Source organism: Salmo salar, chromosome 16, assembly GCF_965601325.2.
Source record: "Salmo salar chromosome 16, fSalSal1, whole genome shotgun sequence".
NCBI classification, from domain to species: Eukaryota; Metazoa; Chordata; class Actinopteri; order Salmoniformes; family Salmonidae; genus Salmo; species Salmo salar.
Window position 1 is genome coordinate 12124861 of NC_138306.1, and position 60948 is coordinate 12185808.

Consider the following 60948-nt stretch of genomic DNA (forward strand, 5'->3'; position numbering starts at 1 on the left):
GTTCCACTGCAGTCAAGGCAGTAGCTCCTTTATCTGGGACTCCATGCAGCCAGTCTGAGGTCAGGATCCAGGCCCATCCTCTCCAGAGGTCTAACATCCAGGACCAAACTCCCTGCTCTCCTCCTGCTCAGGCCAGACGGTCTCTGTCCGACGGCAGCCTCTTGCAGCCGCCATGTTCTCCTGTGGATGTCCTCCAGACTGAGGTCCAGGCCAGCAGGAGCCTGGCTCGACCCAAGACCGGGATAGCTAGGATAACAAGACATACTGATGGCAGCACTCTGAGGTTCCCTAACCAGACCTTAGAGCTTATAAACTCCATGTGTAGGAGGGAGAGCACCAATTCTTTCCCTGTGCTGCCAACCATTGCAGTGTCTGCCTCATCTGCCCAGATGGCCATCCCATTGCATACCCCAATGGTCAGCCATGTGCCTGACCTTCTGGTGCCTACTCCATCTGATTCTCTGGTTCCTTCCAGCCGAATGCCTGCCCCACCTGCCTCCCCAGTGCCAGCCCGGCCTGCCAACGCCAGATCACGGCGTGTGTCGAAGAGGATCCAGCTCTTACAGATCCGGTCTGCTATGCTGGACCAGCAGCTACCAGAACAACTGGGTGACAAACAAAGCATATTACCCTCTGAGTCCCTGTACTTCAGTAGCACTGAGAGGATGTTCCTCTGTGGTCCACCTTTAGTCTGCCACCCAGCTAACGTCGGCGGAGATGATGGCTGTCACCCCCTGCCCAGACCTACGCCCAGCCACACAGGTCACACCGACCACTCCGCTTTACTGACCAGTAGGAGAGCAGTGCAGGAAAGCGAGAAGTGCCCCTTTGAAATCCTCTTGACCCCCTTGGTCCCACTGGCAGAACAGCCTCCTATCAAGCGATGGCACATGCCCGCCTCCCGTGCCAAGGCCAAGCGGGAGAATAGCCAACGAGGGCGCAGGAAGAGAGTGAAGCCCATTCACTGGGACGTAAACTTTAAGTCTGGGCCTTTCTTCCCAGTGTGTGTCTCTCCATCACTGCCCTCGATCTTGGAGGTGGATGAAGAGTCTCTTTCTGAAGAGATGGAGCAAAGCCAGTTGTAGGGGGTCACTTTATTTAAATAGGCAAGTTAGTTAAGAACAAATTCTTATTTACAATGACGGCCTACCCCTGCCAAACCTTAACCCGGACAACACTGGACCAATTGTGCCGCCCTATGGGACCAGTGCCTTAGACCGGTGTGCCATTCGGGAGCCCTCATGGCCTCCCATGGACCAGAGAGGATCAGCCAGCATCATCCCAGTGTCTGCTCTACCTTCCATCCTAGTTCCTCCACTGCCCTTTCAACCCCAAAGCACAAAGGGCAGGTGACAGAAATGATCCAGCGCCCACCGATCCAGGCTGTTGTGCATGAGCAGCAGCAGCTACTGTCGGAAGTACTGTTGGAACAGACTTTTCCTATGAGACCCAACAGGAGCCACAAGCTGTCAAAGTACTTTCATCCCTGGGGTGTGTAGCTTCTCGAAGAGTGTTCCCTTCCTGAAGATGGACTGCTTCAACCCCTTGGGAGTATCCAGAGTATCTAGTACGCTGGTGTGATGATAGAATATGTCTATCAGTATCAATTAGAGATTAATATTAATCCACTTGTTATTCTAGTTAGGCAAATGTTAATTTATCATCAGCATGTTCCAAAGAATTCTGTTTCTATAAAGTTTTATTGCAGTTGAAAATGATCAGTGGTGTGTGTTGTTGGTTTCTTGTGAGCTATGAAGTATACAATTTTAGTAGAATGTTTATTTCTTCATTGGATTTGTTGATTTGTTGCCCAAGCAGAAGAGGTAAGTGCTGACCGGACTAATAGAAGTGAAGGTGTTTCCAGAGGCCAACAACACAGAGCAGGTTAGAGAAGCTTCAAACCTAACTAACCACACACGCACAAACACTGTAACCAATTTAGGACTCCTCACAAATACATACCTTTTGAGGACCATGCTTTCCAGACATCATAGAAGCACAGAAATTACACTCATGAGAAAGAAAAAAAATCTATTGAGTTAATCACGTAAAGTTTCTGACTCCTTGAAAAAAGTTCACTTGTAATTTTACCAACTTCTTGAAACCGTACATTGCAAATCAAATCGTATTGGTCACATATACACATGGTTAGCAGATGTATATGCGAGTGTAGCAAAATGCTTGTAATCTTCTAGTTCCGACCATGCAGTAATATCTAACAAGTAATCTAACAATTTCACGACAACTACCTTATACACACACAAGTGTAAAGGAATAATTAACAATATGCACATATAAATATAAGGATGAACGATGGCCGAACGGCATAGGCAAGATGCAGTAGATGGTATAGAGTATAGTATATACATATGAGATGAGTAATGTAGGGTATGTAAACATTATATAAAGTGGCATTTTTTAAGTGACTAGTGATACATTTATTACATCGAATTATTAAAGTGGCGAGAGATTGAGTCTGTATGTTGGCAGCAGCCACTCAATGCATTGCAATGCATTGCCATCATCCATGGAGAGAATGCCTCCTATGAAATCTATAAAAGCTATCCAACTGCCTACATTGTATCTAATGGAAGCGTAAAATAATTAATAAGTTTAAATTCTCGATATTTGACGCATTCATTCTATTTTAAGACTGAAAATATTCATGTAGAATGCCACAATGATGCAACACGGATGGCAACTCAACGGCTGTAGTGTAGTTCTTCTGTAAAGTATTTAAACTGGAACAACCATTTCAGTAATGGATTCAATATATCCAAGTAACAGATTAATAGTTTAGAATTTTTTTTCTTTATTTTCTGTAACATTCAAAGTCAGCAGGCTTTGTATTCTTGAGACCTTAGTCACTCCAAAAGTGAACCACCCACCTGGAAAAACTTCCCCTGGACAGTGAGTGTCAGGCCCTGACCTGAGAGAGCCATTTTTCTCTGTTTAGTTAGGTCAGGGTGTGATATGGGGTGGGCATTCTATGTGTTTTATTTCTATGTTTTGGCCGGGTATGGTTTCCAATCAGAGGCAGCTGTCTATCATTGTCTCTGATTGGGAGCCATACTTAGGCAGCCTTTTCCCACCTGGGTTTTTGTGGGTAGTTGTTTTCCGTTTAGTTGTCTGTGGCCTGACGGAACTGTTTGCTTTCGTTTTTGTTTATTTGTTTAAGTGTTTCATTATAGTAATAAATATGAGCACTCAACACGCTGCGTTTTGATCCACTCCTTTTGACGATCGTAACAGTGAGATAGAGGACATTCGTCATCTACTGATGAGTTTAAGTCCCATTAAATCCTCAGAAGTACACCAAGATAGCCAGAAGCATCTCATACACTTATTTTCTCTGATCTGCAACTATTCTGTTGTGTACATAGAACTTTACTGCTCTCCAGTCCCTGTTTACTAGCGCTTGGGGAGAAGCAGCAATGCATTTCTCAGTCTTGTTTTTCCCATTCGGATAAAATTCATCAAGGAATCTTCAAGGGCATCCACCTCTATTGTCGACCAATACCTTTTGTTCCTTTGGCACCTTTTGTCACACCCTGACCTGAGAGAGACGGTTTGATTCTCTATGTGGTTAGGTCAAGGTGTGGGGTGGGCATTCTATGGTGTCTATTTCTTTGTGTTGAGCAGAGTATGGTTCCTAATCAGAGGCAGCTGTCTATCGTTGTCTCTGATTGGGAGCCATACTTAGGCAGCCTTTCCCCACCTGTAGTTGTGGGATCTTATTTTTGTACTGCTCGTTATAGCCTGCAAGACGTGATGGTCGTTTGTCATTGTTTGTTCTTTTGTTGAAGTGTTCTAAATTAAAATAAATTCAAGATGAACACGTACCACGCTGCACCTTGGTCTACTCCTTTTGACGATCGTTACACCTTTGGAAAGAGATGGCATTATGAATGACTACATTAAAAAAAGGTTGACTACAATACAGTACTTGAACATCTCTCTGTATTAACTCTACAAGGTTACAGCTGTATCTGCAGAGAGTGTGTTGAGATTAAACTAACAATCCCAACTAAATAACTACATAGATAAGGATGTGAGAGGAGAATGTGAAATGCTGACATCAAGGCAGACTCAATCTGTATGGAATCTAAGCCCAACAACCTGTTTGCAATGTAATATTCTAATAAAAGCAATACCTATTAAATCAAGTTCCCTCCCTCAAGAAAAACAATGTAAAGCGTTGTAATCCTTCTGTGTTATCATCTATCCTGACACACTAGTTCCAGATCTAACATCTTGACTTGTGTCCAATCCAAACTGAACCGTTCTGTGCTGGCATGGTTGGAAATACACTAACTGATAAAGACAGTATTGATCTGGACCAGCACAGTACGGCCATAAATTGACACTACAGAGTGAAAATGCACTGACTGAAGGCAGCAGGAAACATGCTTACCGTGTGAGCCTCTCATTTGTCCCAGCTTTCCCTTGGTCATTGGCTGTTTAGCCCGAATCGCTGACATCTCTCCTGGAAAACATGTCAAAAAGGACATTGTAATTAAGAATAGGTCCATGTGTATGTAAGGTATAGGCATACAGGTCAGATTTTCTTCATAGAAATTGCCTTCCTCTGATGGCCCTGGGACACAACCATCTTCACTGTTGTCAATACTGGTTATTGAGTCATCAGTCTTGTATCCAAGCATAGCTTTGGTCAACTGTATTGCAGAAAAAAAGTATCTTGGATAACTAGATAGATATCAAAGTATTTGGACACTGGTACATTTTGATTAGTTATGGCTCTGTGCTCCTCTACTTTACATTTTCTAATAATACAATGAATATGGGATGAAAGTGCAGACTTGCCTGTCTTTGATTTACAAAGCTGATTCACAAGAACTTACAGTATGTGCTGGTGTTGAATGACACTAACTTACGTATACGCTGTCTGTTCTGATCAACGGCAGTGCATCATCCAACACATGGACTATCGACCCAGAGGTACTGGCAGCCTCGGTGTCTGACATCTAAGGATACAATAAAATGAAATTAGCCATGTGCAAATTAGGCAATTGAATATGATTCAACCATCCCCAGTATCCTCATTCTAAACAACTGACGAACCTGAGCTTCGGGATTTATTATTTCCTTTTCAAATCTGGCCTACAAGTTGAATTATGTTTCTTTTAGAGTTTCCATGCGTCTTCTTAGCCTCTGCAGTGCCTTTGTAAAGGAAGACAAGTTTCAAAAAGAATGGTTGAGACTTAAAAGAATGACAAGATTGCTCGGCACACAACAAAGGGGATGGGCTGGGGGACACCAATGACTTATCATTGACTGATAGCGGTCCTACAAACATCTATTACAATTTCCTTTCAGATGACTTTCAAGGTAAAAAAGCAAGTATAAGCATAACATAAGCACATTATGCAAGTTCCTGGATGCAACTAAAGCTGATCTGCTTTTATGGATGGACTAAACGAGAAACAGTATGAGTGATATGGCTAAAGCAAGGCATGTGAATTGGCACAGCCCTACCAAATGTTAACCTTTCCACAATCCTTATTCCTGTTGTGGTGTTACACTCTTTTACGTGCAAAGCCAAAATAACTAGCAACTTATTTCTCTTTGAGTAAGAAAGGGCACTAAAAAAACTGCCAAAACTTCAATAAAATAATTTAAATGGGGGGATTTATATAAATATTTCAGCACACATGCATGCTTATGACTTGACAAAACAGATGAAAAAGAACTGGCTTTTCTAGCTAGCTTGTAAACCAATTCAAGTTACACTAGCAATATTATTTTCTAATGCATGTAACATTGGGTTAACCACAATCATGTATTCTGAATCAAAGACATGTTACCAATTATGCTAAACTAGCACGCTAACCCCTGGCTAGCTCGCTAACCGCTAGCTAGCACACTAATCGCTAGCTAGCACGCTAATCATTAGCAAGCAGTAAATAAGTAGAAGGTAAAAACATGCAAAGTAACAATTGCACATTAATGAATTGTTTGGATAAACCCAACAAGTTCATTCTCATGACGCAGTATATCTGACACAATGTGGCTTTCGGACATTGTCAATGCATGTTGGATTCCACCGAAAGACATACATGAGCTAACATTCATTACAAATAAAGACAACGGGAACATGCTTGCTTGCCAATACACCAAATACAATTTTAGTTAAAATATTGGTTAACTTAGTTAATAGCTAACCTTATTGCAGGAATGTGAACGTCTACAACCATCATCCTCTTCATTAAAAAACGTGCTGCACAGCTACTTTTGTTGTGATCATGCTCAGACAGAGACAGGCTTGCCAGGTCAATTCCAAATTTCTATGAAAACCAGGTAAAAAACCCACGTTCAAAGCCTGAAACCTATCACAATTTCAGAAGATTACAGGGAAATTAATGGCTTTTTTTAACTACCATGTTGGTAACGGTGCAATATAGAAGTAGTATTAAAAACTTGCACCCAGCGACCAAAACTTTTCACCTGCAGCAAAGTTTTAAAAGTACCTCAATAAAAGACATATAGTTTACGTGGCAACCCTAGGGAGAGATTTGTCACTGCAGCATGGGGGAGATGGGAACTGTGTTGACCTGTGACATTTTTGATAGTTTGGTACTTTGTGCACTCTGCAGTGGGGGAGGGGCTGGATCTCCAGCAGAAATTATGGAGAGTAGACAATGATTCCATCAGCCCAGATTTCTGAATATGTGTGCAATATTATTACTGTCACCTACATTTCCTTAGACAGTTTGGGTTTGTAGCTTACACAATCAGTATCAGTGAGGTGTTAAGTGCAGCTACTTGAATGGTCTGTAGACTTGCTGACACAAAAGTAGCTTATGGCAGGTTAAGATTCTAACTAGCAACCTAACCCCTCAGCAATCAGCTTCACTACCTGCACACAGACCAAACAGCCTAGTGATATTAACAGCCATCTCTTGCTATAGGCACTCAGCTACTCTCACCATCTCTCTTTGTCTCTCATAACAGGCCTTTTAAAAAAAAATCTTATTCGCATTTACCCTCCACTAGACCCCTGGTTTCACAAGGTGGAATAAAATGTACTGATAATAAGTGATTTCAGGTTTGTACTGCTGTGAAGACTTAGGCCTTTACATCAGCATTGGTCTCTTTGCAAAAATCCTCAAGAAAACTCATAATAAACTTGGGTAGCTGATGTGTAACTGATGTTCATATCTTAAAGGACAAGTCACTATAAGCTTTTGTCAGGAATCAGGACTCGGTTAATAAAGCCAACACAACTGCATGTTTTACAAATGGTAGGCTATCTAATGGTAGGCCTAGTTATAAAATTACATTATAGGCCGACACTGTACACTATAGGCCTATTTCTTTGCCGGATTGGAGAATGTCTGCAATTGTCATGCCTAGTGCAGCAAAATGGCCAAAACATGGCCTGGACATGGATGAAAAGCACCTTTTCAAAATGTGGTAGAACTGAGTGAACATAAGGCGGACCCCAGGATTTCAGCTTCCTGTGTTAGCTGTTGTAATCCTCTTGCTGTGTTTATTTGTAGATAGACTCACCCCAACAGGGAGTTATGAGTTGGGAGGTATAATCAAAATGTCTGCTTAATGCTTTTGAGGGAGCAGCAGAAAAGTGTATCCAAGAAGGGGTGCCCCTTGCTAGAATTGTTAGTTGTAGCAGTAGCCATGTAATGGCAGCAGTGTTGTAGTCGAGTCACTAAAGCATAAGTTCCAGTCAATTCACAAGACCCTATGGCTAAGTCTGAGTTGAGTCAAAGTCACCAATGTTTGAGTCGAGTCGAGTCACAAGTCCCTATGGCTGAAATAAGAGTCCCTGTGTTTGAATCCTGATCCAAGATTTCAAGTCTAAGACAATGGGTCCATATTAACTTAATATTAAGTTATTAACCCAGTCAAATAGTGTCAGGGGGGAATTTGATCAATCATTTTTTACATTCATGTGCAAACAAATGTTTATATGCTACAGGTCAACCAGATTGTCAGCTAGCTAGCTAGCTAATTAGGTAACATGATTGAACATGGTGTGGCTGCACAGCTTCTCTATCTTTGATGTAGTCTAAACAGAAACTGAAAGACACAGACAGACAGATAAACTTTTATAAACTATACTGATGTCAGATATTAGTGGCTAATGTTCACATTCTGTGGAGGTCAACTGCTCCTAGATCTGTGTGTGTGTGTGTGTGTGTGTGTGTGTGTGTGTGTGTGTGTGTGTGTGTGTGTGTGTGTGTGTGTGTGTGTGTGTGTGTGTGTGTCTGTGTGTGTGTCTGTGTGTGTGTGTGTGTGTGTGTGTGTGTGTGTGTGTGTGCGTAAGTGCGTGCCTGTGTGGTTAGGTTTGAATCTTCTCTAACCTGCTCTGTGTTGTTGGCTTTTGGAAACACCTCTGGTTGTCAGCGCTCTCTGTGATAGAAGATTGGCCTTAGCGCAGCAGCTGTGGCAGACAGATTCTGCTCGTGAGTGTTCAAGGTACAAAGATGGTGTACCTCAGATGGTGTTCAAGGTACAAAGTGTTCAACCTCCTTTAGTTACAGACCTTTAGTGCCCCCCTTGTGGAATATCACGTGTCGTTACATGGGGATCAACATTTGTTTTTGAGGGTTGCAAAAAAAAACATGGATAATGTTAGAATAAAATCATGCAGAGGAAGCTTTATTCAAAAGATGGAGGATGAGACATGACGTGTTGAACAGTGTCAGGCTTCAGATATAAAGAAAAACGATACAGTTACTGCCTTGCAGGGTTGAAAGGGCAGTGGAGGTACTAGGATGACAGGCAGGGCAGATGCTGGGATGATGCTTGCTGATCCTCTCTGGTCCATGGGAGGCCATGAGGTCTCAGGGCTCCCGATTGGCGCAGCGGTCTAAGGCACTGGTCCCATAGGGCGGCGCACAATTGGCCCAGTGTCGTCCGGGTTAGGGTTTGGCCAGGGTAGACCGTCATTGTAAATAAGAATTTGTTCTTAACTAACTTGCCTATTTAAATAACGGTTAAAAAAAACTAAAAATTAAGATTGTGTGTGTGTGTGTGTGTGTGTGTGTGTGTGTGTGTGTGTGTGTGTGTGTGTGTGTGTGTGTGTGTGTGTGTGTGTGTGTGTGTGTGTGTGTGTGTGTGTGTGTGTGTGTGTGTGTGTGTGTGTGTGTGTGTGTGTGTGTGTGCGACCCCTACAACTGGCTTTGCTCCATTTCTTCAGAAAAAGACTCTTCATCCACCTCCAAGATCGAGGGCAGTGATGGAGAGACACACACTGGGAAGAAAGGCCCAGACTTAAAGTTTACGTCCCAGTGAATGGGCTTCACTCTCTTCCTGCGCCCTCGTTGGCTATTCTTCCATTTCCGCTCGGCCTTGGCACGGGAGGCGGGCATGTGCCACCGCTTGATAGGAGGCTGTTCTGCCAGTGGGACCACGGGGGTCAAGAGGATTTCAAAGGGGCACTTCTCGCCCACCTGTACGACTCTCCTACTGGTCAGTAAAGCGGAGTGGTCGGTGTGACCTGTGTGGCTGGGCGTAGGTCTGGGCAGGGGGTGACAGCCATCATCTCCGCCTACGTTAGCTGGGTGGCAGACTAAAGGTGGACCACAGAGGAACATCCTCTCAGTGCTACTGAAGGACAGGGGCTCAGAGGGTAATATGCTTTGTTTGTCACCCAGTTGTTCTGGTAGCTGCTGGTCCAGCATAGCAGACCGGATCTGTAAGAGCTGGATCCTCTTCGACACACGCCGTGATCTGGTGTTGGCAGGCCGGGCTGGCACTGGGGAGGCAGGTGGGGCAGGCACTCGGCTGGAAGGAACCGGAGAAGCAGATGGAGTAGGCACCAGAAGGTCAGGCACATGGCTGACCATTGGGGTAGGCAATGGGATGGCCATCTGGGCAGGTGAGGCTGACACTGCAATGGTTGGCAGCACAGGGAAAGAATTGGTGCTCTCCCTCCTATCCATGGAGTTTATAAGCTCTAAGGTCTGGTTAGGGAACCTCAGAGTGCTGCCATCAGTATGTCTTGTTATCCTAGCTATCCCGGTCTTGGGTCGAGCCAGGCTCCTGCTGGCCTGGACCTCAGTCTGGAGGACATCCACAGGAGAACATGGCGGCTGCAAGAGGCTGCCGTCGGACAGAGACCGTCTGGCCTGAGCAGGAGGAGAGCGGGGCCTTTGGTCCTGGATGTTAGACCTCTGGAGAGGATGGGCCTGGATCCTGACCTCAGACTGGCTGCATGGAGTCCCAGATAAAGAAGCTACTGTCTTGGCTGCAGTGGAGCATACATTGGGCCTCCTAGGGATGCTTCCTGGTGTCTGTGGTCTGCTGGATTTAACCTCTGGCTCCTGCTTGTGGCTGGAGGTCAATGTGCTCCCTCCGGTTTTGGTTTTGACCGGACCCAGACGCTTACTACCCATCTGTCCCTCCAGCTGTAGACGAGGCATGCCAGTCACCTTGAGGGTGTTTTTGATCTTTTGGACAGTGAGAGAGGTCACAGTGAGCATTGGGAGCCTGACGGGTGGAGTGGCCATTGGAAGCCTTCCCATGTCAGCCCTCTCTTTTGTTACATCCATCGTGTGGAAGTGGGATCGGCTATTCTTTCTCCCTGGTGGCATTGGCTGTAGGACAATATCACTGGCACTCCGGACACTGAGGATGTCTGTCAGGCTGTTCTCAGAACTGTTCTGACTGGTCTCTTGTGTCCTAGCCAACGGTAAGCTGGACTTCCCTCTGTCTTTCATGGCTGAGAGTCACGGTGGAGTAGCAAACAACAACAAAAAGCATGTTTAACAATAAGAATATAGAACAAATGACATATTTCAATAGAATTTGATCAAAGTTGTTATTATAAACTAGTGTTTTTCCACTTTCAAAGGACATTCCAATTCCTGCCAAAATGTTCATAAATTCATAAAAATGAAAGATTCACAGACTAAGGCCTACCTTCAACTTGGACTTCCAGATCATTTGCACACGTAGGATTTGACTATACATTCTTGAAAACAGAAACACAAGACCACAAGACCTAGTTTGAAACAAAAACTTTTTTCTCACAAATCACAAAACATAACAGTTTTCTGACAGATATTTATCAAATAAAGTTCTCATAAGATAAAAGTAATGTATTTGAGATTATTTCATTCAATTATAGGTCCTACCTCAGTTCAGGAAGAGCGTCAATGACCTGTCTATGGATTGTCTTATTTTAACAAAAGAATGCTTCATTATGACATCATGTACATTATGACATAGCAGCCGTCCACATTATAAAAGTTTGTCAAAACCACTTGAATAGACATGAAATGTAAAATTAAAGACAATAGACCTAATTCAACAATTGAATAAAAATAATAGTTTGACAGTAATTTTTCAGTTTATTGGCTTTTATTTTCATTACAGTAGTGGTTTTGAATTTATTAAAATGAGAGTAGGCCTAGTGAGTTTCGTAGAACTCGATCGCTCATTGAACATCTGTGTGGAACGTTTGCAGCTGACGCCACACAGACGCCTTTGAAAAAAAATCACGACTTTAGTTTCATATTCAATTCATCAGCATATATGCACGGCAAATACATTCCCAGTACTCAAATAAATCTGAAAATCACAATTATCTATTTATTATAGCATCCTCTTAGAACGAGAATCACTGTGGTGTCAATGTTTTTGATTATGTCCAAGTAGGAACATAGCTGTAGGTATTTTGACTTCTATACTACAATAGTGGTAGTTGTGTGCGTTTTCTTGTCATTCATTCGTTTTGAGTCAACGCTAAACGCAACTCAACCAAAAATAAAAGTTAAAGAATGGAATTAAGCCAGTGTCTTAGATTGAACTATCCAAGCAGTAAATATATCCTTTAAATGTTGATATTTGGTTGCGTTGTCAACTAAACACAATTCAATATTACTTTTGTAATACAGTATATAGCCTATCTTACAAACTAATGTAACACTTTTTATTCAACCGTAAAATAAGTAACAGATCCATGGCCACATTTTGAGGTTACTGTAACTATACATTTAATCGTATGTAACGTTAATCATATAAAGCGTGCATGTTCAAGATAGCATGCATACTGTAGGTTGTGGCGGATCTGTGGAGATATTCACAATTGCTGTAGTCTTTAGAATCTCGAACGGCATTGATCACTTGCAGCATGTACTATTATTGTAATCTCAACTTCAAACCAGGTAATTTGGTTCTGCTATTTGGTTCTGCTATTTCCCTGTGGCTCAGTTGGTAGAGCATGGTGTTTTCAACGCCAGCATGGTGTGTGCAACGCCAGGGTTGTGGGTTCGATTCCCACGGTGTGCCAGTACAAGAAAAAAAATGCATGAAATGAAATGTATGCATTCACTACTGTAAGTCGCTCTGGATAAGAGCGTCTGCTAAATGACTGAAATGTAAAATGAAGCACAGTGTGGTTTAGTCGCCAGGGTTGTGGGTGCGATTCCCATGGGTGACCAGTGTGACCGTCTGCTAAATGACTAAAACGTAATTAACCAGTGGTGGAAAAAGTACTCAAATGTCACACTTGAGTATAAGTAAAGTTACCTTAGTAGAAAATGAAATAAAAGTCAGCCAATAAAATACTACTTGAGTAAAAGTCTAAAAGTGATCGACTGGCTGGCTAGATGGCTAGCATGATAATGACTAGCGAGGTAAAGTTGGATCATAGCTAATGTTGGCTGTGCTATTTAGCCAGCTCGCTAAGCTTCCAAGGGTGTAGCTATAGCTACTATACATCCACACTAAGCCAGGTAGTTACATTTTTGCTGTATACTTTTATTTTACGTAGAGAGGTCCAGTCAGGTTTGGTTAAATAGTTATGTGGCTTTTGATTGGGTTTCAAGCCTAACTATGTTGTTTATATTACTTCAGCGAACTTTAGCTACTATTACGTTTGCTGGCTTGTTTATTGTTAGAGATATATGCTAGCATTACTGATACCGAGACAGGGATAAGCTACTCGCTGGCCGCCTAATTGCCAGCTAGCTGATAGCTTTACACGTGTGTGTGTGTGTGTGTGTGTGTGTGTGTGTGTGTGTGTGTGTGTGTGTGTGTATATATATATATATATATAATATTTTCTGGGCGACGGTGAACTCAGGAGAATGGTGATTGTTTAACTACTTGTCCCTATTTTATATTTGAGAGATGATTGTTATCCTCTGGTAAAGGTTTTCATTTATACATCATAGCTTTATGTCTTTTTTCCTGACCTGCTGGGGTGTGTTTGTGGTCATCACTTTTGTCGCCGCGTGGCACAGGTTTCAGGGCGCATTGGGGAATGCCGATTGGTTGACATTTGGGTGTCAACAGTAGGCTCTGTTGTTGACTATGAACGCACCCGAGGTTTTTGTTGTTGAGACATGCTCAAGTGGGGCTAAATAGTGCGGTCATTATTGTTGTAATCAAATTGTATTTTGTTACTTGACTAACAATATTTTCATGCTACAAGGAACAGTCAATGTACTCCATATACAGTGCCTTGCGAAAGTATTCGGCCCCCTTGAACTTTTCGACCTTTTGCCACATTTCAGGCTTCAAACATAAAGATATAAAACTGTAATTTTTTGTGAAGAATCAACAAGTGGGACACAATCATGAAGTGGAACGAAATTTTTGGGATATTTCAAACTTTTTTAACAAATAAAAAACTGAAAAATTGGGCGTGCAAAATTATTCAGCCCCTTTACTTTCAGTGCAGCAAACTCTCTCCAGAAGTTCAGTGAGGATCTCTGAATGATCCAATGTTGACCTAAATGACCAATGATGATAAATAGAATCCACCTGTGTGTAATCAAGTCTCCGTATAAATGCACCTGCTCTGTGATAGTCTCAGAGGTCCGTTTAAAGCGCAGAGAGCATCATGAAGAACAAGGAACACACCAGGCAGGTCCGAGATACTGTTGTGGAGAAGTTTCAAGCCGGATTTGGATACAAAAAGATTTCCCAAGCTTTAAACATCCCAAGGAGCACTGTGCAAGCGATAATATTGACATGGAAGGAGTATCAGACCACTGCAAATCTACGAAGACCCGGCCGTCCCTCTAAACTTTCAGCTCATACAAGGAGAAGACTGATCAGAGATGCAGCCAAGAGGCCCATGATCACTCTGGATGAACTGCAGAGATCTACAGCTGAGGTGGGAGACTCTGTCCATAGGACAACAATCAGTCGTATACTGCACAAATCTGGCCTTTATGGAAGAGTGGCAAGAAGAAAGCCATTTCTTAAAGATATCCATAAAAAGTGTAGTTTAAAGTTTGCCACTAGCCACCTGGGAGACACACCAAACATGTGGAAGAAGGTGCTCTGGTCAGATGAAACCAAAATCGAACTTTTTGGCAACAATGCAAAACGTTATGTTTGGCGTAAAAGCAACACAGCTCATCACCCTGAACACATCATCCCCACTGTCAAACATGGTGGTGGCAGCATCATGGTTTGGGCCTGCTTTTCTTCAGCAGGGGCAGGGAAGATGGTTAAAATTGATGGGAAGATGGATGGAGCCAAATACAGGACCATTCTGGAAGAAAACCTGATGGAGTCTGCAAAAGACCTGAGACTGGGACGGAGATTTGTCTTCCAACAAGACAATGATCCAAAACATAAAGCAAAATCTACAATGGAATGGTTCACAAATAAACATATCCAGGTGTTAGAATGGCCAAGTCAAAGTCCAGACCTGAATCCAATCGAGAATCTGTGGAAAGAACTGAAAACTGCTGTTCACAAACGCTCTCCATCCAACCTCACTGAGCTCGAGCTGTTTTGCAAGGAGGAATGGGCAAAAATGTCAGTCTCTCGATGTGCAAAACTGATAGAGACATACCCCAAGTGACTTACAGCTATAATCGCAGCAAAAGGTGGCACTACAAAGTATTAAATTAAGGGGGCTGAATAATTTTGCACTGCCAATTTTTCAGCTTTTTATTTGTTAAAAAAGTTTGAAATATCCAATAAATTTCGTTCCACTTCATAATTGTGTCCCACTTGTTGTTGATTCTTCACAAAAAATTACAGTTTTATATCTTTATGTTTGAAGCCTGAAATGTGGCAAAAGGTCAAAGTTCAAGGGGGCCGAATACTTTCGCAAGGCACTGTACATATCATTTAAAATTAACCTAATTCGAGTGATGCTATGCATAGCAGGTACATTTAGCTTAAAAACTAGCGTCTAAGGATATGGGTTCTTTAACTCCCTCAGTTGGGGAGGGGGTTGGGTGGGTTTGTGATAGGGTCAGGGTATTAGCTCACGAGATGTTTACTACTTTAAACTTTCATAATTTCATTTTGTACAAGTTGTATACACTCAACGCAATTTTGTTTCTTTCCTTTTCCCTATTTCTTATTTTCTTTAAAGATGTCGGCACCTAATAACTATACTTTTATGACACTTAACATTAGGGGTACTAAATGCCCTGTCAAGCGCAAATGCATTCTGTATTATCTAAAGCAGCATAAGGTTGATATAGCTCTTCTTCAGGAGACACACCTGACTGACTCTGAGCATGATAAACTGAAGAGAAGAGAGTACCCAGCAAGAAATAATCAGACACCCATTTTTCAAGCTAGCATATAATGTCACATAAACCCAAACCACAGCTAAATGTAGCACTAACCTTTGATGATCTTCATCAGATGACAACCCTAGGACATTATGTTATACAATACATGCATGTTTTGTTCAATCAAATTCATATTTATATCAAAAAACAGCTTTTTACATTAGCATGTAACGTTCAGAACTAGCATACCCCCCGCAAACTTCCGGGGAATTTACTAACAATTTGCTAAATTACTCACGATAAACGTTCACAAAAAGCATAACAATTATTTTAAGAATTATAGATACAGAACTCCTCTATGCACTCGATATGTCCGATTTTAAAATAGCTTTTCGGTGAAAGCACATTTTGCAATATTCTAAGTACATAGCCCAGCCATCACGGGCTAGCTATTTAGACACCCAGCAAGTTTAGCCTTCACCAAAATCAGATTTACTATTACAAAAGTTTGATTACCTTTGATGTTCTTCGTCAGAATGCACTCCCAGGACTTCTACTTCAATAACAAATGTTGGTTTGGTCCCAAATAATCCATTGTTATATACAAACAGCGGCGTTTTGTTCGTGCGTTCAAGAAACTATCCGAAATGGTAAATCAGGGTTACGAGCATCGCGCATTTCGTGACAAAAAATGTCTAAATATTCCATTACCGTACTTCGAAGCATGTCAACCGCTCTTTAAAATCAATTTTTATGCAATTTATCTCGTAAAAAAGCGATAATATTCCGACCGGGAATCTGCGTTTCGGTAAATAGAGGGAAAAAAAGAAAGACGGGGGCGACCAGTGCACGCGCCTAAGCCCACTGTCCCCTGATCGGCCACTTGACAAAGGCGATAATGTGTTTCAGCCTGGGGCTGGAATGACGACATTCAGCTTTTTCCCGGGCTCTGAGAGCCTATGGGAGCCGTGGGAAGTGTCACGTTACCGCAGAGATCCTTTGTTTTGGAAAGATATGTCAAAGAAAGCCAATAAATGGTCAGACAGGCCACTTCCTGTAAAGGAATCTCTCAGGTTTTTGCCTGCCATATGAATTCTGTTATACTCACAGACACCATTCAAACAGTTTTAGAAACTTTAGGGTGTTTTCTATCCATATCTAATAAGTATATGCATATTCTAGTTACTGGGTAGGAGTAGTAACCAGATTAAATCGGGTATGTTTTTTATCCGGCCGTGTAAATACTGCCCCCTAGCCCTAAGAGGTTAATAAGATTTGCCCCTTTCAGATACAATCTCAGATTAAAGACAAAGGGGGTAGGTTTGTGATCATTCAAGGTTTCTTTAGCACTGAGCCCATTACCAATGTGAATGTGTATGGGCCTAACCATGATGATCCTAAATCTTACCAAGACATCTTTTTGAAGTTAATGTGCCCATCATCAGAGATAATTATGGCAGGGGATTTTAACTTGGTACTGGACCCTTCCAGTGATAGATCTTCCTCTAATAGTATCAACCTCACACAGGCAGCTAAAATGTTAAAAGCAGAAATGAAACACTATGGATTCGTAGACTTATGGAGATTTCACAACCAAAAGGTTCAAGAATACTCATTTTACTCCCCCGTCCATGACAGTTACTCTAGAATTGACTTATTTCTTATTCCTGCAGCCAAGGGAAGTTTAACTACTGGGTGTAAGTACTTACCAAGATGTATATCAGATCATTCTGCCCTGCTGGCTTCAGTACCAGTCAGTAGAGAAGAAGATGGAGGTTTAGCACATACTTGCTAAATAATCCCACATTTGTAACATTTCTGAACACTCATATAGACATATTTTTTAGCACCAATATCAACTCTGCCTCCCCCCTAATTTTATGGGAAGCTCTCCTTGCATATCTGAGGGGGCAAATCATATCCTTTAGTTCAGGTGCTCGTAAGATGTATAAGGCTCAAGTTGATTTGTTGGAGAATGAAATTAGAGATCTGGAAAATGAACATAGTGTAACATTTGACGACTCAATTCTACAAAAATTGGACTCAAAGCAATTGGAATATAACACCCTGACGACCCATAAAGCGGAAAATGCTCTTAGGAGAACAAAACAAAACCACTACGAACATGGAGATAAAGCAGGAAAGTTGCTTGCTTGGCAGATAAGACGAGATGATGCTAGTAGAGTTATTAGCTCTATTAAGCTACCCAATAACACAGTTGTTCACAGTCCTGAGGAAATTAATCTAGTCTTCAGGGAGTTTTATGAAACATTGTACAAGTCTGAAGGGGATGCCCCTGCCACAATGCATTAGTTTTTGAACAAACTCAATTTACAAACTTTAACTGATGAGGATAGAGAGCACTTGGAGAAAGAGATTACATCAGAGGAAATTAGGGAATCCATTTTCAACACTGCTGGGGGAAAGTCACCAGGGTTAGACAGATTCCCTATTGAATTCTATCGATCCTTTTTACCCAAACTATTTGAGCCTCTTTGCAGTATAGAGACAGAAAAGCTCCTAGACACACTTGAACAGGCACTGATCACAGTTTTGTTAAAACCTGGGAAAGATCCTAGGCTTTGTGGGTCATATAGACCAATATCTCTATTGAACACTTCATATAAGATTCTTGCGAAACTCATAGCTCTTAGACTGGATAAGGTTCTACTGGACTTGGTTGATATGGACCAAACAGGCTTTGTAAGAAATCGCTCATCTGCTGATAATATCAGAAGATTATTTAATATTATGCATTATGTAGAGAATGACCAAGAATCTGTAGTGGCGGCTCCATTAGATGCGGAAAAAGCTTTTGACCGCATTGAATGGAACTACCTGTTTGAAGTTTTACAGAGGATGAATATTGGACCTAGGTATGTAGGTCTGATTAGATTACTGTACAAATGTCCGGTAGCTCAGATCCTGACTAATGGAAACATTTCCTCACAGTTCTCCCTATCACGTGGCACAAGACAGGGTTGTCCCGCTAGTCCGCTCCTTTTGTCTTTGGCTATAGAGCCACTGGCAGAAGCTTTTAGATGTCATCCATCCATCCATGGTGTTCATATAGGTGGGCATGAACATCTGGTCTCGCAATATGCCGATGACATTTTCTTTACCTCACCAAAACAGAAATTTCACTCCGAACATTAGTTGACATCCTGAAAGAATATGGGACCTTTTCAGGATATAAAATAAACCTATCGAAGAGTATAATTATGCCTTTTAACAGGGCAGCTATGCAGAACCCAATCTTAGACCAACCGTTTTCTTGGAAACCACAGAAAATGACATATCTTGGATTGCAAATTCCTTCTGAAATTATTAAGACATATCAACTGAACTATACTCCACTTCTCAAAAAGGTTGGGGAAAAATTGGAAAAATGACGGGATTTACCAATTTCTCTTATCGGGCGGGTCAATTTTATAAAGATGAATATATTACCAAAATTCTTGTACCTTTTTCAAACCTTGGCCTTTCCTATTCCCAAAGTTTTTTTCAAACAACTTCATAGGAAGATTTCTTCATTTCTGTGGAAAGGGAAACCCCCCAGAGTGAAACTCACAACTTTATGCAAACCATACTCAGAAGGAGGACTCTACCTGACTTCCAGTTGTATTACTGGGCATCTCAGTTAAAGGCTGTGTGGGTATGGCAAGATACAACAACAAGTTCACCCTCTTGGAGGCAGATAGAGGAAGAGTGTCTGACCCCGGCTACATTGGCATCTATACCTTATATTAGCCTACCTAAAGCTTTGCTAGCTCTCATAAACAACCCTTTCATTAAAAACACTTTATTAAATATATGGATTGAAGTCTGTAAACAAACAGAAGGGCTTAGATCTATATATGAACAAACCACTTTCTATAATAACCCCATCTTACCCAAAGCCCTGAGAGATGGTATTACATTTTCTTGGTTCAACAAAGGAATTAAAACATTTGGTAATCTCTATAGAGAAGGTGAACTACTGTCCTTTCAACAACTGGCATCTCATTTTCAGTAACCTCAAAGTCTTTTCTTCAAGTACCTACAGGTTAGGCATTATATTGCCACTCAGCAGGGAGGTAGGATTCAGCCCATGAGTAAACCTAAAACTGATAAATTGTGGCTGGAGAGGAAAGGGGTAAAAGGTTTCATTTCCTACATGTACTTTAGGCTTCAAGCTCTGTTGAGGAATGATGAACCTCTGAAAGCTTGCATGAAGTGGTATGATGACCTTGGTCTCATTTTTGAGGATGAGAAATGGGGAAAGCTCTTTTTAGATGCTCAGCGTCTTTCATTTAACACAAGGCACAAGTTGATGCAATTCAATATTTTACATAGGGTCTACTTTACACCAGAGAGACTACTCTAAATATTCAACATTTTGCCCAAGGTGTAAAACGGGAGTGGGCTGTCACGACTTCCACCAAAGTCGGTTCCTCTCCTTGTTCGGGTGGCGTTCGGCGGTCGGCATCACCGGTGTTCTAGCCATCGTCGATCCACTTTTCATTTTCCATTTGTTTTGTCTTGTTTTCCTACACACCTGGTTCTCATTTCCCTCATTAAGTGTTGTGTATTTAACCCTCTGTTCCCCCCATGTCTTTGTGTGGAATTGTTTGTTGTAAGTGCTTGTGCACATGTTTACTGGTGTGCATCGGGTTCTGTACCCAAGTTGGTTATTTCTTTATGCCGTTGGTTTTCAAATTAAACTGCTTACCTAGTTCTGCTCTTCAGTGCCACCAGTTACGCACCCCTTACAGAATTCCACACCTCACCATGGAGTCAGTAGGAGCAGGTACCCCAGTTATAGGAGTCGAGGAGCGCGTCAGAGAACACGCGGCGATTCTACAACATCTCGGCGTCGTGATGGACGGCGTCGTCCAGCCCATGGACCACTGGGAGAGACAGGGAGTCCCTCCAGTGCCTCCACCAGCACAACAGGGGTTCCCACTACTCGTCCCTCCTGTACCCGGTCCCAGTGGGATGCGTCTCGCCCTTCCCGGGGAGTATGATGGGACGGCGGCACGGTGCAAGGGTTTCCTGCTACAGCTGGACCTATACCTGGGCACCGTTTACCCGGCTCCCTCGGGAAGGGAGAGGGTGTCCGCCCTGTGCCTCTCAGGGAGAGCTCTGGAGTGGGCTAATGCCGTGTGGGGAGATGCGGCGTTGGACGACTTCACGGAGTTCACCCGCCCGAGGGTAGAGCGGCGGGTGAACGTCTTTTCCACCTGAGGCAGGGGATGAGGAGCGCCCAGGAGTTTGCCCTGGAATTTCGGACCTTGGCCGCAGGAGCGGGATGGAACGACAGGGCCTTTATCGACCACTACCGTTGCAGCCTGTGCGAGGAAGTCCGTCGGGAGTTGGCCTGCAGGGATACCACCCTCACCTTCGACCAGCTGGTGGACCTGTCCATTCGGTTGGATAACCTGCTGGTCACCCGCGGACGTCCAGAGAGGACTCAGTCGATTCCCTCGCTCAGGGAGGCCGGAGGGGCTTTCACGTGTACCATCTGTAGCCGCAGAGGTCACACTGCTGGTCGGTGCCGGTTTGGTTCCTCTAGGGGTCGAGGCAGCAGGCAGGGCACTCTGGCGTCACCCCAGGTGAGCATGCACCACTCTCATCCAGAGCCCTCTGTTGTACACCTGTTTGTGCATGTTTACTTTCCTGAGTTTTACCCGCATTCCCAGCATAAAGCGCTCATAGATTCATGCGCGGCTAGGAATTTTATCGACAGAGCATTCGCCCATAGGTTAGGGATCCCTATTGTTCCAGTGGTTAGGCCTTTCCCAGTTCACGCTCTGGACAGTCGACCATTAGGGTCCAGGTTAATTAGGGAAGCTACCATCCCCCTTGGTATGGTGACGCAGGGGGTCACGAGGAGAGAATCAGTCTCTTCCTCATTGACTCTCCTGCGTTTCCCGTGGTACTAGGCCTTCCCTGGTTAGCTCGTCATGACCCCACCATTTCATGGCAACAGAGGGCTCTCACGGGGTGGTTGCGAGAGTGCTCAGGGAGGTGTTTAGGGGTTTCCGTTGGTGTTACTACGGTCCAGACCATGTCTCCACTGTGCGCATTCCCACCGACTATGCCGATTTGGCTCTCGCCTTCTCCAAAAAGAAGGGGACTCAATTACCACCCCATCGACGGGGGGATTGTGCGATAAATCTCCTGGTAGACGCTGCACTTACCAGGAGTCACGTGTATCCCGTCACGGGTGGAGATGGCGGCTATGGAAACATATGTCTCCGAATCCCTGCGTCAGGGGTACATTCGGTCCTCCACTTCACCCGCCTCCTCGAGTTTCTTTTTTATGAGTACCTCGTCATGCCGTACGGGTTGATGAATGCTCCATCAGTCTTCCAAGCCTTTGTAGATGAGATTTTCAGGGACCTGCATGGGCAGGGTGTATATTGATGACATTCTGATATACTCCGCTACACCCGCCGAGCATGTGTCCCTGGTGCGCAATGTGCTTGGTAGACTGTTGGAGCATGACCTGTACATCAAGGCTGAGAAATGCCTTCAGCGGCGGTCTGCAGCCCAGAGCCTTCAGCGGCGGTCTGCAGCCCAGAGCCTTTAGCGGCGGTCTGCAGCCCAGAGACATCAGCGGCGGCCTGCAGCCTAGATCCTCCAGCGGCGGCTTGGAGGTCGGAACCTCCAGCAGTGGTCTACAGCACAGTGATTCCGGTAAGGATCAACAGTCCGATTCCTCCAATAATGATCCACAGGCCTATGTTACAGAAGCGGAGGGATCTGCGGGCGGAATGGAGGTTACGCCCTGAGCCAGAGACATCTCCGTTGCTGGAGGATCGGGAGAAGAGGAGGGTTCTGGGTGGAGCACATGAGCCGCCATTGACTGTTGTCAACCTCCTTGCCCTCCCTTTGTGTTTGGGGTTGTTGTTGTTGGGTTTTTTGGTTTGGGTGCAGTCAGAGTCTGCACCTTTGGGGGGGTACTGTCACGTCCTGACCCTGGTATGAGGTAATTTATCCCTAGTAGATTGGTCAGGGTGTGACAGGGGGGGTGTTTTGTCTATGTGTTTTGGGTTTTCTGTTTTCTATGTGGGTTGTCTAGAGATTCATTCTATGTTGTCATTTTCTATGTTGTGGCCGGGTATGGTTTCCAATCAGAGGCAGCTGTCTATCGTTGTCTCTGATTGGAAGCGATACTTAGGCAGCCTGTTTTCCTTTGGGGTTTGTGGGTAGTTGTTTACGTTTAGTCTAGAGTACCTGACGGGACTGTTGGTCGTTTTATTGTTTTGTTGTTGAAGTGTTTTCATTAAAAATCAAAGAATGAGCACTATACACGCTGCGCCTTGGTCTCCATTCAACGACCCCTGTGACAGGAAGTGTGACACTCCGCCAAGCAAGCAGATGTGGCTAAAATAACTATCTTTCTATATTCCATCTGAAAGAATAACATACAATTTACGTAATAAACCCTTTGAATTTACTGATGTCTGGGGGACTTTCAGCAGTTTCTAGAGACGTCACCTTAGCTGCCTCATTACTACTTTCTTCATTAATGTATTATTATTTGTTTTTGTGTTGAATAATTTATTTTCTAGCATGGAATGTGAAGGTCATTCTGTTTATTTTTTTGTTGTTAATCAGTGAAGCTAATACCGGCAGAGGGGAGGGAGGGGGGTGTTCCTGTGTTGGGGAGGGAAGGGTTTTGCACGATGTCCACCCATGTAGCATGGTGTTTTGTGTAGGTGGAAGGAATAACGGGGCATTATCTGTGTCATATTTTGATGATTGTTAAATTGTAAAAAAAAGAAATGCCAATAAATATATTGTTCCAAAAAAATGTAGTAGTTTTTCCACCACTGGTTATTTACGTTTTAGTCATTTAGCATACGGTCACACTGGTCACCCGTGGGAATCGCACCCACAACCCTGGCGACTAAACCACACTGTGCTTCATCAAATAGCAGAACCAAATCACGTGGTTTGAAGTTGAGATTACATTAAAAGTACATGGTGCAAGTGATCAATGCTGTTCGAGATTCTACATAGACTACAGCAATTGAATATCTCCACAGATCCGCCACAACCTACAGTATGCATGCTATCTTGAACATGCACGCTTTATATGATTAACGTTACATTTGAGTAAATGTATAGTTACAGAAACCTTAAAATGTGGCCATGGATCTGTTACTTATTTTAAGGATGAATAAATGCTGTTACATTAGTTTGTAAGATAACCTTTGGCTATTTACTCTATTACAAAGGTAATATTGAATTGTGTTAAGTTGACAACGCAACCAAATATCAACATTTAAAGGATATATTAACTGCTTGGATAGTTCAATCTAAGGCACTGGCTTAATTCCATTCTTTAACTTTTATTTTTGGTTGAGTTGGAGACGTGAAGCCAACATCTAATTTATTAACATGTTTTGTCGACAAATTAACAGGCTATTTATTGTATTTAAAAAATGATATTGAAATGTGTTTGGTCGACAACATCAATTTAGGCATCAGGCATGTCACTTCCCCCATTAGCTGACGGTGCTAATACCGAATGGGACCAAACTATTGTGGGTTTAGCGTTGACTCAAAACGAATGCACGACAAAAAAACACACACAACTACCACTATTATAATATAGAAGTAAAAATACCTGTAGCTATGTTCCTATTTGGACATAATCAAAAACATCGACACCACAGCGTTTCTCGTTCTAAGAGGATGCTATAATAAATAGATAATTGTGATTTTCAGATTTATTTGAGTACTGGGAATTTATTTGCCGTGCATATATGCTGATGAATTGAATATGAAACTAAAGTCGTGAATGTTTTTCAAAGGTGTCTGTGTGGCGTCAGCTGCAAACGTTCCACACAGATGTTCAATGAGCGATCGAGTTCTACGAAACTCACTAGGCCTACTCTCATTTTAATAAATTCAAAACCACTACTGTAATGAAAATAAAAGCCAATAAACTGAATAATTACTGTCAAACTATTATTTTTATTCAATTGTTGAATTAGGTCTATTGTCTTTAATTTTACATTTCATGTCTATTCAAGTGGTTTTGACAAACTTTTATAATGTGGACGGCTGCTATGTCATAATGTACATGATGTCATAATGAAGCATTAATTTGTTAAAATAAGACAATCCATAGACAGGTAATTGACGCTCTTCCTGAACTGAGGTAGGACCTATAATTTAATGATATAATCTCAAATACATTACTTTTATCTTATGAGAACTTTATTTGATAAATATCTGTCAGAAAACTGTTAGGTTTTGTGATTTGTGACAAAAAAGTTTTTGTTTTAAACTAGGTCTTGTGGTCTTGTGTTTCTGTTTTCAATAATATATTGTTGAAACTGTATAGTCAAGTCCTACGTGTGCAAATGATCTGGAAGTCCAAATTGAAGGTAGGCCTTAGTCTGTGAATCTTTCATTTTTATGAATTGATGAACATTTTGGCAGGAATTGGAATGTCCTTTGAAAGTGGAAAAACACTAGTTTATAATAACAACTTTGATCAAATTCTATTGAAATATGTCATTTATTCTATATTCTTATTCTCAAACATGCTTTTTGTTGTTGTTTGCTACTCCACCTTGACTCTCAGCCATGAAAGACAGAGGGAAGTCAAGCTCACCGTTGGCTAGGACACAAGAGACCAGTCAGAACAGTTCTGAGAACAGCCTGACAGACATCCTCAGTGTCCGGAGTGCCAGTGATATTGTCCTACAGCCAATGCCACCAGGGAGAAAGAATAGCCGATCCCACTTCCACAACATGGATGTAACAAACTAGAGGGCAGACATGGGAAGGCTTCCAATGGCCACTCCACCCGTCAGGCTCCCAATGCTCACTGTGACCTCTCTCACTGTCCAAAAAATCAAAAACACCCTCAAGGTGACTGGCATGCCTCGTCTACAGCTGGAGGGACAGATGGGTAGTAAGCGTCTGGGTCCGGTCAAAACCAAAACCGGAGGGAGCACATTGACCTCCAGCCACAAGCAGGAGCCAGAGGTAAAATCCAGCAGACCACAGACACCAGGAAGCATCCCTAGGAGGCCCAATGTATGCTCCACTGCAGCCAAGGCAGTAGCTCCTTTATCTGGGACTCCATGCAGCCAGTCTGAGGTCAGGATCCAGGCCCATCCTCTCCAGCGGTCTAACATCCAGGACCAAAGGCCCCACTCTCCTCCTGCTCAAGCCAGACGGTCTCTGTTCGACGGCAGCCTCTTGCAGTCGCCATGTTCTCCTGTGGATGTCCTCCAGCCTGAGGTCCAGGCCAGCAGGAGCCTGGCTCGACCCAAGACAGGGATAGCTAGGATAACAAGACATACTGATGGCAGCACTCTGAGGTTCCCTAACCAGACCTTAGAGCTTATAAACTCTATGGGTAGGAGGGAGATCACAAATTCTTTCGCTGTGCTGCCAACCATTGCAGTGTCAGCCTCACCTGCCCAGATGGCTATCCCATTGCCTACCCCAATAGTCAGCCAAATGCCTGACCTTCTGGTGCCTACTCCATCTGCTTCACCGATTCCGTCCAGCCGAGTGCCTGCCCCACCTGCATCCCCAGTGCCAGCCCGGCCTGCCAACACCAGATCACGTAGGCAGGTGTCGGAGAGGATCCAGCGCTTACAGATCCAGTCTGCTATGAAGGACCAGCAGCTACCAGAACAACTGGGTGACAAACAAATCATATTACCCTCTGAGCCCCTGTCCTTCAGTAGCACTGAGAGGATGTTCCTCTGTGGTCCACCTTTAGTCTGCCACCCAGCTAACGTAGGTGGAGATGATGGCTGTCACCCCCTGCCCAGACCTACGCCCAGCCACACAGGTCGCACCGACCACTCCGCTTTACTGACCAGTAGGAGAGCCGTGCAGGCGGGCGAGAAGTGCCACTTTAAAATCCTCTTGACCCCATTGGCAGAACAGCCTCCTATCAAGCGGTGGTACATGCCCGCCTCCCGTGCCAAGGCCGAGCGGGAATGGGAGAATAGCCAACGAGGGCGCAGGAAGAGAGCGAAGCCCATTCACTGGGACGTTAACTTTAAGTCTGGGCCTTTCTTCCCAGTGTGTGTCGCTCCATCACTGCCCTCGATCCTGGAGGTGGATGAAAAGGAGGAGGATGAAGAGATGCTCCAGTACTGGATGTCCTTGGAGACCACAGTCAAGATTGACTTCAGCCATGATATAATCACCATGGGCAAGCCATTTTCAAGCTTTGTGTTGAAGACACGTGCCCCTATCCACTTTCACAGGATTATGCTTCCGCGCCCGTCTACAAGAGAAAGCACACCCACCTCTCCCCTCTTCACCCCTCCCACTACCCCCCTGCTGTCCCGTGGGTCGTCTCTTTCTGAAGAGATGGAGCAAAGCCAGTTGTAGAGGGGTCTCACAAACACACACACACACACACACACACACACACACACACACACACGCACACACGCACAACTTCATTTTTTATTTACCTTTATTTAAATAGGCAAGTTAGTTAAGAACAAATTCTTATTTACAATGACGGCCTACCCCGGCCAAACCCTAACCCGGACGACACTGGGCCAATTGTGCGCCGCCTTATGGGACCAGTGCCTTAGACCGCTGCGCCAATCGGGAGCCCTATTGACACCTCATGGCCTCCCAAGGACCAGAGAGGATCAGCCAGCATCATCCCAGCATCTGCCCTGCCTGTCATCCTAGTACCTCCACTGCCCTTTCAACCCTGCAAGGCAGTAACTGTATCGTTTTTCTTTTGATCTGAAGCCTGACACTGTTCAACACGTCATGTCTCATCCTCCATCTTTTGAATAAAGCTTCCCCTGCATGATTTTATTCTAACATTATCCATGTTTTTTTTGCAACCCTCAAAAACAAATGTAGATCCCCATGTAACGACACGTGATATTCCACAAGGGGGGCACTAAAGGTCTGTAACTAAAGGAGGTTGAACACTTTGTACCTTGAACACCATCTGAACTTACACACAGCCTCAACTATTTAAATGACAGAAAATGTCATATCTGCTCTCACACAGTACATTAATAGATGACGATCCCTTGGGTTTTTCACAGTCCATCATAATAAACACTTTCTGGCAACTTATGTATTGTTGTCTAAGGTTCATTCCGAAACACATTTTCTCCACCAAAGCCCAAAGCTTACTAGCATTATAAAGATATCACTCAAGTTTAAGAGGTGTTACCACATTTTTGTAGAGATTTATTGGGGCCAGTGCAAAGATCTTACATTGCACTGTAAGATCAGTCATGCATCGTACCCAGTTTCTCTCTAGAAACATGCATGAGAAAGCTGTGACTAAGCAGAGAAGTATGTCTGTATCAGTTGTTCTAGAACTGGTTCAAGAAAGAAGAGCGAGAGAGAGAGAGCAAAGCACAGAAGGATGTTGGGTTACATATGAACACTTTCCATCATACTCTCAGGAAGGTTAGGTTAGTTAGGCTACATGTGATCGTGCGTCACCATAACTGAAACACGGCCTTCTTTCTTTCACGGTTTCACGTCATGGTGTAAGTATTTGCATAAACTGGGAAACATTTGCATACATTTCAATTTCCCTGGCCGGCAGTGAAGGGGTTAATCAGCTGTGTGCTCTCAGTTTATGCTCACTAGCAGAATCTGTCTGCCACAGCTGCTGTGCTAAAGCTAATCTTCTATCACAGAGCGCTGGCAAACAGAGGTGTTTCCAGAAGCCAATAACACAGAGCAGGTTAGAGAAGCTTCCAACCTAACCACGTACGCACGTACGCACGTCACACACACACACACACACACACACACACACACACACACACACACACACACACACACACACACACACACACACACACACACACACACACACACACACACACACATCTAGGAGCAGTTGACCTCCACAGAATGTGAACATTAGCCACTAATATCTGACATCAGTATAGTTTATAAAAGTGTATCTGTCTGTCTGTGTCTTTCAGATTCTGTTTAGACTACATCAAAGATAGAGAAGCTGTGCAGCCACACCATGTTCAATCATGTTACCTAATTAGCTAGCTAGCTAGCTGACAATCTGGTTGACCTGTAGCATATAAACATTTGTTTGCACATAAATGTAAAAAATGATTGATCAAATTCCCCCCTGCCACTATTTGACTGGGTTAATAACTTAATATTAATTTAATATGGACCCATTGTCTTAGACTTGAAATCTTGGACCGAGATTCAAACACAGGGACTCTTATTTCAGCCATAGGGACTTGTGACTCGACTCGACTCAAACATTGGTGACTTTGACTCAACTCAGACTTAGCCATAGGGTCTTGTGAATTGACACAGACTTATGCTTTAGTGACTCGACTACAACACTGCTGCCATTACATGGCTACTACTACTGCTACAACTAACAATTCTAGCAAGGGGTACCCCAGCTTGGATACACTTTTCTGCTGCTCCCTCAAAAGCATTAAGCAGACATTTTGATTATACCTCCCAACTCATAACTCCCTGTTGGGGTGAGTCTATCTACAAATAAACGCAGCAAGAGGATTACAACAGCTAACACAGGAAGCTGAAATCATGTTCCTTATGTTCCCTCAGTTCTACCCCATTTTGAAAAGGTGCTTTTCATCCATGACCAGGCCATGTTTTGGCCATTTTGCTGCACTAGGCAAGACAATTGCAGACATTCTCCAATCCGGCAAAGAAATAGGCCTATAGTCTACAGTGTCGGCCTATAATGTCATTTTATAACTAGGCCTACCATAAGATAGCCTACCATTTGTAAAACATGCAGTTGTGTTGGCTTTATTAACCGAGTCCTGGTTCCTGACAAAAGCTTATAGTGACTTGTCCTTTAAGATATGAACATCAGTTACACATCAGCTACCCAAGTTTATTATGAGTTTTCTTGAGGATTTTTGCAAAGAGACCAATGCTGATGTAAAGGCCTAAGTCTTCACAGCAGTACAAACCTGAAATCACTTATTATCAGTACATTTTATTCCACCTTGTGAAACCAGGGGTCTAGTGGAGGGTAAATGCGAATAAGATTCGTTTTAAAGGCCTGTTATGAGAGAGAAAGAGAGATGGTGAGAGTAGTTGAGTGCCTATAGCAAGAGATGGCTGTTAATATCACTAGGCTGTTTGGTCTGTGTGCAGGTAGTGAACCTGATTGCTGAGGGGTTAGGTTGCTAGTTAGAATCTTAACCTGCCATAAGCTACTTTTGTGTCAGCAAGTCTACAGACCATTCAAGTAGCTGCACTTAACACCTCACTGATACTGATTGTGTAAGCTACAAACCCAAACTGTCTAAGGAAATGTAGGTGACAGTAATAATATTGCACACATATTCAGAAATCTGGGCTGATGGAATCATTGTCTACTCTCCATAATTTCTGCTGGAGATCCAGCCCCTCCCCCACTGCAGAGTGCACAAAGTACCAAACTATCAAAAATGTCACAGGTCAACACAGTTCCCATCTCCCCCATGCTGCAGTGATAAGTCTCTCCCCAGGGTTGCCATGTTTACTATGTTGTCTTTTATTGAGGTACTTTTAAAACTTTTCTGCAGGTGAAAAGTTTTGGTCGCTGGGTGCAAGTTTTTAAAACTACTTCTATATTACACCGTTACCAACATGGTATTTTAAAAAAGCCATTAATTTCCCTGTAATCTTCTGAAATTGTGATAGGTTTCAGGCTTTGAAGGCGGGTTTTTCCTGGATTTACAAGACATTTGAAATTGACCTGGCAAGCCTGTCTCTGTCTGAGCATGATCACAACAAAAGTAGCTGTGCAGCACGTTTTTTAATGAAGAGGAGGATGGTTGTAGACGTTCACATTCCTGCAAGAAGGTAAGCTATTAACTAAACTGTTAACCAATATTTTAACTAAAATTGTATTTGGTGTATTGGCAAGCAAGCATGTTCCCGTTGTCTTTATTTGTAATGAAAGTTAGCTCATGTATGTATTTCGGTGGAATCCAACATGCATTGACAATGTCCGAAAGCCACATTGTGTCAGATATACTGCGTCATGAGAATGAAATTGGTAGGCTTAACCAAACAATTCATTAATGTGCAATTGTTACTTTGCATGTTTTTACCTTCTACTTATTTACTGCTTGCTAATGATTAGCGTGCTAGCTAGCGGTTAGCGTGCTAGCTAGCGGTTAGCGTGCTCGCTAGCGGTTAGCGTGCTAGCTAGCGGTTATCGTGCTCGCTAGCGGTTAGCGTGCTAGCTAGCGGTTAGCGTGCTAGCCAGCGGTTAGCGTGCTAGTTTAGCATAATTGGTAAACATGTCTTTGATTCAGAATACATGATTGTGGTTAACCCAATGTTACATGCATTGGAAAATAATATTGCTAGTGTAACTTGAATTGGTTTACAAGTTAGCTAGAAAAGCCAGTTCCTTTTCATCTGTTTTGTCAAGTCATAAGCATGCATGTGTGCTGAAATATTTAAATAAATCCCCCCATTTAAATTAAGTTTTGGCAGTTTTTTTTATCGCCCTTTCTTACCCAAAGAGAAATAAGTTTCTAGTTATTTTGGCTTTGCACTAAAAGAGTGTAACACCACAACAGGAATAAGGATTGTGGAAAGTGTAACATTTGGTAGGGCTGTGCCAATTCACATGCCTTGCTTTAGCCATATCACTCATACTGTTTCTCGTTTAGTCCATCCATAAAAGCAGATCAGCTTTAGTTGCATCCAGGAACTTGCATAATGTGCTTATGTTATGCTTATACTTGCTGCTTTACCTAGAAAGTCGTCTTAAAAAAGGAAATTGTAATAGATGTTTGTAGGACCTCTATCAGTCAATGATAAGTCATTGGTGTCCCCCAGCCCATTCCCTTGGTTGTGTGCCGAGCAATCTTGTCATTCTTTAAGTCTCAACCATTCTTTTTTAAACTTGTCTTCCTTTACAAAGGCACTGCAGAGGCTCAGAAGACACATGGAAACTCTAAAAGAAACATAATTCAACTTGTAGGCCAGATTTGAGAAGGAAATAATAAATCCCGAAGCTCAGGTTTATCAGTTGTTTAGAATGAGGATACTGGGGATGGTTGAATCATATTCAATTGCCTAATTTGCACATGACTAATTTCATTTTATTGTATCCTTAGATGTCAGACACCGAGGCTGCCAGTACCTCTGGGTCGATAGTCCATGTGTTGGATGATGCACTGCCGTTGATCAGAACAAGTTAGTAACGTAAGTTAGTGTCATTCAACACCAGCACATACTGTAAGTTCTTGTGAATCAGCTTTGTAAATCAAAGACAGGCAAGTCTGCACTTCCATCCCATATTCATTGTATTATAAGAAAATGTAAAGTAGAGGAGCACAGAGCCATAACTAATCAAAATGTGCCAGTGTCCAAATACTATGTTATCTGTCTAGTTATCCAAGATACTTTTTTTCTGTAATACAGTTGACCAAAGCTATGCTTGGATACAAGACTGATGACTCAATAACCACTATTGACAACAGTGAAGATGGTTGTGTCCCAGGGCCATCAGAGGAAGGCAATTTCTATGAAGAAAATCTGACCGGTATGCCTATACCTTACATACACATGGACCTATTCTTAATTACAATGTCCTTTTAGACATGTTTTCCACTGATGTTTTCCAGGAGTGATGTCAGCGATTCGGGCCAATGACCAAGGGAAAGCTGGGACAAAAGAGAGGCTCACACAGTAAGCATGTTTCCTGCTGCCTTCAGTCAGTGCATTTTCACTCTGTAGTGTCAATTTATGGCCGTACTGTGCTGGTCCAGATCAATACTGTCTTTATCAGTTAGTGTATTTCCAACCATGCCAGCACAGAACAGTTCAGTTTGGATTGGAAACAAGTCAAGATGTTAGATCTGGAACTAGTGTGTCAGGATAGATGATAACACAGAAGGATTACCACGCTTTACATTGTTTTTCTTGAGGGAGGGAACTTGATTTAATAGGTATTGCTTTTATTAGAAGGTTTACATTGCAAACAGATTGTTGGGCTTAGATTCCATACAGATTGAGTCTGCCTTGATGTCAGCATTGCACATTCTCCTCTCACATCCTTATCTATGTAGTTATTTAGTTGGGATTGTTAGTTTAATCTCAACACACCCTCTGCAGAAACAGCTGTAACCTTGTAGAGTTAATACAGAGAGATGTTCAAGTACTGTATTGTAGTCAACCTTTATTTAATGTAGTCGTTCATAATGCCATCTCTTTCCAAAGGTGCCAAAGGAACAAAAAGGTATTGGTCGACAATAGAGGTGGATGCAGTTGATTCCTTGATGAATTTTATCCGAATGGGAAAAACACCTGGAAAACAAGACTGTGAGAATTGCATTGCTGCTTCTCCCAAGCGCTAGTAAACAGGGACTGGAGAGCAGTTAAGTTCTATGTACACAACAGAATAGTTGCAGATCAGAGAAAATAAGTGTATGAGATGCTTCTGGCTATCTTGGTGTACTTCTGAGGATTTAATGGGACTTACTTGACTTAAACTCATCAACAGATGACGAATGTCCTCTATCTCACTGTTTCGATCGTCAAAAGGAGTGGATCAAAACGCAGCGTGTTGAGTGCTCATATTTATTACACTTAAAAAAAGAATCAAAAACGAAAGCAAACAGTTCCGTCAGGCAACAGACAACTAAACGGAAAACCACTACCCACAAAAACCCAGGTGGGAAAAGGATGCCTAAGTATGGCTCTCAATCAAAGACAACGATAGACAGCTGCCTCTTATTAGGAACCATACCGGGCCAAAACATAGAAATAAAACACATAGAATGCCCACCCCATATCACACCCTGACCTAACCAAACAGAGAGAAATGGCTCTCTCAGGTCAGGGCGTGACACTCACTGTCCGGGGGAAGTTTTTCCAGGTGGGTGGTTCACTTTTGGAGTGACTAAGGTCTCAAGAATACAAAGCCTGCTGACTTTGAATGTTACAGAAAGAAAAGAAAAAAAAATCTAAACTATTAATCTGTTACTTGGATATATTGAATCCATTACTGAAATGTTTGTTCCAGTTTAAATACTTTACAGAAGAACTACACTACAGCCGTTGAGTTGCCATCCGTGTTGCATCATTGTGGCATTCTACATGAATATTTTCAGTCTTAAAATAGAATGAATGCGTTAAATATGGAGAATTTAAACTTGTTAATTATTTTACGCTTCCATTAGGTACAACGTAGGCAGTTGGATAGCTTTTATAGATTTCATAGGAGCAGGGGCGGAAATCCCGGGGGGGACGGGGGGACACGACCCCCCCCATCCTGGGAAAAATATGATTTGTCCCCCCCAATATATCACTGAAACATAACTATGTAATTTAAATAATATTAATAATACGCAATGAAAGCAATTGTGCTAATTATAGACACTTAATAGCACGTTTTTAAGTTTCAAAAGATTGCAACCCCCCCGCCCTTTGCCTCACAATGGTTTGATCCACTGCCAGTTCCTTAGCTTGCTACGTAACTGCCGTGAGGTTCATCCAGTCAATCGCGCACACACACACTAGCTGAATATGCAGAGCTAGCGCGCAAATATTAACTATTAAGCTAGCTAGTACCTATTCCATTTATGTGGCGTCGTCAAAGATGGAATCAGCATGCAGATGATGTAAGTTAGTGCTTCAAAGTCCCTGTGATAAGGTTAGCGATAAACTGAAGTCCAAACTGAACAGAACTACACTCTCATCTACCATTGTCTTAAATATATTTAATGGTCTCGTTGCAAAAGCTAAATTGTCGCAAGGGAACTTTTATTTATTTAATTTCACCTTTATTTAACCCGGGTAGCAAAGATTATAGCAAACACCACTGAAACTGAATTGGTGCTCGCTAGCTTTGCAAATTCAGCTATTGTTGGAAGCCAGCCAATATGAAACAAACTATTAAAATTACAAAAGGTTGCAGCATATGTTGTGTAAATGGTGAACTCATACAGCTGTCAACTCTTGTCATTTTAATCCGTTTCACATTTGCTAGCTACCTTTTAGATCGAAGCCCATATAGAATGATTGAAGATGATAGAAGCCCATCTCCTACTGTAAATAACCTACACACTGTGTGTGTAGCCAGCCAGGTAGAAAAATGGCAGAAAAATAAAAGATGGACATCAGAGTATTTTTCAATACACCAAAACGCATAGTAAGAACCCTAGTAGCCTAATATCTCAAAGACTAGTTGATAAAATGTTCATAAGAAAGAAATGAAATTCTAATGGAAATGTTTCACAATGATGTCATTAGGCAGAGCAGGCAACAGATGGCACACAGACAGCAGAGTTGGGGACAGCTATGCAGGGACAGACTGGCAGAGACAGGGAGTCTCAGGTAAGTTTGTTGAGTCTTTGTTTGGCAACATTATGAAAGGTTCTCAATTTTTTTGACTTGTAAAATAGGAACATAATTGGAAAATGCCATGGATACCCCCACTCTCAACTTAAACTGGTGACTGAACTAAGATTTGTTAAAGGCAATGGTATTGCTGTTGTGATTAGTTGTGTAGTTTTGGGTACCGGTAGTTAGGAGTACGGCAAACACCTTATTTCTTTGGTTCCTCAATATACATTTACCATATTACAATGTAGGCTATGTGTTACAGCACTACTTTTGGTGTCCCCCTCAGGAATTGCTCTTGAGAAAATTTCATGTAATTGTCCCCTCCAAAGTGGATATCAGATTTTCGCCCCTGCATAGGAGGCATTCTCTCCATGGCTGATGGCAAGGCATTGCAATGCGTTGAGTGTCTGCTGCCAACATACAGACTCAATCTCTCGCCACTTTAATAATTTGATGTATTAAATGTATCACTAGTCACTTAAACAATGCCGCTTTATGTTTACATACCCTACATTACTCATCTCATATGTATATACTGTACTCTATACCATCTACTGCATCTTGCCTATGCTGTTCGGCCATCGCTCACCCTTATATTTATACGTATATATTGTTAATTATTCCTTTAAACTTGTGTGTGTATAAGGTAGTTGTCGTGAAATTGTTAGATTACTTGTTAAATATTACTGCACGGTCGGAACTAGAAGCTTACAAGCATTTCGCTACACTCGCATAAACATCTGCTAACCATGTGTATGTGACCAATGCGATTTGATTTGCAATGTACGGTTTCAAGTAGTTGGTAAAATTACAAGTGAACTTTTTTCAAGGAGTCAGAAACTTTACGTGATTTCCTCATAATAGATTTTTTTCTAACTCATGAGTGTAATTTCTGTGCTTCTATGATGTCTGAAAGCATGGTCCTCAAAAGGTATGTATTTGTGAGGAGTCCTAAATTGGTTACAAATACAAGACTGTGTGTGCGTGCGTACATGGTTAGGTTTGAAGCTTCTCTAACCTGCTCTGTGTTGTTGGCTTCTGGAAACACCTCTGGTTGTCAGCGCTCTCTGTGATAGAAGATTGGCCTTAGCGCAGCAGCTGTGGCAGACAGATTCTGCTAGTGAGCGTAAACTGAAAGCACACAGCTGATTAACCCCTTCACTGCCAGCCAGGGAAATTGAAATGTATTCAAATATTTCCCAGTTTATGTAAATTCTTGCACCATGACGTGAAACCGTGAAAGAAAGAAGGCCGTGTTTCAGTTATGGTGACGCACGATCACATGTAGCCTAACTAACCTAACCTTCCTGAGAGTATGATGGAAAGTGTTCATATGTAACCCAACATCCTTCTGTGCTTTGCTCTCTCTCTCTCGCTCTTCTTTCTTGAACCAGTTCTAGAACAACTGATACAGACATACTTCTCTGCTTAGTCATACCTTTCTCATGCATGTTTCTAGAGAGAAACTGGGTACGATGCATGACTGATCTTACAGTGCAATGTAAGATCTTTGCACTGGCCACAATAAATCTCTACAAAAATGTGGTAACACCTCTTAAACTTGAGTGATATCTTTATAATGCTAGTAAGCTTTGGGCTTTGGTGGAGAAAATGTGTTTCGGAATGAACCTTAGACAACAATACATAAGTTGCCAAAAAGTATTTGTTATGATGGACTGTGAAAAACCCAAGGGATAATCATCTATTAGTGTACTGTGTGAGAGCAGATATGACATTTTCTGTCATTTAAATAGTTGAGGCTGTGTGTACGTTCAGATGGTGTTCAGAATGTGAAGAATTATGGCACTAAGGTGTGAGTCAGATGTGCCTCCTTCGGATTAATACAAATTTGAATCGGACCTTCACTTCTATTAGTCCGGTCAGCACTTACCTCTTCTCCTTGGGCAACAAATCAACAAATCCAATGAAGAAATAAACATTCTACTAAAATTGTATACTTCATAGCTCACAAGAAACCAACAACACACACCACTGATCATTTTCAACTGCAATAAAACTTTATAGAAACAGAATTCTTTGGAACATGCTGATGATAAATTAACATTTGCCTAACTAGAATAACAAGTGGATTAATATTAATCTCTAATTGATACTGATAGACATATTCTATCATCACACCAGCGTACTAGATACTCTGGATACTCCCAAGGGGTTGAAGCAGTCCATCTTCAGGAAGAGAACACTCTTCGAGAAGCTACACACCCCAGGGATGAAAGTACTTTGACAGATTGTGGCTCCTGTTGGGTCTCATAGGAAAAGTCTGTTCCAACAGTACTTCCGACAGTAGCTGCTGCTGCTCATGCACAACAGCCTGGATCGGTGGGCGCTGGATCATTTCTGTCACCTGCCCTTTGTGGTTTGGGGTTGAAAGGGCAGTGCAGATGCTGGGATGATGCTGGCTGATCCTCTCTGGTCCATGGGAGGCCATGAGGTCTCAATAGGGCTCCAGATTGGCACAGCGGTCTAAGGCACTGGTCCCATAGGGCGGCGCACAATTGGCCCAGTGTCGCTAGGGTTTGGGCGGGGTAGGCTGTCTTTGTCAATTAGAATTTGTTCTTAACTAACTTGCCTATTTAAATAAAGGTAAAAAATGTTTTAAAAAATGAAGATGTGTGTGTGTGCGACCCCTACAACTGGCTTTGCTTCATCTCTTCAGAAAGAGACTCTTCATCCTCCTCCAAGATTGAGGGCAGTGATGGAGCGACACACACTGGGAAGAAAGGCCCAGACTTAAAGTTAACGTCCCAGTGAATGGGCTTCGCTCTCTTCCTGCGCCCTCGTTGGCTATTCTTCCATCCCGCTCGGCCTTGGCACGGGAGGCGGGCATGTGCCACCGCTCGATAGGAGGCTGTTCTGCCAGTGGGGTCAAGAGGATTTCAAAGGGGCACTTCTCGCCCGCCTGCACGGCTCTCCTACTAGTCAGTAAAGCGGAGTGGTCGGTGCGACCTGTGTGGCTGGGCGTAGGTCTGGGCAGGGGGTGACAGCCATCATCTCCACCTACGTTAGCTGGGTGGCAGACTAAAGGTGGACCACAGAGGAACATCCTCTCAGTGCTACTGAAGGACAGGGGCTCAGAGGGTAATATGATTTGATTGTCACCCAGTTGTTCTGGTAGCTGCTGGTCCAGCATAGCAGACCGGATCTGTAAGAGCTGGATCCTCTTCGACACACGCCGTGATCTGGTGTTGGCAGGCCGGGCTGGCACTGGGGAGGCAGGTGGGGCAGGCACTCGGCTGGAAGGAACCGGAGAAGCAGATGGAGTAGGCACCAGAAGGTCAGGCACATGGCTGACCATTGGGGTATGCAATGGGATGGCCATCTGGGCAGGTGAGGCTGACACTGCAATGGTTGGCAGCACAGGGAAAGAATTGGTGCTCTCCCTCCTATCCATGGAGTTTATAAGCTCTATGGTCTGGTTAGGGAACCTCAGAGTGCTGCCATCAGTATGTCTTGTTATCCTAGCTATCCCGGTCTTGGGTCGAGCCAGGCTTCTGCTGGCCTGGACCTCCGGCTGGAGGACATCCACAGGAGAACATGGCGGCTGCAAGAGGCTGCCGTCGGACAGAGACCGTCTGGCCTGAGCAGGAGGAGAGCGGGGCCTTTGGTCCTGGATGTTAGACCTCTGGAGAGGATTGGCCTGGATCCTGACCTCAGACTGGCTGCATGGAGTCCCAGATAAAGGAGCTACTGCCTTGGCTGCAGTGGAACATACATTGGGCCTCCTAGGGATGCTTCCTGGTTTCTGTGGTCTGCTGGATTTAACCTCTGGCTCCTGCTTGTGGCTGGAGGTCAATGTGCTCCCTCCAGTTTTGGTTTTGACCGGACCCAGACGCTTCCTACCCATCTGTCCCTCCAGCTGCAGACGAGGCATGCGAGGCACTTTGAGGGAGTTTTTGATCCTTTGGACCTTGAGAGAGGTCACAGTGAGCATTGGGAGGCTGATGGGTGGAGTGGCCATTGGAAGCCTTCCCATGTCAGCCCTCTCTTTAGTCACATCCATGTTGTGGAAGTGGGATCGGCTATTCTTTCTCCCTGGTGGCATTGGCTGTAGGACAATATCACTGGCACTCCGGACACTGAGGATGTCTGTCAGGCTGTTCTCAGAACTGTTCTGACTGGTCTCTTGTGTCTTAGTCCTGGACATCACTCTGTCTTTCATGGCTGTGAGAGTCACAGTGGAGGAGCAAACAACAACAAAAAGCATGTTTGAGAAAAATAATATAGAATAAATTACATATATTACAATAGAATTTGATCAAAGTTGTTATTATAAACTAGTGTTTATCCACTTTCAAAAGACATTCCAATTCCTGCCAAAATGTTCATAAATTCATAAAAATGAAAGATTCACAGACTAAGGCCTACCTTCAATTTGGACTTCCAGATAATTTGCATACGTAGGATTTGACTATAAAGTTTCAACAATATATCATTGAAAACAGAAACACAAGACCTAGTTTTAAATCACAAATCACAAAATATAACAGTTTTTGACAGTTATTGATCAAATAAAGTTCTCATAAGATAAAAGTAATGTATTTGAGATTATTTCATTAAATTATAGGTCCTACCTCAGTTCAGGAAGAGCATCAATGACCTGTCTATGGATTGTCTTAGTTTAACAAATTAATGCTTCATTATGACATCATGTACATTATGACATAGCAGCCGTACATACTAAAAGTTTGTCAAAACCACTTGAATAGGCATGAAATGTAAAATGAAATACAATAGGCCTAATTCAACAATTGAATAAAAATAATAGTTTGACAGTAATTATTCAGTTTATTGGCTTTTATTTTCATTACAGTAGTGGTTTTGAATTTATTAAAATGAGAGTAGGCCTAGTGAGTTTCGTAGAACTCGATCGCTCATTGAACATCTGTGTGGAACGTTCCCAGCTGATGCCACACAGACACCTTTGAAAAAAAAATCACGATTTTAGATTCATATTCAACTTATCAGCATATATGCACGGCAAATAAATTCCCAGTAATCAAATAAATCTGAAAATCGCAATTATCTATTTATAATAGCATCCTCTTAGAACGAGAATCACTGTGGTGTCAATGTTTTGATTATGTCCAAGTAGGAAAATAGCTATAGGTATTTTGACTTCTATACTACAATAGTGGTAGTTGTGTGCGTTTTCTTGTCGTTCATTCGTTTTGAGTCAGCGCTAAACCCAACTCAACCAAAAATAAAAGTTAAAGAATGGAATTAAGCCAGTGTCTTAGATTGAACTATCCAAGCAGTAAATATATCCTTTAAATGTTGATATTTGGTTGCGTTGTCAACTAAACACAATTCAATATTACTTTTGTAATACAGTAAATAGCCTAAAGTTAAGGCTCTTACAAACTAATGTAACAGTTTTTATTCAAACGTAAAATAAGTAACAGATCCATGGCCACATTTTGAGGTTACTGTAACTATACATTTATTCGTATGTAACGTTAATCATATAAAGCGTGCATGTTCAAGATAGCATGCATACTGTAGGTTGTGGCGGATCTGTGGAGATATTCACAATTGCTATAGTCTGTAGAATCTCGAACGGCATTGATCACTTGCAGCATGTACTTTTAATGTAATCTCAACTTCAAATCAGGTAATTTGTTCTGCTATTTGACGAAGCACAGTGTGGTTTAGTCGCCAGGGTTGTGGGTGCGATTCCCATGGGTGACCAGTGTGACCGTATGCTAAATGACTAAAATGTAATTAACCAGTGGTGGAAAAATAACTCAATTGTCATACTTGAGTAAAAGTAAAGTTACCTTAGTAGAAAATGACTCCAATAAAATACTACTTGAGTAAAAGTCTAAAAGTGATCAACTGGCTAGATGGCTAGCGTGATAATGACTAGCGAGGTAAAGTTGGATCATAGCTAATGTTGGCTGTGCTATTTAGCCAGCTCGCTAAGTTTCCAAGGGTGTTGCTATAGCTACTATACATCCACACTAAGCCAGGTAGTTACATTTTTGCTGTATACTTTTATTTTACGTAGAGAGAGGTCCAGTCAGGTTTGGTTAAATAGTTATGTGGCTTTTGACTGGGTTTCAAGCCTAACTATGTTGTTTATATTACTTCAGGGAACTTTAGCTACTATTACGTTTGCTGGCTTGTTTATTGTTAGAGATAAATGCTAGCATTACTGATACCGAGACAGGGATAAGCTACTCGCTGGCCGCCTAATTGCAAGCTAGCTGATAGCTTTACACTTGTGTATGTGCGAACGGGGGTGTGTGTGTGTGTGTGTATATATACTGCTCAAAAAAATAAAGGGAACACTAAAATAACACATCCTAGATCTGAATGAATGAAATAATCTTATTAAATACTTTTTTCTTTACATAGTTGAATGTGCTGACAACAAAATCACACAAAAATAATCAATGGAAATCCAATTTATCAACCCATGGAGGTCTGGATGTGGAGTCACACTCAAAATTCAAGTGGAAAACCACACTACAGGCTGATCCAACTTTGATGTAATGTCCTTAAATCAAGTCAAAATGAGGCTCAGTAGTGTGTGTGGCCTCCACGTGCCTGTATGACCTCCCTACAATGCCTGGGCATGCTCCTGATGAGGTGGCGGATGGTCTCCTGAGGGATCTCCTCCCAGACCTGGACTAAAGCATCCGCCAACTCCTGGACAGTCTGTGGTGCAACGTGGCATTGGTGGATGGAGCGATACATGATGTCCCAGATGTGCTCAATTGGATTCAGGTCTGGGGAACGGGCAGGCCAGTCCATAGCATCAATGCCTTCCTCTTGCAGGAACTGCTGACACACTCCAGCCACATGAGTTCTAGCATTGTCTTGCATTAGGAGGAACCAAGGGCCAACCGCACCTGCATATGGTCTCACAAAGGGTCTGAGGATCTCATCTCGGTACCTAATGGCAGTCAGGCTACCTCTGGCGAGCACATGGAGGGCTGTGCGGCCCCCCAAAGAAATGCCACCCCACACCATGACTGACCCACCACCAAACCGGTCATGCTGGAGGATGTTGCAGGCTACAGAACGTTCTCCACGGCGTCTCCAGACTCTGTCACATGTGCTCAATGTGAACCTGCTTCATCTGTGAAGAGCACAGGGCGCCAGTGGCGAATTTGCGTGTTCTCTGGCAAATGCAAAACGTCCTGCACGGTGTTGGGCTGTAAGCACAACTCCCACCTGTGGACGTCGGGCCCTCATACCACCCTCATGGAGTCTGTTTCTGACCGTTTGAGCAGACACATGCACATTTGTGGCCTGCTGGAGGTCATTTTGCAGGGCTCTGGCAGTGCTCCTCCTTGCACAAAGGCGGAGGTAGCGGTCCTGCTGCTGGGTTGTTGCCCTCCTACGGCCTCCTCCACGTCTCCTGATGTACTGGCCTGTCTCATGGTAGCGCCTCCATGCTCTGGACACTGCGCTGACAGACACAGCAAACCTTCTTGCCACAGCTCGCATTGATGTGCCATCCTGGATAAGCTGCACTACCTGAGCCACTTGTGTGGGTTGTAGACTCCGTCTCATGCTACCACTAGAGTGAAAGCACCGCCAGCATTCAAAAGTGACCAAAACATCAGCCAGGAAGCATAAGAACTGAGAAGTGGTCTGTGGTCACCACCTGCCGAACCACTCCTTTATTGGGGGTGTCTTGCTAATTGCCTATCATTTCCACCTGTTGTCTATTCCATTTGCACAACAGCATGTGAAATTTACTGTCAATCAGTGTTGCTTCCTAAGTGGACAGTTTGATTTCACAGAAGTGTGATTGACTTGGAGTTACATTGTGTTGTTTAAGTGTTCCCTTTATTTTTTTGAGCAGTGTATATATATTTTTTGGGGGACGGTGAACTCAGGAGGATGGTGATTGTTTAACTACTTGTCCCTATTTTATATTTGAGAGATTATTGTTATCCTCTGGTAAAGGTTTTCATTTATACATCATAGCTTGATGTCTTTTTTCCTGACCTGCTGGGGTGCGTTTGTGGTCATCACTTTTGTCGCCGCGCGGCACAGGTTTCAGGGCGCATTGGGGAATGCCGATTGGTTGACATTTGGGTATGCGGGTAGGCTCTGTTGTTGACTATGAACGCACCCAAGGTTTTTGTTGTTGTTGTTGAGACATGCTCAAGTGGGGCTAAATAGTCCGGTCATTATTGTTGTAATCAAATTGTATTTTGTTACTTGTATTTTTGTTACAGTCAATGTACTCCATATACATATAATTTAAAATGAACCTAATTCGAGTGATGCTATGCATAGCAGGTACATTTAGCTTAAAGACTAGCGTCTAAGGATATGGGTTCTTTAACTCCCTCAGTTAGGGAGGGGGTTGGGTGGGTTTGTGGTAGGGTCAGGGTATTAGCTCACGAGATGTTTACTACTTTAAACTTTCATAATTTCATTTTGTACAAGTTGTATACACTCAACGCAATTTTGATTCTTTCCTTTTCCCTATTTCTTATTTTCTTTAAAGATGTCGGCACCTAATAACTATACTTTTATGACACTTAACATTAGGGGTACTAAATGCCCAGTCAAGCGCAAATGCATTCTGTATTATCTAAAGCAGCATAAGGTTGATATAGCTCTTCTTCAGGAGACACACCTGACTGACTCTGAGCCTGATAAACTGAAGAGAGAGTGGGTGGGCCAAGTGTACTATTCATCTTTCACCTCTCGGGCAAGAGGGGTGGCCATACTCATTAATAAGATTTGCCCCTTTCAGATACAATCTCAGATTAAAGACAAAGGGGGTAGGTTTGTGATCATTCAAGGTTTCTTTAGCACTGAGCCCATTACCAATGTGAATGTGTATGGGCCTAACCATGATGATCCTAAATCTTACCAAGACATCTTTTTGAAGTTAATGTGCCCATCATCAGAGATAATTATGGCAGGGGATTTTAACTTGGTACTGGACCCTTCCAGTGATAGATCTTCCTCTAATAGTATCAACCTCACACAGGCAGCTAAAATGTTAAAAGCAGAAATGAAACACTATGGACTCGTAGACTTATGGAGATTTCACAACCAAAAGGTTAAAGAATACTCATTTTACTCCCCTGTCCATGACAGTTACTCTAGAATTTACTTATTTCTTATTCCTGCAGCCAAGGGAAGTTTAACTACTGGGTGTAAGTACTTACCAAGATGTATATCAGATCATTCTACCCTGCTGGCTTCAGTACCAGTCAGTAGAGAAGAAGATGGATGTTTGGCACATACTTGCTAAATAATCCCACATTTGTAACATTTCTGAACACTCATATAGACATATTTTTTAGCACCAATAACAACTCTGCCTCCCCCTAATTTTAGGAAGCTCTCCTTGCATATCTGAGGGGGCAAATCATATCCTTTAGTTCAGGTGCTCGTAAGATGTATAAGGCTCAAGTAGATTTGTTGGAGAATGAAATTAGAGATCTGGAAAATGAACATAGTGTAACATTTGAAGACTCAACTCTACAAAAATTTGACTCAAAGTGATTGGAATATAACACCCTGACGACCCATAAAGCAGAAAATGCTCTTAGGAGAACAAAACAAAACCACTACGAACATGGAGATAAAGCAGGAAAGTTGCTTGCTTGGCAGCATTTACATTTTAGTCATTTAGCAGACGCTCTTATCCAGAGTGACTTACAGAAGCAAATGCATACATTTCATGCTTCTTTTTCTCTCTTTTTCCCCGGGACTGGTCCCCCGTGGGAATCGAACCCACAACCCTGGCGTTGCAAACACCATGCTCTACCAACTGAGCCATACGGGACTGTGATTATGCCTTTTAACAGGGCAGCCATGCAGAACCCAAGATAAGACGAGAGGATGCTAGTAGAGTTATTAGCTCTATTAAGCTACCCAATAACGCAGTAGTTCACAGTCCTGAGGAAATTAATCTAGTCTTCAGGGAGTTTTATGAAACATTGTACAAGTCTGAAGGGGATGCCCCTGCCACAATGCATGAGTTTTTGAACAAACTCAATGTACAAACTTTAACTGATGAGGATAGAGAGCACTTGGAGAAAGAGATTACATCAGAGGAAATTAGGGAATCCATTTTCAACACTGCTGGGGGAAAGTCACCAGGGTTAGACGGATTCCCTATTGAATTCTAGCGATCCTTTTTACCCAAACTATTTGAGCCTCTTTGCAGTATGTTTAATTATGCCATAGAGACAGCAAAGCTCCCAGACACACTTGAACAGGAACTGATCACAGTTTTGTTAAAACCTGGGAAAGATCCTATGCTTTGTGGGTCGTATAAACCAATATCTCTATTGAACACTTCATATAAGATTCTTGCGAAACTCATAGCTCTTAGACTGGATAAGGTTCTACCGGACTTGGTTGATATGGACCAAACAGGCTTTGTAAGAAACCGCTCATCTGCTGATAATATCAGAATATAATGTAATATTATGCATTATGTAGAGAATGACCAAGAATGTGTAGTGGCGGCTTCATTAGATGCGGAAAAAGCTTTTGACCGCATAGAATGGAACTACCTGTTTGAAGTTTTACAGAGGATGAATATTGGACCTAAGTATGTAGGCCTGATTAGATTACTGTACAAATGTCTGGTAGCTCAGATCCTGACTAATGGAAACATTTCCTCACAGTTCTCCCTATCACGTGGCACAAGGCAGGGTTGTCCCGCTAGTCTGCTCCCTTTTTCTTTGGCTATAGAGCCACTGGCAGAAGCTTTTAGATCTCATCCATCCATTCATGGTGTTCATATAGGTGGGCGTGAACATCTGGTCTCGCTATATGCCAATGACATTTTGCTTTACTTCACCAAAACAGAAATTTCACTCCGGACATTAGTTGACATCCTGAAAGAATATGGGACCTTTTCAGGATATAAAATAAACCTATCGAAGAGTATAATTATGCCTTTTAACAGGGCAGCTATGCAGAACCCAATCTTAGACCAACCATTTTCTTGGAAACCACAGAAAATGACATATCTTGGATTGCAAATTCCTTCTGAAATTATTAAGACATATCAACTGAACTATATATACTCCACTTCTCAAAAAGGTTGGGGAAGAATTGGATAGATGACGGGATTTACCAATTTCTCTTATTGGGCGGGTCAATTCTGTAAAGATGAATATATTACCAAAATTCTTGTACCTTTTTCAAACCTTGGCCTTTCCTATTCCCAAAGTTTTTTTCAAACAACTTAATAGGAAGATTTCTTCATTTCTGTGGAAAGGGAAACCCCCCAGAGTGAAACACACAACTTTATGCAAACCATACTCAGAAGGAGGACTCACTCTACCTGACTTCCAGTTGTATTACTGGGCATCTCAGTTAAAGGCTGTGTGGGTATGGCAAGATACAACATCAAGTTCACCCTCTTGGAGGCAGATAGAGGAAGAGTGTCTGACCCCGGCTACATTGGCATCTATACCTTATATTAGCCCACCTAAAGCTTTGCTAGGTTTCATAAACTACCCTTTCATTAAAAACACTTTAAATATATGGATTGAAGTCTGTAAACAAACAGAAGGGCTTAGATCTATATATGAACAAACACCTTTCGAAAATAACCCCATCTTACCCAAAGCCCTGAGAGATGGTATTACATTTTCTTGGTTCAACAAAGGAATTAAAAAAATTGGTAATCTCTATAGAGAAGGTGAACTACTATCCTTTCAACAACTGGCATCTCGTTTTCAGTTACCTCAAACTCTTTTCTTCAAGTACCTACAGGTTAGGCATTATCTTGCCACTCAGCAGGGAGGTAGGATTCAGCCCATGAGTAAACCTAAAACTGATAAACTGTGGCTGGAAAGGAAAGGGGTAAAAGGTTTCATTTCCTACATGTACTCTTGGCTTCAAGCTCTGTTGGGGAATGATGAACCACTGAAAGCTTGCATGAAGTGGCATGATGACCTTGGTCTCATTTTTGAGGATAAGAAATGGGGAAAGCTCTTTTTAGATGCTCAGCGTCTTTCATTTAACACAAGGCACAAGTTGATGCAATTCAATATTTTACATAGGGTCTACTTTACACCAGAGAGACTGTACAAGATCAATTCTAAATATTCAACATTTTGCCCAAGGTGTAAAACGGGAGTGGGCTGTCACCAGGGGCGAAAATCTGATATCAACTTTGGAGGGGACAATTACATGAAATTTTCTAAAGAGCAATTCCTGAGGGGGACACCAAAAGTAGTGCTGTAAAACATAGCCTACATTGTAATATGGTAAATGTATATTGAGGAACCAAAGAAATAAGGTGTTTGCCGTACTCCTAACTACCGGTACCCAAAACTACACAACTAATCACAACAGCAATACCATTGCCTTTAACAAATCTTAGTTCAGTCACCAGTTTAAGTTGAGAGTGGGGGTATCCATGGCATTTTCCAATTATGTTCCTATTTTACAAGTCAAAAAAATGGAGAACCTTTCATAATGTTGCCAAACAAAGACTCAACAAACTTACCTGAGACTCCCTGTCTCTGCCAGTCTGTCCCTGCATAGCTGTCCCCAACTCTGCTGTCTGTGTGCCATCTGTTGCCTGCTCTGCCTAATGACATCATTGTGAAACATTTCCATTAGAATTTCATTTCTTTCTTATGAACATTTTATCAACTAGTCTGAGATATTAGGCTACTAGGGTTCTTACTTTGCGTTTTGGTGTACTGAAAAATACTCTGATGTCCGTCTTTTATTTTTCTGCCATTTTTCTACCTGGCTGGCTGGCTGGCTACACACACACACAGTGTGTAGGTTATTTACAGTAGGAGATGGGCTTCTATCATCTTCAATCATTCTATATGGACTTCGATCTAAAAGGTAGCTAGCAAATGTGAAACGGATTAAAATGACAAGAGTTGACAGCTGTATGAGTTCACCATTTACACAACATATGCTGCAACCTTTTGTAATTTTAATAGTTTGTTTCATATTGGCTGGCTTCCAACAATAGCTGAATTTGCAAAGCTAGCGAGCACCAATTCAGTTTCAGTGGTGTTTGCTATAATCTTTGCTACCCGGGTTAAATAAAGGTGAAATTAAATAAATAAAAGTTCCCTTGCGACAATTTAGCTTTTGCAACGAGACCATTAAATATATTTAAAGCAATGGTAGAAGAGAGTGTAGTTCTGTTCAGTTTGGACTTCAGTTTATCGCTAACCTTATCACAGGGACTTTGAAGAACTAGCTTACATCATCTGCATGCTGATCTTGGAATAAATTGACGATAGGAAAGATTCCATCTTTGACGACGCCACATAAATGGAATAGGTACTAGCTAGCTTAACCTCTTACATCTAGATGTTCCGCTAGCGGAACACCTGCTCCAATATCCAATGATGGGCGAGGCGCGAAATACAAATTACTCTAAAATCCGAAAACTTCCATTTTTCAAACATATTACTATTTTACAGCATTTTAAAGACAAGACTCTCGTTAATCTAACCACACTGTCCGATTTCAAAAAGGCTTTACAGCGAAAGCAAAACATTAGATTATGTCAGCAGAGTACCCAGCCAGAAATAATCAGACTACCCATTTTTCAAGCTAGCATATAATGTCACAAAAAACAAAACCACAGCTAAATACAGCACTAACCTTTGATGATCTTCATCAGATGACAACCCTAGGACATTATGTTATACAATGCATGCATGTTTTGTTCAATCAAGTTCATATTTATATCAAAAACCAGCTTTTTTACATTAGCATGTGACGTTCAGAACTAGCATACCCCCCGCAAACCTCCGGTGAATTTACTAAATTACTCACGATAAACGTTCACAAAAAACATAACAATTATTTTAAGAATTATAGATACAGAACTCCTCTATGCACTCGATATGTCCGATTTTAAAATAGCTTTTCGGTGAAAGCACATTTTGCAATATTCTCAGTAGATAGCCCGGCATCACAGGGCTAGCTATTTAGACACCCACCAAGTTTAGCACTCACCAATATCAGATTTACTATTAGAAAAGTTTGATTACCTTTCCTGTTCTTCGTCAGAATGCACTCCCAGGACTTCTACTTCAATAACAAATGTTGGTTTGGTCCAAAATAATCCATCGTTATATCCAAATAGCGGCGTTTTGTTCGTGCGTTCTAGACACTATCCGAATGGTAAATAAGGGTCGCGCGCATGGCGCATTTCGTGACAAAAGATTTCTAAATATTTCATTACCGTACTTCGAAGCATGTCAACCGCTGTTTAAAATCAATTTTTATGCCATTTTTCTCGTAAAAAAGCGATAATATTCCGACCGGGATTCTGTGTTTCGGCAAATAGAGGGAAAAACAGAAAGATGGGGGCGGCCAGTGCACGAGCCTAAGCCCTTTGTCCTCTGATAGACCACTTAGCAAAAGCGCTCGTGTGTTTCAGCCAGGGCTTTGAATTACGTCATTCAGCTTTTTCCCGGGCTCTGAGAGACCATGTGAGCCGTAGGAACTGTCACGTTAGAGCAGAGATCCTTTGTAATGGATAGAGATGGCAAAGAAGTTCAAGAAATGGTCAGACAGGGTACTTCCTGTACAGAATCTTCTCACGTTTTGGCCTGCCAAATGAGTTCTGTTATACTCACAGACACCATTCAAACAGTTTTAGAAACTTTAGGGTGTTTTCTATCCAAAGCTAATAATTATATGCATATTCTAGTTTCTGGGCAGGACTAATAATCAGATTAAATCAAGTACGTTTTTTATCCAGCCGTGAAAATACTGCCCCCTAGCCATAACAGGTTAATAGTTAATATTTGCGCGCTAGCTCTGCATATTCAGCTAGTGTGTGTGCGCGATTGACTGGATTAACCTTACGTCAGTTACGTTCATTGAGTGCCTTTCAGACAGTAGACACGACCCCTCTGTTATCTTGCCAACTAAGGAACTGGCAGTGGATCAAACCATTGTGAGGCAAAGGGTGGGGGGGGTCGCAATCTTTTGAAACTTAAAAACGCGCTATTAAGTGTCTATAATCAGCACAATTGCTTTCATTGCGTATTATTAATATTATTTAAATTACATAGTTATGTTTCAGTGATATATTGGGGGGGACAAATCATATTTTTCCCAGGATGGGAAGGGTCGTGTCCCCCCCGTCCCCCCCGGGATTTCCGCCCCTGGCTGTCACAACTTCCACCGAAGTCGGTTCCTCTCCTTGTTCGGGCGGAGTTCGGCATCACTGGTCTTCTAGCCATCGTCGATCCACTTTTCATTTGTCTGGTTTTCCTACACACCTGGTTCTCATTTCCCTCATTAAATGTTGTGTATTTAACCCTCTGTTCCCCCCATGTCTTTGTGTGGAATTGTTTGTTGTAAGTGCTTGTGCACATGTTTACTGGTGCGCGTTGGGTTTTGTACCCATGTTGGTTATTTCTTTATGCCGTTGGTTTTCAAAATTAAACTGCTCCGTTCTGCTCTCCTGCGTCTGACTTCACTGCCACCAGTTACGCACCCCTTACATGGGCACACTTATGCATATGTTTTTGTCCTGCCCTGAACTAAGCAATTATTGGAAAGACATTATTCAGATCTTATCACAGGTCACTAATATGACGGTAGCACTAGATCCTTCCCTTATTCTTCTTGGAGATGATTCTGTTCTACCAGTTAATATTTGTATCAAAACCAGATTCATTAAATTGGCAGTCATTGCAGCCAGTAAATGCACAGCTATTATATGGAAGTGTCACGCCTTCAGCGGAGGTCTGCAGCCCAGGGCCTTCAGCGGAGGTCTGCAGCCCAGAGCCTTCAGCGGAGGTCTGCAGCCCAGAGCCTTCAGCGGAGGTCTGCAGCCCAGAGCCTCCAGCGGCGGCTTGGAGGTCGGAACCTCCAGCAGTGGTCTACAGCACAGTGATTCCGGTAAGGATCTACAGTCCGATTCCTCCAATCATGATCCATAGGCCTATGTTACAGAAGCGGAGGGATCTGCGGGCGGAATGAAGGTTACGCCCTGAGCCAGAGCTACCTCCGAAGCTGGAGGATCGGGAGAAGAGGAGGGTTCTGGGTGGAGCACATGAGCCGCCATAGACTGTTGTCACCCTCCCTGCCCTCCCTTTCTGTTTGGGGTTGTTGTTGTTGGGTTTTTTGGTTTGGGTGCAGTCAGAGTCTGCACCTTTGGGGGGGGGGGGGGGGTCCTGTCACGTCCTGACCCTGGTATGAGGTAATTTATCCCTAGTAGATTGGTCAGGGTGTGACAGGGGGGTGTTTTGTCTATGTGTTTTGGGTTTTCTGTTTTCTATGTGGATTGTCTAGAGTTTCATTCTATGTTGTCATTTTCTATGTTGTGGCCAGGTATGGTTTCCAATCAGAGTCAGCTGTCTATCGTTGTCTCTGATTGGAAGCCATACTTAGGCAGCCTGTTTTCCTTTGGGGTTTGTGGGTAGTTGTTTCCGTTTAGTCTAGAGTACCTGACGGGACTGTTGGTCGTTTTATTGTTTTGTTGTTGAAGTGTTTTTATTAAAAATCAAAGAATGAGCACTATACACGCTGCGCCTTGGTCTCCATTCAACGACCCCTGTGACAGGAAGTGTGACACTCCGCCAAGCAAGCAGATGTGGCTAAAATAACTATCTTTCTATATTCCATCTGAAAGAATAACATACAATTTACGTAATAAACCCTTTGAATTTACTGACGTCTGGGGGACTTTCAGCAGTTTCTAGAGACGTCACCTTAGCTGCATCATTACTACTTTCTTCATTAATGTATTATTATTTGTTTTTATGTTGAATCATTTATTTTCTAGCATGGAATGTGAAAGTCATTCTGTTTCTTTTTTTGTTGTTAATCAGTGAAGCTAATACCGGCAGAGGGGAGGGAGGGGGGTGTTCCTGTGTTGGGGAGGGAAGGGTTTTGCACGATGTCCACCCATGTAGCATGGTGTTTTGTGCAGGTGGAAGGAATAACTGGGCATTATCTGTGTCATATTTTGATGATTGTTAAATAAAAAAATAAAAAAGGAAATGCCAATAAATATATTGTAAAAAAAATTTTTTGTCGTTTTCCCACCACTGGTTATTTACGTTTTAGTCATTTAGCATACGGTCACACTGGTCACCCGTGGGAATCGCACCCACAACCCTGGTGACGAAAGCACACTGTGCTTCATCAAATAGCAGAACAGAATTACCTGGTTTGAAGTTGAGATTACATTAAAAGTACATGGTGCAAGTGATCAATGCCGTTCGAGATTCTACATATACTACAGCAATTGTGAATATCTCCACAGATCCGCCACAACCTACCACAACCCGCATGCTATCTTGAACATGTACGCTTTATATGATTAACGTTACATACGAATAAATGTATACTTACAGAAACCTTAAAATGTGGCCATGGATCTGTTACTTATTTTAAGGTTGAATAAATATTGTTACATTAGTTTGTAAGATAACTTTAGGCTATTTACTGTATTACAAAAGTAATATTGAATTGTGTTTAGTGGACAACGCAACCAAATATCAACATTTAAAGGATATATTAACTGCTTGGATAGTTCAATCTAAGGCACTGGCTTAATTCCATTCTTTAACTTTTATTTTTGGTTGAGTTGGAGACGCGAAGCCAACATCTAATTTATTAACATGTTTTGTCAACAAATTAACAGGCTATTTATTGTATTTCAAAAATGATATTGAAATGTGTTTGGTCGACAACATCAATTTAGGCATCAGGCATGTCACTTCCCCCATTGGCTGACCGTGCTAATACCGAATGGGACCAAACAATTGTGGGTTTAGCATTGACTCAAAACGAATGCACGACAACAAAACACACACAACTACTACTATTATAATATAGAAGTAAAAATACCTGTAGCTATGTTCCTATTTGGACATAATCAAAAACATTGACACCACAGCGTTTCTCGTTCTAAGATGAGCTATACTAAATAGATAATTGTGATTTTCAGATTTATTTGAGTACTGGGAATTTATTTGCCGTGCATATATGCTGATGAATTGAATATGAAACTAAAATTGTGAACGTTTTTCAAAGGCGTCTGTGTGGCGTCAGCTGGGAACGTTCCACACAGATGTTCAAAGAGCGATCGAGTTCTACGAAACTCACTAGGCCTACTCTCATTTTAATAAATTCAAAACCACTACTGTAATGAAAATAAAAGCCAATAATCTGAAAAATTACTGTCAAACTATTCTTTTTATTCAATTGTTGAATTAGGTCTATTGTCTTTAATTTTACATTTCATGTCTATTCAAGTGGTTTTGACAAACTTTTATAATGTGGACGGCTGCTATGTCATAATGTACATGATGTCATAATGAAGCATTATTTTGTTAAAATAAGACAATCCATAGACAGGTCATTGACGCTCTTCCTGAACTGAGGTAGGACCTATAATTGAATGAAATAATCTCAAATACATTACTTTTATCTTATGAGTACTTTATTTGATAAATATCTGTCAGAAAACTGTTATGTTTTGTGATTTGTGACAAAAAAGTTTTTGTTTCAAACTAGGTCTTGTGGTCTTGTGTTTCTGTTTTCAAGAATATATTGTTGAAACTGTATAGTCAAATCCTACGTGTGCAAATGATCTGGAAGTCCAAATTGAAGGTAGGCCTTAGTCTGTGAATCTTTCATTTTTATGAATTTATGAACATTTTGGCAGGAATTGGAATGTCCTTTGAAAGTGGAAAAACACTAGTTTATAATAACAACTTTGATCAAATTCTATTGAAATATATGTAATTTATTCTATATCCTTATTCTCAAACATGCTTTTTGTTGTTGTTTGCTACTCCACCGTGACTCTCAGCCATGAAAGACAGAGGGAAGTCCAGCTCACCGTTGGCTAGGACACAAGAGACCAGTCAGAACAGTTCTGAGAACAGCCTGACAGACATCCTCAGTGTCCGGAGTGCCAGTGATATTGTCCTACAGCCAATGCCACCAGGGAGAAAGAATAGCCGATCCCACTTCCACACGATGGATGTAACAAAAGAGAGGGCTGACATGGGAAGGCTTCCAATGGCCACTCCACCCATCAGCCTCCCAATGCTCACTGTGACCTCTCTCACTGTCCAAAAAATCAAAAACACCCTCAAGGTGACTAGCATGCCTCGTCTACAGCTGGAGGGACAGATGGGTAGCAAGCGTCTGGGTCCGGTCAAAACCAAAACCGGAGGGAGCACATTGACCTCCAGCCACAAGCAGGAGCCAGAGGTTAAATCCAGCAGACCACAGACACCAGGAAGCATCCCTAGGAGGCCCAATGTATGTTCCACTGCAGTCAAGGCAGTAGCTCCTTTATCTGGGACTCCATGCAGCCAGTCTGAGGTCAGGATCCAGGCCCATCCTCTCCAGAGGTCTAACATCCAGGACCAAACTCCCTGCTCTCCTCCTGCTCAGGCCAGACGGTCTCTGTCCGACGGCAGCCTCTTGCAGCCGCCATGTTCTCCTGTGGATGTCCTCCAGACTGAGGTCCAGGCCAGCAGGAGCCTGGCTCGACCCAAGACCGGGATAGCTAGGATAACAAGACATACTGATGGCAGCACTCTGAGGTTCCCTAACCAGACCTTAGAGCTTATAAACTCCATGTGTAGGAGGGAGAGCACCAATTCTTTCCCTGTGCTGCCAACCATTGCAGTGTCTGCCTCATCTGCCCAGATGGCCATCCCATTGCATACCCCAATGGTCAGCCATGTGCCTGACCTTCTGGTGCCTACTCCATCTGATTCTCTGGTTCCTTCCAGCCGAATGCCTGCCCCACCTGCCTCCCCAGTGCCAGCCCGGCCTGCCAACGCCAGATCACGGCGTGTGTCGAAGAGGATCCAGCTCTTACAGATCCGGTCTGCTATGCTGGACCAGCAGCTACCAGAACAACTGGGTGACAAACAAAGCATATTACCCTCTGAGCCCCTGTACTTCAGTAGCACTGAGAGGATGTTCCTCTGTGGTCCACCTTTAGTCTGCCACCCAGCTAACGTCGGCGGAGATGATGGCTGTCACCCCCTGCCCAGACCTACGCCCAGCCACACAGGTCACACCGACCACTCCGCTTTACTGACCAGTAGGAGAGCAGTGCAGGCCGGCGAGAAGTGCCCCTTTGAAATCCTCTTGACCCCCTTGGTCCCACTGGCAGAACAGCCTCCTATCAAGCGATGGCACATGCCCGCCTCCCGTGCCAAGGCCAAGCGGGAGAATAGCCAACGAGGGCGCAGGAAGAGAGTGAAGCCCATTCACTGGGACGTAAACTTTAAGTCTGGGCCTTTCTTCCCAGTGTGTGTCTCTCCATCACTGCCCTCGATCTTGGAGGTGGATGAAGAGTCTCTTTCTGAAGAGATGGAGCAAAGCCAGTTGTAGGGGGTCACTTTATTTAAATAGGCAAGTTAGTTAAGAACAAATTCTTATTTACAATGACGGCCTACCCCTGCCAAACCTTAACCCGGACAACACTGGACCAATTGTGCCGCCCTATGGGACCAGTGCCTTAGACCGGTGTGCCATTCGGGAGCCCTCATGGCCTCCCATGGACCAGAGAGGATCAGCCAGCATCATCCCAGTGTCTGCTCTACCTTCCATCCTAGTTCCTCCACTGCCCTTTCAACCCCAAAGCACAAAGGGCAGGTGACAGAAATGATCCAGCGCCCACCGATCCAGGCTGTTGTGCATGAGCAGCAGCAGCTACTGTCGGAAGTACTGTTGGAACAGACTTTTCCTATGAGACCCAACAGGAGCCACAAGCTGTCAAAGTACTTTCATCCCTGGGGTGTGTAGCTTCTCGAAGAGTGTTCCCTTCCTGAAGATGGACTGCTTCAACCCCTTGGGAGTATCCAGAGTATCTAGTACGCTGGTGTGATGATAGAATATGTCTATCAGTATCAATTAGAGATTAATATTAATCCACTTGTTATTCTAGTTAGGCAAATGTTAATTTATCATCAGCATGTTCCAAAGAATTCTGTTTCTATAAAGTTTTATTGCAGTTGAAAATGATCAGTGGTGTGTGTTGTTGGTTTCTTGTGAGCTATGAAGTATACAATTTTAGTAGAATGTTTATTTCTTCATTGGATTTGTTGATTTGTTGCCCAAGCAGAAGAGGTAAGTGCTGACCGGACTAATAGAAGTGAAGGTGTTTCCAGAGGCCAACAACACAGAGCAGGTTAGAGAAGCTTCAAACCTAACTAACCACACACGCACAAACACTGTAACCAATTTAGGACTCCTCACAAATACATACCTTTTGAGGACCATGCTTTCCAGACATCATAGAAGCACAGAAATTACACTCATGAGAAAGAAAAAAAATCTATTGAGTTAATCACGTAAAGTTTCTGACTCCTTGAAAAAAGTTCACTTGTAATTTTACCAACTTCTTGAAACCGTACATTGCAAATCAAATCGTATTGGTCACATATACACATGGTTAGCAGATGTATATGCGAGTGTAGCAAAATGCTTGTAATCTTCTAGTTCCGACCATGCAGTAATATCTAACAAGTAATCTAACAATTTCACGACAACTACCTTATACACACACAAGTGTAAAGGAATAATTAACAATATGCACATATAAATATAAGGATGAACGATGGCCGAACGGCATAGGCAAGATGCAGTAGATGGTATAGAGTATAGTATATACATATGAGATGAGTAATGTAGGGTATGTAAACATTATATAAAGTGGCATTTTTTAAGTGACTAGTGATACATTTATTACATCGAATTATTAAAGTGGCGAGAGATTGAGTCTGTATGTTGGCAGCAGCCACTCAATGCATTGCAATGCATTGCCATCATCCATGGAGAGAATGCCTCCTATGAAATCTATAAAAGCTATCCAACTGCCTACATTGTATCTAATGGAAGCGTAAAATAATTAATAAGTTTAAATTCTCGATATTTGACGCATTCATTCTATTTTAAGACTGAAAATATTCATGTAGAATGCCACAATGATGCAACACGGATGGCAACTCAACGGCTGTAGTGTAGTTCTTCTGTAAAGTATTTAAACTGGAACAACCATTTCAGTAATGGATTCAATATATCCAAGTAACAGATTAATAGTTTAGAATTTTTTTTCTTTATTTTCTGTAACATTCAAAGTCAGCAGGCTTTGTATTCTTGAGACCTTAGTCACTCCAAAAGTGAACCACCCACCTGGAAAAACTTCCCCTGGACAGTGAGTGTCAGGCCCTGACCTGAGAGAGCCATTTTTCTCTGTTTAGTTAGGTCAGGGTGTGATATGGGGTGGGCATTCTATGTGTTTTATTTCTATGTTTTGGCCGGGTATGGTTTCCAATCAGAGGCAGCTGTCTATCATTGTCTCTGATTGGGAGCCATACTTAGGCAGCCTTTTCCCACCTGGGTTTTTGTGGGTAGTTGTTTTCCGTTTAGTTGTCTGTGGCCTGACGGAACTGTTTGCTTTCGTTTTTGTTTATTTGTTTAAGTGTTTCATTATAGTAATAAATATGAGCACTCAACACGCTGCGTTTTGATCCACTCCTTTTGACGATCGTAACAGTGAGATAGAGGACATTCGTCATCTACTGATGAGTTTAAGTCCCATTAAATCCTCAGAAGTACACCAAGATAGCCAGAAGCATCTCATACACTTATTTTCTCTGATCTGCAACTATTCTGTTGTGTACATAGAACTTTACTGCTCTCCAGTCCCTGTTTACTAGCGCTTGGGGAGAAGCAGCAATGCATTTCTCAGTCTTGTTTTTCCCATTCGGATAAAATTCATCAAGGAATCTTCAAGGGCATCCACCTCTATTGTCGACCAATACCTTTTGTTCCTTTGGCACCTTTTGTCACACCCTGACCTGAGAGAGACGGTTTGATTCTCTATGTGGTTAGGTCAAGGTGTGGGGTGGGCATTCTATGGTGTCTATTTCTTTGTGTTGAGCAGAGTATGGTTCCTAATCAGAGGCAGCTGTCTATCGTTGTCTCTGATTGGGAGCCATACTTAGGCAGCCTTTCCCCACCTGTAGTTGTGGGATCTTATTTTTGTACTGCTCGTTATAGCCTGCAAGACGTGATGGTCGTTTGTCATTGTTTGTTCTTTTGTTGAAGTGTTCTAAATTAAAATAAATTCAAGATGAACACGTACCACGCTGCACCTTGGTCTACTCCTTTTGACGATCGTTACACCTTTGGAAAGAGATGGCATTATGAATGACTACATTAAAAAAAGGTTGACTACAATACAGTACTTGAACATCTCTCTGTATTAACTCTACAAGGTTACAGCTGTATCTGCAGAGAGTGTGTTGAGATTAAACTAACGATCCCAACTAAATAACTACATAGATAAGGATGTGAGAGGAGAATGTGAAATGCTGACATCAAGGCAGACTCAATCTGTATGGAATCTAAGCCCAACAACCTGTTTGCAATGTAATATTCTAATAAAAGCAATACCTATTAAATCAAGTTCCCTCCCTCAAGAAAAACAATGTAAAGCGTTGTAATCCTTCTGTGTTATCATCTATCCTGACACACTAGTTCCAGATCTAACATCTTGACTTGTGTCCAATCCAAACTGAACCGTTCTGTGCTGGCATGGTTGGAAATACACTAACTGATAAAGACAGTATTGATCTGGACCAGCACAGTACGGCCATAAATTGACACTACAGAGTGAAAATGCACTGACTGAAGGCAGCAGGAAACATGCTTACCGTGTGAGCCTCTCATTTGTCCCAGCTTTCCCTTGGTCATTGGCTGTTTAGCCCGAATCGCTGACATCTCTCCTGGAAAACATGTCAAAAAGGACATTGTAATTAAGAATAGGTCCATGTGTATGTAAGGTATAGGCATACAGGTCAGATTTTCTTCATAGAAATTGCCTTCCTCTGATGGCCCTGGGACACAACCATCTTCACTGTTGTCAATACTGGTTATTGAGTCATCAGTCTTGTATCCAAGCATAGCTTTGGTCAACTGTATTGCAGAAAAAAAGTATCTTGGATAACTAGATAGATATCAAAGTATTTGGACACTGGTACATTTTGATTAGTTATGGCTCTGTGCTCCTCTACTTTACATTTTCTAATAATACAATGAATATGGGATGAAAGTGCAGACTTGCCTGTCTTTGATTTACAAAGCTGATTCACAAGAACTTACAGTATGTGCTGGTGTTGAATGACACTAACTTACGTATACGCTGTCTGTTCTGATCAACGGCAGTGCATCATCCAACACATGGACTATCGACCCAGAGGTACTGGCAGCCTCGGTGTCTGACATCTAAGGATACAATAAAATGAAATTAGCCATGTGCAAATTAGGCAATTGAATATGATTCAACCATCCCCAGTATCCTCATTCTAAACAACTGACGAACCTGAGCTTCGGGATTTATTATTTCCTTTTCAAATCTGGCCTACAAGTTGAATTATGTTTCTTTTAGAGTTTCCATGCGTCTTCTGAGCCTCTGCAGTGCCTTTGTAAAGGAAGACAAGTTTCAAAAAGAATGGTTGAGACTTAAAAGAATGACAAGATTGCTCAGCACACAACAAAGGGGATGGGCTGGGGGACACCAATGACTGTTATCATTGACTGATAGAGGTCCTACAAACATCTATTACAATTTCCTTTCAGATGACTTTCAAGGTAAAAAAGCAAGTATAAGCATAACATAAGCACATTATGCAAGTTCCTGGATGCAACTAAAGCTGATCTGCTTTTATGGATGGACTAAACGAGAAACAGTATGAGTGATATGGCTAAAGCAAGGCATGTGAATTGGCACAGCCCTACCAAATGTTAACCTTTCCACAATCCTTATTCCTGTTGTGGTGTTACACTCTTTTACGTGCATAGCCAAAATAACTAGCAACTTATTTCTCTTTGAGTAAGAAAGGGCACAAAAAAAACTGCCAAAACTTCAATAAAATAATTTAAATGGGGGGATTTATATAAATATTTCAGCACACATGCATGCTTATGACTTGACAAAACAGATGAAAAAGAACTGGCTTTTCTAGCTAGCTTGTAAACCAATTCAAGTTACACTAGCAATATTATTTTCTAATGCATGTAACATTGGGTTAACCACAATCATGTATTCTGAGTCAAAGACATGTTACCAATTATGCTAAACTAGCACGCTTACCCCTGGCTAGCACGCTAACCGCTAGCTAGCACGCTAATCGCTACCTAGCACGCTAATCATTAGCAAGCAGTAAATAAGTAGAAGGTAAAAACATGCAAAGTAACAATTGCACATTAATGAATTGTTTGGATAAACCCAACAATTTCATTCTCATGACGCAGTATATCTGACACAATGTGGCTTTCGGACATTGTCAATGCATGTTGGATTCCACCGAAAGACATACATGAGCTAACATTCATTACAAATAAAGACAACGGGAACATGCTTGCTTGCCAATACACCAAATAAAATTTTAGTTACAATATTGGTTAACAGTTTAGTTAATAGCTTACCTTCTTGCAGGAATGTGAACGTCTACAACCATCCTCCTCTTCATTAAAAAACGTGCTGCACAGCTACTTTTGTTGTGATCATGCTCAGACAGAGACAGGCTTGCCAGGTCAATTCCAAATTTCTATGAAAACCAGGTAAAAAACCCACGTTCAAAGCCTGAAACCTATCACAATTTCAGAAGATTACAGGGAAATTAATGGCTTTTTTTAACTACCATGTTGGTAACGGTGCAATATAGAAGTAGTATTAAAAACTTGCACCCAGCGACCAAAACTTTTCACCTGCAGCAAAGTTTTAAAAGTACCTCAATAAAAGACATATAGTTTACGTGGCAACCCTAGGGAGAGATTTGTCACTGCAGCATGGGGGAGATGGGAACTGTGTTGACCTGTGACATTTTTGATAGTTTGGTACTTTGTGCACTCTGCAGTGGGGGAGGGGCTGGATCTCCAGCAGAAATTATGGAGAGTAGACAATGATTCCATCAGCCCAGATTTCTGAATATGTGTGCAATATTATTACTGTCACCTACATTTCTTTAGACCGTTTGGGTTTGTAGCTTACACAATCAGTATCAGTGAGGTGTTAAGTGCAGCTACTTGAATGGTCTGTAGACCTGCTGACACAAAAGTACCGTATGGCAGGTTAAGATTCTAACTAGCAACCTAACCCCTCAGCAATCAGCTTCACTACCTGCACACAGAC

General features: G+C 42.4%; 2 long non-coding RNA genes across 2 annotated transcripts; both read right to left on the reverse strand.

Annotated features, from left to right (window-relative positions):
• Positions 1–2841: 2841 nt before the first annotated feature.
• LOC145861078 (uncharacterized) lies at positions 2842–4984 on the reverse strand. The gene is made up of 3 exons (XR_014380841.1): positions 4896–4984; positions 4415–4486; positions 2842–3884 (listed from the first exon to the last, which is right to left on the reverse strand). It is a non-coding gene; the product is annotated as an uncharacterized LOC145861078 (long non-coding RNA).
• Positions 4985–45968: 40984 nt separating this feature from the next.
• LOC145861079 (uncharacterized) lies at positions 45969–60336 on the reverse strand. Its single transcript, XR_014380842.1, has 5 exons — positions 60243–60336; positions 58950–59039; positions 58469–58540; positions 57898–57938; positions 45969–47364 (listed from the first exon to the last, which is right to left on the reverse strand). It is a non-coding gene; the product is annotated as an uncharacterized LOC145861079 (long non-coding RNA).
• Between the last annotated feature and the right edge of the window lie 612 nt (positions 60337–60948).